Here is a 68889-nt window from a genome sequence, read left to right as displayed (position 1 = left end):
GACATGGGGCGTCTCAGATGGTGAGGCAGGGGCCCAGAGGACTAGGCTGGGTGGATGCTGAGGTCTTCGCAGAGGACGGGGCAGAAACCTCCCATGTCTCCGGCAGAGCCCATGACCGCCGCCCTCTTGCACTTCCTGTCTTTCAGGGCCGTGGGCAAGACCTGCCTTCTCATCAGCTACACCACCAACGCCTTCCCTGGAGAGTACATCCCCACCGTGTGAGTTCCTGGGGACACGCAGGTGCTGGGAGGAGGGGAGAGAATGTCACCAAGTCAACCCGCTTTCAGGCACTTCCTGTGGGCCAGACCCTGTGTGGACACCCGATGGGGTGTCAGAGCCACAGCCTTCAGCCAGGCAGAGCTGCCTGATGGTCCAGCCCAGAAGGCAGCACTGGTGCTAAGAAGTGCTGGGGGTGGGGTGGGGGGAAGGGGTGGAAAGGGAGGAAGGAAGGAGGCAGTGGCCTTTAGGCTGGGTCTCCAAGCAAAGCGATGTGGAGGAGATGGCTGGCTTGGGCAGGAGCAGGGGCTGGGAGAGGAGCCTCTGCGGAGGCTGGCTGGGCTGCGGGAGGAGGTGATCCAGACGGTCCGGCCGCACGGAGCAGGGAAACCTGGGGCCGTGGTGTGCTGAGGGGCGGAACAGAGCCATCTGCAGGCCTCAGAGGCCCTGCGCTCTGTTGCAGGACGTGGAGGCAGGGCTGTCATCGGACATGGCGGGAGTGTATTGGCGTCAGACTCAGGAGGGAAGGATGACTGGGGAGGCCAGCCCCTCTACGGCTAGCCCTCAGGGGCCCACATCACTCCTAGGACATTTCCTTGACTCCTAGCATGGCACTCAAGGCCCCTGATGGCCTTCACTCAACCTCTCGCCTGGCCTCATCACCCATTACTTGGTTTCAGGCCCTGCCTCCCCCGGACCCTACTGTTCACCACAAGTTCCCTGCACATTCCTACCCCAGGGCCTTTGCTCAAGCTGTTCCTCTCCCAATAGTGCTTTTTCTCCCCACATCCACCTGTCTAAAGCCTCCAGACCCAGCTCAGGTGCCCCCTCCTTCAGGAAGCCTTTCTGATCTACGGGGAAGGGGTCTCCCCTCCCCAGAGTCTTTCTCTGGTCTCTCCCACGAGTCCTCTCTCTCCCCAGAGTCCTCCTGGTCTCTGCTGGAGCCTGTGGAGGACAGGGAGCCACGGCCAGTCCTTTCTGGGTCTCCCCATTGTCTTAGCACAGAACCTTCTATGTGGTATCATACGCACATTGCCTTACACACAACACATGTGTTTTGAGTTGACCTGAATCGAACATCATGGAAGGGACCACAGGAAGATCAATCATAGCCACCACCTAGCAAAGGCCTGCTGCGTGCTGGGCCCTACACAAGATGTCACCCACATGTGATCTCATTGGATCCCCCTGGGAGATGGCCATTAGCATGTGCAGGACACCCAGGGGGAAGCTGAACCTCACGGCCACGAAGAGGCTTGCTTCCCAGCCTTACACGGTCCTGTCTGGCTTCAGAGCCTAGGTCCACGCAGAGCCTCGCTGGGGCCCTCATTTCTTGATCTTAATGAAACCCCCTTTTAGGAGCAGGGATCAGGCTCTCCTAGGAATAGGAGGCAGGCAGAAGGGAGAAGAGACCCTGGAGCTGAGATGCTTCCAGCCCACCCCAGAGGATCCCCCACTACCCAACCTCCACCCCAGACTCGAGTGGACTGAGTTCCCTCTGCCGATCTCTCTCCTCGTGACACTCTACTCAGGGGACTTAGACATCCTGGCCCAGGCTGGAGGAAGGCAGGCAGCCAGGAGAAGGCAGGGAAACTCGGGCAGAGAACTTAGAAAGCCGACTTGGCCCCAGCTCGGTCCTGATGCTGGTGAGCGGCCTTCTCTGCACCTGTCCTTACATACAAAATGGGAACGAGGATTCCTGCCCACTCACTGTCGACCATCAAACTTTATCAGGTGCGTCTCAGTGCCAAGAGAGTGCTGGCTGCAAACCTGAGCAGGGAGGCAGAATTAGGTGTGGCGGCTCCTGCTGAAGGCCATGGTCACCGGCAGGGTGTTGTCACCGCCTGTGTCCCCGGGTCTCTGGATGCTGGCTTGAGACCTCGTCCCGCCTTGGTGCATCCTGGCTGGGTTGGAGGACCCAGTTGCTGAAGGACCTTGGACCAATCACTTCCCCTCTCTGAGCCTCGATTTCCTTTTCTATAAGAGGTAGAGGCTTGGAAGTCCCAAGCTCCTTCCCCAGTCGCCTCCCTTGCGCATTGAGATGGATGGCTGAGGCTGCTGAGGTCAGGCTACGGCCAGGTGCCTCAGCAGCCTGGAGGCCCCTGGTCCCTGGTAGCTCCCAGTGGACTTTGTTGTCATCCTGCACAACCTCACAGAAGCTGGAGGTACGGACCCGGCCAGCTCTACCTTCCCAAGACTCTCTGAAGGGTTGGGTGAAGGTATCCCACTAGGGCCAGCTCCGTGCATGTGGCCATCTATCCAACTGCACAAGGCCCCATGCTTAGAAGGATCCTGCACCTTGTTTAATGCTCTGGTGTCTAAGAATCTTGAAATTCTTATTAATTTTTGAACATGGGACCTGCGCTTCCATTTTGCACTGGGTCTTGCAAGTTGTATGGTGAATCCTGCATCACAAGCTCCTAGGGCTCCTGGCACAAAGTTTCTCAGTCCCAGATGAGACCCCAGAGGGTTATCCTGCTACTGCCAATGCCCGTGCCTCCATGAAGGGCTGGTAACGTCGTCATGCTGGGCCCTTGACATTGGAGGGGGACGGGGGAGAGAGGGTAGGTTGGGAAAAACAGGCAGCCCCAGATCTCTGGCACCTGAGATGAAGATGGAGAGAGCTTCTGGGCCGGGGATGGTAGGTTTGCTGGGGGCTGGGAGGCCGGTGCTGCAGATACAAGATCAGAGAAGCCTGAGAGCTGGCTCCCCTGCTGCCAGCCAAGAGGGGTTCCCAGCAAGGGAGTGGATTTGAACCTTCGGAGCTGACACCTGCCTGAGGAGCCAATCAGCTGCTGGGACTCGCAGGGCTGCCCTGTGATTGGCTCTCGCCATCCCCGCCTGCTCTGTTGTATAGACCCTATACTGGAGCCGGCAGGGTGCTATGAGATCTTTGCATCAAATCCCCCATTTCGCAGATGGGAGCCTGAGCCTGCTCTGTGGATGGCCCCATACTAGGTGTTGGGGATACAGAAACATGGCAGGAAGACGGTGCCCTCGGGTGCCTGTGACATAGAGGGGCTCCCCCTTACACCTTATCTCCTTAGATCCTGCTCCAGTGGAAGCCCTGGTGAGCTTTAAAAACTGAAAGTTTGGGCGCTGTGGCTCATGACTGTAATCCCAGCACTTTGGGAGGCTGAGGCAGGCAGATCACGTGAGCCAAGGAGTTTGAGATCAGCCTGGGCAACATGGAGAAATCCCATCTCTACAAAATAAATACAAAAAGTAGCTGGGCATGGTGATGCATGCCTGTAGTCCCGGCTACTCGGGAGGCTCAGGTAGGAGGATCGCTTGAGCCTAGGAGGCTGAGGCTGCATTGAGCTATGATCATGCCACTGCACCCCAGCCTGGGCAACAGAGTGAGACCCTGTCTCAAAAACAACAACCACCAGAAACAAAAAACAACTGAAAGTGATCCTGGCCTAAATCCCTCCTGTGGCTCCCTTCACACTTAAAACCCATCTCGACGTTCAAACCATGAACGACAGCCCCTCTCCCCAGCCTCGTTTACCACACTCCCTTACCCACTTCACCCCAAGTACACAGACTGCCTTGGTGACCTCAGCCTTCCCCCAACCTCTTCACTCCCCTTCTGATACCCAGAACCCTCCTCACTTCCCGTCATTCAGTTCCTTGCCTAGATATCGCCTCCTGACCCCCTGTCTAGAGCAGCTCCCTGCCTCGACCCTGTCCTCTCCATCTCTCTGTCCCACCACCCTGCTAAACTGTCTTCATAGCCCCCCACACCCCGGCTTCATCTTACTGTAAGCTCCTTCACTGCCGCTCCTCCTTTGGGATGGAAGCTCCCTGAGGACAGGGCCCTCATCTGCCTTGCTCCTTGCCGCTGTGTCAGTTTCTAGAACAGAGCTGAGCGTGTCCCTGTTGCTCCATCATGAACGCCTCCCCTCCCCACAGGCAGGCAGGCAGGTGGGGGTCAGCTCTGCATGGAAGAACTCGTGTTGCTAATTGAGGTTGAATTGTTTGGCACTGAATTTTCACTTCCATTTGAAATCCTCTCTTGGGTGAACTGGCGCATCCAGCCTGGGATTCCGGTGAGCAGGATGACATCAGCCTCCCTAGCTGTGTGCGCCAGGCTCTAGCCTCTGCCTTAGCTCAGGCCCCTCTTCTATTGGGTATTCTGTTCCCTCCTGCTCCACCTCTCCCCACCCTGTGACACCTCCAGTGGCCTTCATCTTTCATCAATGACATGGTAAGGGCCTCCCCTCCCGGCTGACCTGCCAGTTTCCCCTCTGGCCCCTCCCTAAGACTTCTCCAAGAGGGACCTTTTCTTTTATTTTTTTTGAGACAGTCTCACTCTGTTGCCAGGCTGGAGTGCAGTGGCACGATCTTGGCTCCCTGCAACCTCTGCCTCCCTGGTTCAAGGAATTCTCCTACCTCAGCCTCCTGAGTAGCTGGGACTATAGGTGTGTGCCACCATGCCCAGCTATTTTTTGTATTTTTAACAGAGACAGGGTTTCCCCATGTTGGCCAGGATCGTCTCGATCTCTTGACCTCATGATCCGCCCTCCTCAGCCTCCCAAAGTGCTGGGATTACAGGCGTGAGCCACCGCACCCGGCAGGGACCTTTTCTAAATACAAATCTGATCTCATCACCTCTGCCTGGTTTGGCCCCGTGGGGGCTCCCCATTGACCTGAGAACAAAGATCTGACTGGTCCAGGCCCCTCTGACTTCAATCCTTCCTCACCCCAAGTCACCAGCCATGTGTGCCCTGTGGTCTCTGGGTTCCTCAAACGCACCATCCTTCCTCCCTGGGGGTGGGCTTCACTGGTCGTCAGGTGATCCCTGGGTGCTATACAACAGAGCAGGCGGGGACGGCGAGAGCCAATCACGGGACAGTCCTGAGAGTCCCGGCAACTGATTGGCTGCTCATGCAGGTGTCAGCTGCGAAGGTTCAGATCCACCCCTTTGCTGCTAACCTCTCATGGCTGGCAGCAGGGGAGCCAGCTCTCAGGCTTGTCTGATCTTGTATCTGCGGCACAGGCCTCCCCAAACCCCTTCCACCTGCCCCATTCCCCTCCTCCACTCTATTCCAGGCCCGGCCTCAGAGTTCTACAGGCTCTGGGTGAAAACACGGTATCCACTGTCTCCAACTCTTTTTTCAGCCATGAAATAGTGGCAATGCTTACCATGTGGGCTTTTTCTGAATTGGGTAACAGGATCTAGCCTTGCTCTGCCACCCACTGGCTGGGACATCTTGGGCAAGTCCCTTACTCTTTGTGAGCCTCCAGAAAATATGGTGAGAGTTGGCCATGGTGGTTGGTGTGTAAGATTCCTCTCTGGTCCTGGCTGCCTGTAGGTCTCTCTCTCTCTCTCTCTCTCTCTCTCTCTCTCTCTCTCTCTCTCTCTCTCTCTTTCTCTCTCTCTCAAGACAGAGTTTCACTCTTGTTGCCCAGGCTGGAGTGCAATGGTGCCATCCCTGCTCACTGCAACCTCCACCTCCCAGATTCAGGTGATTCTCCTGCCTCAGCTTCCCGAGTAGCTGGGATTACAGGCGTCCGCCACCACACCCAGCTAATTTTTGTGTTTTTAGTAGAGATGGGGTTTCACCCCGTTGGCCAGGTTGGTCTTGAACTCCTGACCTCAGGTGATCCACCCGCCTCGGCCTCCCAAAGTGCTGGGATTACAGGCATGAGCCACAGTGCCCAGCCCCCTGCGGGTCTCTTATGTAAAGGGGACCCTCGGAGGTGTCACACCATTGACATATCCCTGTAGTGTCCCTCTGCTCCTCTGGGGAGGGGCCCAGTGGCAGGGGCATTTGGGAGCATGGAAAATGAGACTGCTCAGCTTCTTATATCTCCCAATGGGGTGGCTTGAACATCCTCTGTTTTTTTGGATTCTCCTAATGACCCCAAGAAATAATTTTCCCCTCCACTTTAAAGAGATTGAGGTTCAGAGAAGTTAGGTTACTCACCCAGGGTCACACAGCTAGGATGTCCTGGCTTCACAGAGAACTCTGTCCCCCTCAACAAGAAAGGTCCTTGACCTCTTCAGGCCCACTTTCCTCATCTGTCTAATAGGAGTAACTTAAGATCCTTTTGTGTTAGATCGCATGAGCCTTCAAGACCTAACACACAAAGAACCTCAGCCCCCTGCCTGGCCTCAGAGGAGGTGGCTGGTGCTTCTCAGGGTCCCAGCTCTCCCCATCACCATGGCCCCAAGATCCCAGGGATGACCCAGAAGAGACAGGTGCCTTTGGTTTGAGGAATATCGGGGGGCTTCATGGCACTAGTATTTTAGCTGGATGTTAAGAGGAGAGAGTGTCCACGCATTTCCCAAAGGCGTGTTACTGGTCAAAACCAGAAAAACAACACAGGAGCTGCTTTTTCCATCATGCCCAGCTGTGTCTCCCTGGACAGCACCTTCTTCCTGAGATCCCACAGCAATGTGGGTGGTACCCAGAGTGGGCACAAGGCAGCATCTCCTGTGCACCGGATCCCAGGCTGGCCCCAGGGTGCAGTGACAAACAGGTCAGGTTTAGTGCCTGCTGCCTGGGATGCCGAGTTCCCCAAGGAGTGCTGGTTTAGGTGGGGTGGGGGCCCCGACATGGCTGCAGGTCAGGAAAGCCTTTTTGGAGGCGGTGACATTGAGCAGGGGCTGGAGGGATGAGTAAAAGCCTGGTGGTGGGAAGGAAGAAGAGGGAGAGAGGAAGGAAAGCGGGAAACCAGGGGCCACTGTTTGCAGGCACTTTCCAGACAGGGGGAAACAGAGCCGTCTGAGGAACTGAGAGGTGACCAGGAATCCTGTCCAGGGCCGGACAAGCACAGTATATTAAAAAGGCTGGGCTGCACACCGGCACCCGGTGAATGCAGGTGGAAGGGAATTAAACCAAAGTGAGCTGAAACCCTTCGGATGCCACCTCGTCCAGGAAGTCCTCAGAGAATACTACTCAGTGTTGGGCTGCAGAAGGACTGATTCTTCAGAGTAACAGGAGCAACAGTTTGGAGGGGTGGGCAGCCTGGAGGGTGTAGGGGCCAGAGGCCAGATTGGTGAGAACATTTGGACAGCTAAGGTGGGAAGGACATTCTGGGCAGGGGCTTTGTATGGACCAGCACAGGGAGGTGGGCAATGTGAGCCTTTCCTGGGAACAGCTTGGCTGGTGTGTGAAGGGAGGAGTAGGAAGCAGAAGCCCGAGGAGGAGCTGGAGGTCTCAGTGGACCAGGTCAGGAGATGAGACACAGGGCCTGTGTGGGTGACCACAGTGTGTAAGTGAGAGTGATTCCCTAGCTCTCGGGGCAGGCTGTTCGGGCATTCCTGGAGGCACAGCTGTGCCCTGGGGCAGTGAACGCTGCTTGTGATCACTGGTTTCTTACCTCGTTTGGTCACTCACTGGCTGTGTGGCCTTGGGCAAGTCACTGCATCTCTCTGAACCCAGTTTTCTCTTCCACAGCATTGGGGAGCCAGCACCTTCCTTGAGGGGACGTGTGTAGTGAGAACTGGCTTGCAAAACCTCCCCTGCTCCAAGCTTGGAGTCCTGGTCTGGCCCTCCCGGCAGCATTCTTTGGGCTTCCCCCTCTCTGATGTTTGTCAGGCCCCTCGCCCCGTGTCTGGCTTCCTGCCAGCTGTGAGGGCCATCAGGCTTGTGCTCCTCAGTGGCGCTAGCACTGGCTCTGCACCCGATGCATAGCAGGTGCTCAGCAAATGCATCTGGAGGCTTGTTCCGTGGCCCTGCAGGGCTCTCTGGGTCTGGCAGGAGATGTTGGGAGTCAAGGTCGGTGCCCCACGCTATCCCCTCGGCAGCACGTGTCGTCCAGGCTGGAGTGCAGTGGCGTGATCTCAGCTCACTGAAACCTCTGCCTCCTGGGTTCAAGCGATTCTCCTGCCTCAGCCTCCTGAGTAACTGGGGTTACAGGTGTGCACCACCATGCTTGGCTAACTTTTTGTATTTTTAGTAGAGATGGGGTTTCACTGTATTAGCCAGGATAGTCTTGATCTCCTGATCTTGTAATCTGCCCACCTCGGCCCCCCAAAGTGCTGGAATTACAGGCCCGATCCACCATGCCTGGCCCAGCACGCGTCTTTCCACCATGTGCCGTTGCCCTTCCCGTGGTCTGTGACTGACAGCTTTCACATGCACTCTGGGGTGGGCTAGAAGGCTCCAGAAGTAGCCCTCTTCCCCTGGGAGTTGGGAGATGAATGACAGCACCCCAGCTTCCTGCCGCCTCTGGGGATGCCCTGGGCACAGTCTGTACTGTCTCCTAGGCAGCCCCAGCAGGACTGAGCAGTGGCGGCCCACCGTCGTGACAGCTCAACCGCCCGCCCTGTGTCAGCTGCTGCCCCTCCCTTACTCCTTCCCAGTCTCCTTCTGCAGCATCCTGGGGCCACCTCCCAAATAAACACCTCGCACCACCTCCTTGTCTCAGAGTTTGCTTCTGGGGGGACCCAGACTGAGATGGGATGAACATTTATTCAACGAATATTGAGGCTGGGCGCTGAGGCTCACGCCTGTAATTCCCAGCACTTTGGGAGGCCGAGCTGGGCGGATCACCTGAGGTGAGGAGTTTGAGACCAGCCTGGCCAACATGGTGAAACCCCATCTCTACTAAAAATACAAAAATTAGCCAGGTGTGGTGGCGCATGCCTGTAATCCCAGCTACTCGGGAGACTGAGGCAGGGGAATTGCTTGAACCCAGGGGGTGGAGGTTGCAGTGAGCTGAGATCGCACCACTGCACTCCAGCCTTGGTGACAGAGCGAGACTCCATTTCAAAAAACAAAAACTGAAAAAGCAAAAAAGAAACATTGAGTGACAACCTCGCTGCGCAGCCTAGGAAGATAAAAATTAAGTTTATTCTCATCGAGACTTGGAGGAAAAGTTACATAGCCTTAAACATGGGTAGAAAAAGGATTAAGAGATAATCTTTTTCTCTTCTTGTTTACTTGCATTAGATTTTTAAAAAATATAATGAATCAGTAATGAAACAAACAAATAAAACCCAACTGCAAATGCTGTGTGACTTTGGGCCAGTATCAGGCTGTCTCTGGGTCTCAGCCTCCGAATGGAGTGACGCAGGGCTGGACCACGCTCCCCAGGTTCTGGGGTTTGAGATTGACCTTGCCTCTGCCTTGCCTGCTCCCCACAGGTTTGACAACTATTCAGCCAACGTGATGGTGGACAGCAAGCCCGTGAACCTGGGGCTGTGGGACACTGCCGGGCAGGAGGACTACGACCGCCTCCGGCCGCTTTCCTACCCACAGACGGTGTGCTGCTCCCACTCACCTTGCTGCCCTGACCTTTGCTGTCTCCGTTCCCTCCACCTGGGATGCCTTTCCAACCAGCTCAGCCTGGGAATCCCTTACTCTCCCCTGAAGGCCCAGCTCAAGGGGTCTGCCTGCCTTGCACATCCCAGGCAGAGCAGGGCCTCCTCTCACTCCCCCAGCCCTGCGTTGGTTCCCCGTCCTCACCGTGCCCATCTTCCCACCCCACTGCCTCCTGGGCTCCGGCACCCCCTGTTTCCGGTGGTGGACTCTGCACAGGTCCCCAGGAGGCAGCCCAGGATGGTCATCCCTGGGCATGCTGGGGGATGGGGAGAGGCGGAGGATGTCTGCAGGTGGCTCCCGGGTCCCCACTCTTCCTCCAGGGAGGGCAGGGAGGCGGCTGAGGCCGCTGATCAAGATGGCAGAGAATATGGATTGGAGTATGGATTCTGGAATGCCAGATCCTCCCCTCGCCAGGGTGCACCTTGGCAAACTCTTTAGCCTCTGGACGCCTCACCTTCTCTGTCTGAGGAATGGGGCTAGCAGCAATGCTTGCTGCAGTGACATGTGACAACGACCACTTCGCAGACGCCCTGGCCTTTAGTAAGCGTCCTAACAAACGGCAGCCTGCTGGTAGAGGCGAGAAGGGCATCTCTGCTCTGCCCAGATACTAAGTCCCCAGCATCCCTGAGCTCCTCCACCCTCAGGGAGCCCCAAGCTTGGTGGGACACCTCCGGGCCCTTCTCACTGGCGACCCTCGCCTGCTCTGTCCCCAGGACGTCTTCCTCATCTGCTTCTCCCTCGTCAGCCCCGCCTCCTATGAGAACGTCCGTGCCAAGGTGAGCTGGACAGAGTGGGCCTTGGGGGCGCTGGGGCAGGTGACCCTGAGGGACAGAGGGAGGAACTGGTAACTCTAGGCTGGTCCCGGGAGCAGTAGAGGCCACATACAGAGAGGGTTCCCAGTGCCAACCAGGGCTGGCAAGGGGACTGAGGGGGTGAGATTTGGAGGGTCTGGGGTGGGGCGGGTGCTGCGACAGTTAGCTTTCCTCCCACCTTCCGAGGCTGCGTCCTCCTCCTCCCCCTGCAACCTCATGTCCGCCTCCGATTGCCACATAACCTCATGCTTGCTTCTTATGTCTGCACAAAACCTCGCCGCCTCCTTTCCTACAGTCATGCACCCCTCCTTCCCACACAGCCTCGTGGCCTCCCCTCCCTGTGCCACCTCACGTCTCTCCTCCCCCTCATGCCCACCTCTGATCTTCTTGCAGCCTGGTGCCCCCTTCTCCCTACATCCTCTGCTCCCCAAACAACCTCGTGCCCCCTCTTGACCCATACAACCTTGTGTTCCCCGCCCCCACCTGTCCAGTGGTTCCCGGAAGTGCGGCACCACTGCCCCAGCACACCCATCATCCTGGTGGGCACCAAGCTGGACCTGCGGGATGACAAGGACACCATCGAGAAACTGAAAGAGAAGAAGCTGGCTCCCATCACCTACCCACAGGGCCTGGCACTGGCCAAGGAGATTGGTACGGGACTTGGGCTCAGAGAGGGGAGCTGGCTGCAGGGGAGCCCTGGCTTGGCCTTGTGGTGTGATTGTGAATACGAGCTGCAGGGCCAGGCTATGCTGTTCCAACTTACCTGTGCTGTGTATTTGCTGTGCGACCTCGGGCGAGTCACGTAGCCTCTCTGTGTCTATGTTTCCTTATCAGAAAAGCATGGGATAGTGATAGCTCCTGCCTCCTGGGGTGGTTGGGGGAATTAAATGAGTTAATACAGGTGGAGTTCCCACACCTGCATGTGGGAAGCACTCTGTTAGCTAGTAGTTGTCCCAGTAGTATTAGTAGTATCTATTAATAGATACTGAAAATAAGGAGGTGTGTTTTGAGCAGACAGAAGCAGAGACTGAGTGGCGTGCTGTGGTTGCTTGGAGGACAAGTGGCAAGTCAGATTTAGGTGTTCTGGGAAGGCTTCCTGGAGGACGTGGCCCCAAGTTAGAGCTGAAGGGTCACACATTCCCTTCCACCGCCTTCTCGCCTCCCTTTCCCCATCCCCTTGGCTTCTCGGCTCAGCTTCTCTTTGCCTACAAGTCACTGGGCTGGAGAAGTATGGTAACTTCTCAGTGTCGCCCAGCTGGTAGGTGGCCCAGTGATTTTTGAAGGAAGGATGGCAAATTGTTGGCTCACTGCTGGGGCAGGGTGGGGGGGGGGGGTGTTTCTTTGTAGTGGCTCAGGGCTGCCTGCACCAGGGAGGTGACGACCATGAGTCTGGCTTCCTGCATGGCACCCAGGACTGCTGGCTCTGTCCCTGTCCCTGGTAGGTCCCAATGTGCACGTAGCCCAGGGATCCCTGCCCAAGAGCCCAGGGCCACCAGCTGAGTTTGGTCACTGTGAACCGTGCCCTCTGCCTCACCACAGGGCTCTGCAGGCCCAGGGTTTGGCCCCTGAATTGAATCCGCTAGACCTCCCCCCTGCCCTGCTGCCCCAGCCCCGCCACTCCTCCCCCTGCCGGAACTGGGAGGGCCCTGGGGACTCACGTCTCTTCACAGGAAGGGAAACCACAGCCACCACCTCCCTCCTCCCCTGACTGGGTGGTGACACGGCCATCTTCCCCAGGGGCCTCAGACCATGGCTCACAGCCTGGGTCCCTTCCCCTGTCCTGGGGCCACAGCTCCCTGGGGCCTGCTGGTCTTTCCTTGTAAATATCAGGGATTCATCCCTGCCTTCTCTTTCTGACCAACAGCAGCCCCCTAATCCCCACCCCTGGACTCCTTCCGCTCAGGGCGCAGCTCTCTAGCCTGCGGTCTGTTGTCACTGACCCGTCCCTTGCAAAGTGCATGCTTTGGGATCGTGCGGAGGGCACTGGAGGCCTGGGTCCTGGTCTTGGCTGTGACACTGATTGGCTGTATGACCTTGGGTTAGTGGCTGCTCCTCTCTGGGCCTCAGTCTCCCTATCTGAATAAGCTGGCCTGGACAGTCCCCACAGGCCTTCTCTCCTCTAGGGTGGTGACTCAGGCCTCCTGGCTTGGCCTCTAGCCAGTCTCTCCTGGCTGACCCTGCAGGGAGCTGGGTACGGGTGGTGATTCTGACCACACCTCAGACCAGCTCAGGCCTGGGGGGCATCCTGGGGGGACTGGCAGGGCTAGTGAGGAAGGCAGCAGCTGCCTCTGCCCGCCGGGGCTCCCCAGCCCTGGGATGATGAGTTTTGGGGGCAGCCCTGAGCCCAGCTGATAATCACGGCTGATGTGGACCCAGCGCTTCCTGGGAGCCACTTCCCAGCAGCTACGATGAAGGACTCTCGTCACCTCCGCTTTACAGCGAGGAAACAGGCTCGGGAGGACAAATTGCTGGCTTAAGGCCATCCAGCCAGGACGTGGCCCAGCCCAGATTCCAGTGGGAGTGGACTGGCTACCCAAGCCACAGAGCTGAGGGCCATCTGTCCTCCCCCAGCCCCCTCGCCCTCCCCGCCCTCTCCGTGGCTCCCCTGCCCCTGCCTCAGCTTGATGAGCCATTGCTTGGCAAAAAGTCCTAGACAGACAGGAGACCGAGGCTCGGAGACGAGGAACCGAATAAATCCTAGAGAGGTCAGAGGCAGGACCAAAGTGAGCCCCGGCCCCTGGCTCAGGACCCTTGTCCTGGGTGGGTGGATGGCTGGGTGCCAGGGAAAAGGCAGCTGGTGGATGTGGGGGAAGTGGACGCAGATGTGGTCCCTCGTAGGGAGACAGTGGCCAAGTGCCCAGTGATGCCTCCTCAACAGAGGGGGCTGTGGTGACCAGACTCTTGGCTGAGCTCAGGGAACCCTGCTCGTGCCAGCCAAGCCCCATGCCAGCCACTGCCCATGATCCCTGGTGGGCGTACATGCCTCCAGGTAGAGGGGAAACCCCCAGCATGTGATTCAGACCAAGTGACATCCTCTCTGAGCCTCATGTCCCTGCCTCATCCTTCCTTTCTCCCCAGCACGGGGCCTCAGTGGGCTCCCCTGTTCCAGGGGCCGCCCCTCCCAAGACCCCGACTCCTCCTCCCAGCTCTGTGCCTTCGGGCCGTGGCTTCCCCTGTTTCCTGGTTTGTGAAGTGGGAAATCACAGTGTTTCTTCACAGTGTTGTTGGAAGTGCGCAGCTCAGTGCCTGGCACAGAGCAGGTGGTGACCAGTGTCCATCCCCTTCTTTCCTGCTGCAGAGAAGCAAGTGGGTTTCGGTGGAGGGCCCAGAGCGCCCTCTCCTCCCTTCGCCTTCCTCTTGGTTCTAAAATCAGTCCCCAGGCCAGCACGTGTCTCAGAAGAAGGGGTTTTGTGGTTTTTCATTTCAGGGAAACGGTGTGGCTTGAAATGGACATGGGAAGTCACACAGGCTCTTTGCAGAAGGTCATGGGACACTGTCCCTGGGAGTGGGGGGCTCAGCCTGCCTTTCTCCCTGTCTGTGCCCCGGGCTCTAGCCCTGAGGGATCTTCATGTGGGAGGAGGCTGGGCCTCCCATGGGAGGAAGGGGGAGCTCTCCAATTCCACTCCTCCCGGAAGGCCCCCAGCTGTGCCCAGGTAGAGGGAATATGCCCAGCGTGTGCCTTTGGGTGAGTCACATACTCTCCACCAGCCTCAGTTTCCTTGTCTGTAAGATGGGGATGGTGCTAAGGAAGGGGCAGATGATGTTGGGAAGTTCCTGGGGAGGGGCCACGAGGGCTTCAGGCCTCCTGGGGATCATTTGCAACCCTGGGAGAATCCTGGAGGGATGGACAAGGCAATTTTTCTTTTTTTCTCCTTTTTTTTTTTTTTTTTTGAGTTGGAGTCTCATTCTGTTGCCCAGGCTGGAGTACAGTGGCACGACCTCGGCTCATTGCAACCTCCGCCTCCAGGGTTCAAGTGATTCTCCTGCCTCAGCCTCCCGAGCAGCTGGGACTCTAGTAGTGTGCCACCACGCCCAGCTAATTTTTGTATTTTTGGTAGAAACTGGGTTTCACTATATTGGATGGGCTGGTCTCGAATTCCTGACCTTGGACAAGGCAATTTTTTAGAAGAAGGTGAGGCTTCCAGAGATTTGGTCACTGATGCTTGAGCCCTTTCCTTCCCAGAAAAGCATCAAAATTCCTGCCTTCTTTCCACGAATTAAGAGCTACGTGTCCAAGGAAGACACAGACCTGCCCTGTAGGTCTTAGTCTCTCAGTGAATTCAAGCTCGCTATTTCAGACATGAGGGAACTGAGGCACAGTGACGTTAAACTCCCTGCTCCAGGTGACACAGCCCCCAGGTGGCCGCACTGGGACTGGAACCTGGATAGTGGTCCCCACAGCCTGGTGTTCAGTTGTATGGCGTGGGAGGGGTGTTGGACCAGAGCCCCCACCTTTCCCTGACAGGCTTTGCTTTCCTGCTGTCCATCTCCCCAACCAGACTCGGTGAAATATCTGGAGTGCTCAGCCCTCACCCAGAGAGGCCTGAAAACCGTGTTCGATGAGGCCATCCGGGCCGTGCTGTGCCCTCAGCCCACGCGGCCGCAGAAGCGCCCCTGCAGCATCCTCTAGGGGTAAGAGTCCCCCCTCTAGGGCTCCGTGACGCCCAACTCCCATACACAGAAGGCCCTGGATGAGATGTGGCCTTTGGTTCACTGTGAATGGCATTTAGGTCAGGACAAAAAGAAGGTGGGTATGGAGGTAGCCTCAGTTTCCCCAGCCTACTTGTCATTTGCCTGGGCCAGTCCCACTCTCTGAAGCTCATCTCTCAGAGGCAAGGCCCAAGGTGCAAACAAATGCCTGGTAACCCCCCCGACCCACCGGACCAGGGAGTGGGGTGTCATGGAGCTTCCACTCTGCCCATTCCTGCAGGGGGTGATGGAAAAGAGGCTTTGGCCCCTGGCCCCAGGAGAACCCAGTTGAGCTAGGGAGACCTTGCACCCACAAACACGGGTGGAGGTGGGACAGACTGGGCTATGAGACCCAGAGGGCAGATGGCAGGGTGCGTATGAGTTGGAGGCAGCCCACAAGGCTTCCTGGAAGTGTGGGACGAGAACGACAGAGAGGCCTGGTGAGGTGGGGTTGCGGGGGCGGCAGCGTGGCCAGTCCTGGTGGGAGGCAAACCTTGAGCAAAGCCCCAGAGGTGGGAATGAGCTGTGAGCCAGGAAGCTGAGAGCTGTGGACTCTGCATGTCCCCAAATTCTCTTCCCCTGCTTACCTTCCTTTCAGGTTGCACCCCAGCCCTCCCAAACAGATGGGCCCGATCTTCCAGGATCCCCACCCAAAGCCTGACGGCACCGCGGCTGGCCATGCCATCCCCTCCCTCTGGCATTTCTTAGCGGATGGCTGCAGAGCTTTGTCAATGGTCTTTTCTGTACCGGAAGCCTCCTGAGGCCAGGAAGGTGCAAATTTGCAGGCGCTGCATCCCAAGCCCCTCATGCTCCTGCCTTCCTGAGGGCCAGAGGGGAGCCCCAGGACCCATTCAACCACCCCTGTGTTCCTGCCATCAGTGCCAGCTGCCGCCTGTGGAAGCATCCACCTGTTCACTCAGTCCCACCCCACGCCTGACTCCCCTCTGGAAACTGCAGGCCAGATGGTTGCCGCCACAACTGTGTTCCTTCAGGGACAGGGCTCTTACTCCCTCCTGAGGCAGCCTGCTCTAATACAGATAGTCCTGCTTGTCAGAGAGTTCTTCTACCCAGCAAAGATGAGTGTCTCAGAAGTGTGCTCCTCTGGCCTCAGTTCTCCTTTTTTGGGACAACATAAAACAAATCAAATTTTCTACATCTCTGGGGGTATCTGCTCAGCCAGTGGGAAGTCTGAGTTCAACATGGCCCCTGCCATCTCTTAAGACTTTCTGCTCCACTCACAGGATCCTGAGCTGCACTTAACCTGTGAGAGTCTTAAAACTTTTAAACCTTGCCAGTCAGGACTTTTGCTATTGCAAATAGAAAACCCAACTCAACCTGCTTCAGCAGAAAATAAATTTATTGATTTAAGTTTGGAGATATCATGATTTCAGGTGCAGCTTGATCAAGGGGTTCAAACGATGTCATCAAGGCTTGTTTAGCTCTGGGCTCTGCCTTCTACTGGCTGGTTCATTCTCAGGCAGGTGACTTAGGGCTTCATCCTTCCAAGTTCAAGTTCAGGGCTTCATGCTTCCAAGTTCAAGTTCAGCCAAAGAGAGCAAATGTCTATCCCAGGCAAAGTTTCTCTGTGATTGGACCAGCTTAGATCCTAGGCCCCCTTGCAACCAATCATATTTTTCAGAGCCGTGCTGTGCTGTGCTCTGATTGCCGAGGTCTGAACCATATGCCGTGCCAGAACAGAATCGCGGCAACCCCAGGGAGAGCATGTGTGCCAGGGAGGGAGGGTGGGTTCCAAAGTAGGCTGAGAGCCTGGCGGGAATTTGGGAATTTGAGCCTGGAACCCTCAACTTCCACTACTGGAGGTTTTGAGAAAGTGTTCATTTCAGCAGTGAAAAGAAACAGTGCTGGACCCGGCAGGTGCTAAGCAAAGGAGAGTTTCTTTAAAAGAGAGGCAGAGTTGTTGTGAGGATTTAAGAAGCTCAGACATGAGCTCCACAGGGCCTGACACAGTCAATCCCACCTCAGGGCTTGCTAAGTTCTGGGGAGGTGCCAGACCTCCCCCTCCTGCAGACAGTTACTCTCCTCTATCTCAACTTCTCACTCATTCATCAAACACACATTTATTGAGCACCTCTTCTGTGCCAGGCACTGTTCTAGGTGCAGGACATCCAGCAGTGCCCAAGAGTCCCTGCCCTCAGGAGGCAGACACTCTAGAGAGACTAAGATCTAAGAGTCCACCCCTGACAACCCAGAAGGCCCCAATTTCCAGCCCATGAAATGCTTGAGTTTCCACATTGTGCTTTCCCAGAGCTCCCAGCCAACCACTTTGTCCCCCTAAGTCCCTATGCTCTGAAGCAGAACCCCCCCAGCAGCTCACTCACTTCCTGGGAGCCCCCCTTAAGAGGGACTTGTTGCAGAGGGGAAACCTGTTTGCTTTAATTAGTTTCAGGTCAGATAAAGTCATGATGTTTTTAAAGTTACTTCTCTTCCGAAACAGAAAGGAAATACTAAAACCTGCCCATCCATGGCACAATATAGATGGAGATGACCAGGACGCCTTATCCTAGAACGTTTGGTGTCTAAAATCCCTGAGTCAGCCCCTGCAGTTGGCCAGAGTCTGAGGAAGCCTCTTTCTGCTCCCTCCTCTTCACAGAGCCTTGTGATAAACTCCAGAGTGTCTACAACAAACCATGGCCCTGGAGGCCTGGCCATCCTCTGCCTCCTGTTCTTACTGTACTCACGCCTCTACCATCAGACTGGACTCTCATTGCACTCACGCCTCTACCGTCAGACTAGACTCTCATTGCATTCATGCCTCTACCATCAGACTGGACTCTCATTTCTTCCACCCCATGTTCATACTTCTTTCTTTCCAGGGCTTTGTACCTACTGGTCCCCTTTTCTCGAACCCTTTCCTCCACTCCTGGAACCTCCCTGAAGGTCAAAGGTGGGCCGGGGTCTCCTTCCATGTGTGTTCAGCCCATTAGGCCCACCCCAGTAGAGACAATCTTTGCTTCTATATAATAATAATGTCAGTAAATAACTTCCTTTACTCATTGTCTTGTCTCCCACGCACATATTATCTCATTTAATCTTCTAATAACCTTCCAAGATAGGTACTCACAGCCATGGTCTGCAGAAGAGGAAATGAAGATGTGGGAGAGCACAGGCAGGACTTGGCTCAAATTGACAAGGGAGATGCTGTACCTTCCCACCCTCTACCTCTGTTGCTCCTCCTTGCTAACAGAATCCTAGTTTCATGCACAGCAGCAATGCACCTAACACCAACAAAATACTTGTTTTCCCAGCTGGTTTTGTCATTGGGGTTTTCAGGTCACATAGTTCTGGGCAAGAAGACACATGTGAAAGTCAGCTGGAGAGATGGCTTCTGTGAAAGTTGTTTTCTTCCATAAAAAAATGACAGGCCCAGCGGACACTGCCCCTTGTGCTGTCCCCTCTCTGGCCTGAATACTGATGGGATGTCTGGAGCTGCAGCAGCCCTCTTGTGAGCTTGAAGTCACAAACATAAAGATACAAGGCCACAGGCTGAGAGTGGATGAGCAGAAAGATAAAAGGAGCCTGGGTCTCTAGCAGCAGCAATTGGCAGCTGAGCTGATGCTAACAGCTGCCTTGTTATGGGAGAAAAGCAAATGAAACTACCTAATTGTTTATGTCATGGTTGGTCAGGCCTTTTGTTGCTGTAAGCTGACAGCATTTGTTACTGAAGCGGTGGGACTCCTAGCGCAGTGCTCTTTCCACTGTAGAACTGTTCCCAGCAGCCACTGCGCATGAGGAGAGCCGCTTGTTTCTGCTCTGCGAGTTGGCTGAGGACGGAGGCCCCTCATGTAGGAAAGAGAAAGCTTGTGGGGAGTCAGTGAGAACCTGTTTTGAAACAGGAAGACCTGCTGGTTGCGGGCAGGAGCTGACACCATGGTGTGCTCGCTCATTCAACAACAACCCCTCCCAAGTGCCCACCTAGTGCCAGGCCTGGGCTGGCAGCTGGCTCCATGCCTCACTCAGCCCCTTCTTGCAGGGAAATCATGGCCTGGTGGTTGAGGAAAGTGCCTGCCAGACGAGGCCTCTTCATCTGGTGCTCTGTATTCTAGGCACTGGCTGTTCCTTGTCCCTTCTTCCAGCAGAGGCCTGAGGTCCGCCAAACTCCTCCGATCCTTTCACCTTGGCATTCACTGGCCACCAAACCTGGACAATTCGACCCCCCAATAGTTGTTAAGTCCATCCCTTGTCGCCGTGGCTGCTCCCTAACCTAGACCTGCCATGCCTCCCCTGGACACTAGCCACGGCTTCCTCACTGGCCTCCGCCTCCCCTCTCTCTGCCTATGCTCCATTTTCCACCAGGTGGCCTGGGGGATCGTCCTCATTTACAAACAACTGTGCCATCCAAAATGCTGATACAACCACGGACTTATTCAATCCTTGAATCCTTTATCAACCCTTTAATCCTTTAGCAAATAGTTATTGAGACCGTGTGTCAAACCCAAGGCTTGGGGGAGGGGCAAGCATGAGCCTGCTCTAGGGAGCTCACGTGCCCAGTCATCCGAGAGTCCCGGGAAATGGCCCCTCTGCTTGGATGTCTCCTGAGCATTTCAAACTCACATGCCCCGCCCAGCCTTCATCACTCTGTAAATGCATCCAGGCTCTCAAACCAAAAACCCGGGAGGCCTCCTTGACACCTTCCACTCCCTCACCATCCACTTCCAACCCATCACTGACAATCTCCCCAGCTTCCCAGCGTCCCCCTTCTCTGCATTGCCATGGTTTCTAATGTGCAGACCAGCACTGTTTCCTCCCTGGAGTCCTGCGGTAGCCTCCTGTCACAGTCAGCGATGGGCACAATAATGCTGTGTAACAAACCAAACCACTTTGAAATCCAGAGGCAAGCAGCAGCAGCCTGTATTCTCACACTCACTAGGTGCAGCTAGACAGTGGGTCTGCTGACTGAGGAGGTTTTGCCTGGTGACTTGGCTTCAGGCTGGGGATGGGTGTGTCTGGGTTGGCTCTGTCCATCTCTCGGCCTCCTTAGACCGGCATTCCCTGGGGACACGTCCTTCTCATGGCAGATCACAGGAGTACGAGAAGCCAAGCTGAGCCATGCAAGCCTGGCTGAGCCCAACACCAGCAGGGCAGGGACAGGAACTCCTCCCAGACTTGGAGGAAAAGAAGTATTTGCTGAGTACCAGTCCTGATGCTCACACCTCCTGACTATTCTCCTTGTTTTCCCTATTGCCCTTGGCCATGGTTTGTCCCCATGGAGCACCCAAAGCGATCATGTCAAACCACCAATCAGATCAAATCAGTCCCTCGTATAACACCCTCCAATGGCATCTCGGGACATTTGGCACGAAGCCTCCGCCCTCACCTACGAGGCCTGCAGGATGTTTCCAGGTTCTGCCTCCAGAGCTCACTTGGCCCCATCTTTCCTTTCCTTGCAAAGCTCCAGCCACAAGGGCTGTGGTCTCATTTGGCTGTGTCCCCACATGAATCTTATCTAGAATTGTAATTCCCATAATCCCAAGGGAGGAACCCAGTGGGAGGTAACTGAATCCCATAATCCAAGTGGGAGGGGTAATTGGACCTCCATGCTGTTCTTGTGATAGCAAGTCAGTTCTCACGAGATCTGATGGTTTTATAAGGGACTTCCCCCCTTTGGCTTGGTACTTCTCCTTCCTGCCATCGTGTGAAAAAGGACGTGTTTCCTTCCCCTTCTGCCATAATTGTAAGTTTCCTGAGTCTTCCCAGCCATGCTAAACTGCGAGGCAATTAAACCTCTTTCCTTTATAAACTACCCAGTCTTGGTTATGTCTTTATTTTTATTTTTAATTTTATTTTAGTTTTTGAGACAGAATCTCGCTCTGTTGCCCAGGCCTGGAGTGTAGTGGTGCGATCTCAGCTCACTGCAACCTCCACCTCCCAGGTTCAAGTGATTCTCCTGCCTCAACCTCCTGAGTAGCTGGGACTACAGGTGTGCACCGCCACACCCAGCTAGTTTTTGTATTTGTAGTAGAGACAGGGTTTTGCCATGTCGGCCAGGCTGGGGGTATGTCATTATTAGCAGCGTGAGACCAAACTAACGCAGGCTGCTCCCAGGATTTTCACTGCGTGCCAGGCACCTTTCCACCTTGGGACCCTTGCTCAAGCCACTGCTTCCACCCACAGCACTTACTCTCCCAGCACTTCCTCCACAATCACCCCACACTCAGTCTCAATCACCTCCTGCTGCTGCTGCTTCTCTCTGGGTGCCTCTGGTGAAGAACAGTCTTCATCGCTGTTTATTAAATAGGTCTATTTGTTTCTAACATGCTTCCCTTCTAGACTGTAAGCTCAAACACACACAAGGACCTGTGTGTTTTATTTTACACTAAGACCCTATTGAGTTCTGGCCACCTAATCCATGTGGGATGAATGTTTGTTATTTGTACAAATGAGTAAGTGGGTGAAAGAATGGACTTCAATGAAAAGAGACTCAACCATCCCAGTGACCCAGCTGAGCCCAGCTTCCAATCACCCCAGCTAGGTGCCCCCCATGTGTGAGAGCTGACCTGGATGTGCCAGCCTTGCTGAGTCCCGAGATGACTAGCAGCCAGCCACCATCAAAGAAGAGAAGAATGGCCTGAATGAGCCCAGCCAACCCACGGAATCATGAGGGACCATGACATGGCTGTCGTAAGCCGCTACATGTTGGGGTGGGTTGTGACAGAGGCACTGATACTGCACCCTTGACTTTTTGGAGGCAACTCCTCTGATCTCCGACCTCTCCTCCCTACCCACCCTACCCACCATTCCTACCACGCTCCAGAGAGATATTGACATGTGGGGACATCTGACTCCATCGAGCTCTCACACGATATGGGAGGCAGAGCAGGACAGGCCCTGGAGAGGGAGAGGCAGATCCAGGATGTCCCTAGAAGGCTTCTGGGGAGGACCCCAAGGGAGGTGAAAGAGTACTTTCCCGCAGAATCCAAAATTCAATCAATACAGTTCCCACATACTAACCACATGCTTCACGTCAAGCTGTGGCAGGAGTCGAAGGTGCAGAGAGGCATGAGGCACTCACCAGCGGCTCAGAGGCCAGGAGGACAGACAGATGTGTAAATAGACACCCACCATGTGGCTTGATCCACACATGATCACAGAAATAAATTCAGTACAGAAAGGAAGAGACTCTGGTCTCAAGAGGCTAGGGTAGAGACGTTTCCACCCCCTCCTCCTCGCTGAAAAGCAGCCACGTCAATAAGGAGAACAAGAAACAGAAACACAAACTCCCACCTTCAAAGAAGCCAGGAGACACCTGTAACCCCAAACCACAACGTATGAGCAGCGAGCGCAGATGGAGGGTGGTAAATGAACAGAGCTGAGGACGAAAGTGCCTGCTACTCCGTGCTGTGGCGGAGTGGGGGCTTTGGAGACGGAAGAGATGTCAATTACCTGGTCTTGCAGAACCCTGGGGACGCTCAGAATTAGGGAACCCAGATATCATGGAGGGAGAGGCAGGAGGCTGAAGACAGGGGGTTGTGTGGAAGTCTGCTTAGGAAGAGTGAGATTCCCCCCAGCACCCCCCCTAGATCTTCTCCTTTGCACTATGTGGCAAGGTACCCACCCCTCCCTAACCCCAGTAGGGAGAATTCAGCGAGAGTTCTCTGGACCTAGGGACATTTGCAACAGGGCTGAGTGGGGTGAGGCACCAGACTGCTTTTGAAGATGCTGTCAATTCGATGATGCTTTGCAAATGATCACTCCTCCACCTTCTCCTCCATGGGAGGGGCATGTTTCCCCACTCCCCTGATGCTGGGCTTGGCCATGTGACTTGCTTTGGCTACTGGGATGTCAACACATGCATCAGGAGAGACTTCATGGGCTTGTCTCCTTGGACATGCTCTCTTGTGGAGCCAAAACAGTTCACATGCCCTGGACGAGCCTGCTATTTTCCAGAGTAAAAGAAACAGCGGGGCGTGGTGGCTCAGGCCTGTAATCCTAGCACTTTGGGAGGTTGAGGTGGGCAGATTGCCCAAGCTCAGGAGTTTGAGATCAGCCTGCGCAATGTGGCGAAACCCCATCTCTACTAAAAATACTAAAAAATTAGCCGAATGTGTTGGTGCGCACCTGTAGTCCCAGCTACTCAGGAGGATGAGGCAGGAGCATCGCTTGAAGCAGGGAGGCGGAGGTTGCAGTGAGCCGAGATCGCGCCATTGCACTCCAGCCTGGGTGACAGAGCAAGACTCTGCCTCAAAAACAAAACAAACAAACAAAAAAAAGAGAAATATGGAATAGAGCTGTCTGCTTGACCTACAGACCTGCAACTTGACACAGATCTGCCCAGCCAAACCCGGTCTAGACCAACCCACCCCAACTGACCTGAAGGTGTGTGAAGAGAAGAAATACTTACTGTTGTGTGCTGTAGAGATTTTTGTGGTTGATTGTTACACAGCACTATCTGACTGAAACGGGGAGATTAAATGAAATTCTAAATACTGAACATGGTGACCCGAGTCCCCTTCCCTGGCCCATTTCAGGGGTGCCACCACCCAGCCATACACTCACCCCAGAAAGGAAATTGGAGGATCTGGTCACCCCAGAGAAAAGTCTTACAGATGCTGACATCTGGGTGTCCTTGACAAAAGATCCACCTGCCCTACAGAGATGCCCATTATTGTACAAGTACTGCTCTTGAGCTCCCGTCAGATTTTAACGCCTCATTCTGAAACAGGAGTGGGTAACACAGGGTGACTGGTGGAAGAAGGCTCTAATGATAGCACTGCCCCAAATGAGAAACGAAAGAGACCCCATCAAACAAGTAGAAGAGAAAGAATATCAGTAAGTAATAAAGATGATGTAGTGAGCAGAAGAAAACTTTGACAAAACCATCACTGTCATCCTTGAAGAGGTAAGGAAACATATATCCACAAATGAGTACAGAAGGCCACAGCAAAGGAACGGGCAGAAATCAGGAGAGAGCTGGCTAGGCGCGGTGGTTCGTGACTGTAATTCCAGCACTTTGGGAGGCCGAGGTGGGTGGATTGCTTGAGGCCAGGAGTTCAAGACTAGCCTGGCCAACATGGTGAAACCCCGTCTCTACTGAAATTACAAAAATTAGCTGGGCGTGGTGGCGGGCGCCTGCAATGCCAGCTACTCAGGAGGCTGAGGCAAGAGGATTGCTTGAACCCAGGAGGTGGAGGTTGGAATGAGCCAAGATTGTGCCACTGCACTCCAGCCTGGGTGATAGAGTGAGACTCTGTCTCAGAAACAAAAACAACCCCCCCGAACCAACCAAACAAAAAATAAAAAAGAGGAGAGAGCTTTTGGAAATGAAAAAATATGTTGATTAAAAAAAAAGAGGGATTGGAAGATAAAAACACATTTTTGAGAAACTTCCCAGGAACTAGAACAGAATGGAAAAAATGAGCAACGGGGAAAGTAAAGATTTCATCCAGGAGGCCCAGTATTCAAATCATAGGAGTGACAGAGGGAAAAAACAGAAAATTGTGTCTCAGAACTAAAGAACACGAATCTTCACATTAAAAGTCTACTTGGTGCCCCAGATGATAAATGGGAAAAAAATCAAATCTTATTGTTATAAAATTTTCAGAAATTTAGGGGTAAGGCAAAGATCCCAGAAACTTCCAGAATAAAGGAAAAAAAGTTATCTTAAGTTATACACGATGGATTGGGACTAAGGATTGTGCTGGAAGCTAGAGACACCAACAGACGCCTTCCATCAGCTGAGTCAGAGTGATTCTCAATCTCCGATTCTATACCCAGCTTACCTATCAACAAGTGCGAGAGGGGAATTCACTATTTTCAAACATGCACACTTTCTCCAGAAGTTACTGGGAGCTATGCTCTATCAAAATCAGAGAGGAGGCCAGGTGCAGCGGCTCATGCCTGTAATCCCAGCCCTTTGGGAGGCCGAGGCAGTTGGATCACTGGAGCCCAGGAATTTAAGACCAGCCTTGACAACATGGCGAAACCCCATCTCTACTGGAAATGCAAAAATTAGGCGGGTGTGGTGGTGGGCACCTGTAGTCCCAGCTACTCAGAAGGCTGAGGAGGGAGGATCGCTTGGGCCTGGGAAGCAGAGGTTGCAGTGAGCCGAGGTTGCACCACTGCACTGCAGCTTGGGTGACAGAGCAAGACCTGTCTAAAAAAACAAACAAACAAACAAACAAAAAACACAAGAGAGTAAAACAACAACAGGAAGACACATAATGTCAGAAACTGGATTCATACAGGAAAAAGCTGAAGAGAATCCCCAAGCAACAGTGGAGAGAGAATCTCAGGATGTCAGCTACACACACGCCCAAGGGGCAGCTGGCCCAGGTAAGAGCTCAGCAGTCTCTAAGACGAAAACCATCCCTGAGGCTGGACTCTGGAAATTCCACTGTGATTTTTTTTTTTTTTTTTTGAGACAGAGTTTCGCTCTTGTTGCCCAGGCTGGAGTGCAGTGGCGCGATCCGGCTCACCGCAACCTCCGCCTCCTGGGTTCAGACAATTCTCCTGCCTCAGCCTCCCAAGTAGCTGGGACTACAGGTGCCCACCACCACACCCAGCTAATTTTTGTATTTTTAGTGAGACGAGGTTTCACTATGTTGGCCAGGTTGGTTTTGAACTCCTGACCTCAGGTGATCCGCCCGCCTTGGCCTCCCAAAGTGCTGGGATTACAGGCATGAGCCACCACACCTGGCTACTATGTGATTTTTACAAAGCTGTAGGAACGTGTGGAAACGCTTAGTCCAAAAAATTCAAAGAGGTTTTTAAACACCAAAAAACAAAGCAAATGAAAAAAAAAAAAAACAACGAAGCAATTATGAACTCGTGGCTGAGCAGGAAATAATATTTACATTGCATTAAGAATGGGAACACTGGATATGCATTTAACAGAAAATCATATTGAGAGGATGGAGAGGAGGGCTGAGAGTGTGTAAGAAATGTGACCTTCTCCTCTACCGTAAGAGGAGTCTGTAGATGATGGGTAAAATCGAAGGATTAAGAGATTTTAAAAAATCAGTCTGATATTTAGCAAGATAGAGTTTAACCGAGGGAGCAATTGCTGAGTGGGTGGGATTACCTCAGGGGCAGGAGGGGCGGGAGGGACGCAGGAGGACTGCTGTTTTTTGCTGTTATAAGCCTTTTCAGCACTGCAATAGTCCATGTTATGCAGTTTCAGTTACCTTTGATCAACCACAGTCCAAAAATATTAATAGATTTTGAAAGAAAATGACAGAGATAGAGAGTGAGAGAGAGACCACCTTCTGTTACAGTATATTGTTATGACTGTTCTATCATATATTGCATTATTCATTATTGCTGTTCACCTCTTAGCTGTGCCTAATTTATAAATTAAACATTATCTTTCTCCACCATCGTGGTGTGTGGTTGACTCGGTTTTTCGCCACAGCTTCTCACAAGACTTTCAGGATCAAGCGATTTCTGGCCAAGAAACGAAAGCAAAATGGCCCCATTTCCCAGTGGATTTGTATGAAAACTGGTAATAACATCAGGGACAGCTCCAAAAGGAGGTATTGGAGAAGAACCGAGCCAGGTCTGTAAGGAATTGAACATGAGATGGCACACATATTTATCAAGGTCATGATCAAGATATCTTCCCATATCAAGTTGAAAATGGCGCCACTATCTGGACAGCTGGATGTGTTTGCCTGGGAATGTACCTTTTCTCTTTGTTTATATGCTTTGCACTAGTGGGCGGGGTTCAGTAATACATATGTGAGTTTTTTTTTTTTTTTTTTGAGACAGACTCTCCCTCTGTTGCCAGGCTGGAGTGCAGTGGCGCGATCTCAGCTCACGGCAACCTCCGACTCCCTGTTCAAGGGATTCTCCTGCCCGAGCCTCCCAAGTAGCTGGGATTACAGGCATACGCCACCAGGCCTGGCTAATTTTTGTATTATTTTTTTAGTAGAGACAGGGTTTCACCATGTTAGCCAGGATGGTCTCGATCTTCTGACCTCATGATCCACCTGCCTCAGCCTCCCAAACTGCTGGGATTACAGGCATGAGCCACCGCACCCGGCTGGGATCTTTTATTTAAAAAAAAAAAAATTATCAGGCTAGGTGAGGTGGCTCATGCCTGTAATCCCAGCACTTTGGGAGGCTGAGGTGGGAGGATTGCTTGAGGCCTGGAGTTTGAGGCCAGCCTGGCCAACATAGTGAGACTCCGTTTCTATTTAAAAAATTTAAAAAATATAGGTATGCAAACATCATATTGGAAAAAAACAATAGCATATACATACAGGTTTACTACTATCCACGATTTCAGGCATCCACTCGGGGTCTTGATTGGTTTTTAAATTTACTTGCAAACAGTACTTTGATAAAATAAAAGCAAATGAAAAATCATTGCATCGGCCAAGTGTGGTGGCTCACAACTGTAATCCCAGCACTTTGGGAGTCTGTGGCGGGTGAATCATGAGGTCAAGAGATCAAGACCATCCTGGCCAACGTGGTGAAACCCCGTCCCTACTAAAAATACAAAAATTAGCTGGGTGTGGTGGTGCGCAGCTGTAATCCTAGCTACTTGGAAGGCTGAGGCAGGAGAATCACTTGAACCCAGGAGGTGGAGGTTGCAGTGAGCTGAGATCGTGCCATTGCATGGCGACAGACAGAGTGAGAAACACTGGCCTCAAAAAAACAAAACAAAACAAAAAAATCCCAAAAAACCAAAACTGCATTACAGCTAAAAAGGAAGCTGGAAGGAGGGAGTGTCGGAGAAGGGGAGGGCTCTGAAGAAAGCCGCCAGAGCAGGGGATGCCTAACTGGGCTGGAGGTGAAGAGGGGGGACCCCGCGGCGTGTCCTGTGCGAGGTTCAGATAGAGGGCCGGCCTGGTGCTTTCGAGTAAGAGGAGTGCCGAGTGGCAGAGCGCAGGTTGAGGCTCGATACGTGGGGCTTTTAGACCACGGTAGCGACTGTGGATTTTATTTGACAAGGAACAGGTGCCCATAGGAGGGTCTCAAGGAGGCATCTGGCAAGATTTATGTTCGTAATGGACTCTCTCTGTTGAGTAGGAGTGAGGGTGGAAGCAGGAGACTGCAAGGTGATGATGGGGTGGAGGAAAAAGCTTTCTCTACTGTCTTAGGGTCTCTGGCTGGGCTGAAGAATTACACTGATTAGCAGGAGAATTAGCAGGAGAAAAACATAGAGATTTCATTTACAAGTCACATACACACAGACACACACACACACACGTGCACGCATGCACGCACGCCCAGTGACCAAGACCCTAAGAAGTGACTAGGGATGAGTACTTTTTACCAGGTTGAGCAAAGAATGGCAGTGGTGTAATTAGGAAGATAACATTCATTTAAAAGGTTTGTGGGTACAGATTTCTTTTGGCCTCGGCTCTCCTTATCTGGTAATAAGAATGCCTTTCTTCCTCTGGGCATAGGGAGGGCGTCTTTCCCAGGGGGATTGTATCTCCTGCTTTCCGGAAGAAAAGGAGAGGTCAGAGCACCCTTCCTGCACCGCACCTGCTGTTTCTGGAGTACCTTTAGTCCAAAGAAATCGATATGGCAAAGTGGCAGATTCTGGAGTGATGTGTGCTGAACTCCTTCAGTGGCCTGGCCTGGCCTGGATGGAGAGCGGCAGGCAGGCTCCGGGGAGGAGCAGTAAGGCTGGGTGCTGGGGAGATGTGTGGCCGGGTCACCTGATAAGCATTTACTCCTCCAACCTTCACAAGAACCCTGGGGCCGGGCAGTCAGGTGCGTACAATCTACTGCAGGAGAAACTGACGTTCAAGGTCACTGCATGGTGGGGGCAGAGCCGGGGCTCCAACTCCCCTGTCCAGTCTTCAGCCCCTGTACCCCAACCTGCAGGAACAAGTGAATGAATACAAGAGGCGGGGGCGTACCTGGAGCAGAGAGCAGGGAGGGAAATCAGCAGGGGAGGAGGCCCGTGCAGTTGGCGGGACTGCAGGAGGCATGCCAGGTAGGCTGCAGGGGGAGAGCTTTATTCTGAGGGCAGTGAGAAGCCGTGAGGAGGGGAGGGGGTCAGTGCCATGGAAAACCCACTCTCGACCCTGAGGACAAGCTCCCAGGAGCCCACCCACACCTCATGAACTTGTATGAACAAGGACAATGGGAGGCTGAGACCTGGAGCGAGGGATTGCCCTGGGCAGATGGCAAATGGAGGAGCAGCTTTCAGAGGCCAGGCCGGCTCTGGGTGTGCCCTACTGTGTGCTGCTGCATGCACAGTGGCACATCTGGACCAATTCAACTTCCAGTTCTCTGCAGCCCCAGGTATCTAGTGACAAAGGGTGTCCCAGGGAATGGCCCAGTATGGAAAGGAGCTTCAGTGGTGCCTGGCACATACATAGTAGGTGCTCAGCCAAGACGTGTGTCCTTTTTCCTTCCCATCTCTGACTGTTCCTTTCCTTACCACTCCTGTGCTGAGGCAGGAATCAGCACAGGCTGGGGCATGGCGTCCCAAGGCAGCTGGGCCTGTGCTCCGGGCCGCAGGGCAGGGTCTCTCAGACCAGAGATCAGTAAATATGGCCCACGGGGCACATCCCACCCACCGCCTGTTTTCCTACGGCTTACAAGATAATGGTTTTTACAGATGACCATTTGCAATCAATTTGATGATGGAAAACACTAACTCTAAACTCTAATTAAGCTAATGTGATGCCCCTAAAAAGAACTCTATTCTTCTCATTAGTGGACCTGCATTACAAAACACTGGCCTCAATTATTATCGTTCTATCTTGAGTTTTGTCAATCACAAAACAGTGAAAATCTGTTTTCTCGCTGCACAATGATTTTGCCCTTAAAGCCTAAAATACTGATTCTCTACCCTGTCCTTCCACTCCTCACCCTGCCCGGGGCTCTCCAGATTTAACCAATCCCAGGACTAATGACCCCCATCGGGTCTCCCTGGTGGCCGGTGCTGCCGCCGGTGAGCCCGGACTGCAGGACTGGACGGTGGACTCCCGGGCTGGCCGGCCCCACACCCAGCCTTGCCTGGGGACACAGCTGTCGCCCCAGGGGACCTGTGCCGCAGTGGCCTCGGGGAGCTGCTCTGGCCACTGGCTGGCAGCCTCAGCTCCCCTGAGCACTGAGAACATTCTTTTTTCCAACTCCCTGCAGGAGCCAAGGCCGGCAGCGTGGGTGGCTGAAATCTCCCCGGTAACAGGGTCTGCCCCCTCCTGCTCCCTCTCCGGGCCCCCCACCCCCCACACCTGCTCTCCGGCCCTCAGCCCCTCCCCGCTGGCTCCCTCCTTCGAGGGCTCCATGTCACCATCTGTGGCACAGTTCCTCTCTGTCACTCTCCTGGCCACCCCCTCGTTCTCCTTCCTCCCTCCTCCTCTCTATCCTGCCTCTCTCTGCATCTCTCCCTCTCGCCAGTGTCTCCTCTCCTCTTTCCTCCTCGTCTCCTGTCACGCTTCTCTCATCACTCCCCCCATTCTGCCTCTCCTCCCACTCACCGTCTCCTCTCTCCCTCTCCTCTCCCTCCCTCTCTCTCTCTCCACCTCCTCCCGACCCCCTTTCCCCTCTATTTCTATTGGCTTCTGCGTACCTTGTTCCCCCTTCTCTTCTTCACCCTGGGAAGCTTCTCCCCCCATCCGTGCCCCTGCCCCCCCAGGATGTGTCCTGGAGATGGGGGGTGACGTACCAGGCGCTGGTTGGGAAGTCAGGGCCGGAGACCAGATGGGAGAGGCTCTGTGGACAGCTGTGGCCGAGGGCCTGGGAGGGGACCCGAGCCCGCAGGCAGACTAGAAGTGGGTGCTGTGTGGGGACCCCAGTTAGGAGTGCCCTGGAACACCTGGGGACTGGGCAGGGACAGGGGACAGCAGAATGATAACCAGCCTGGCGACAAGGAGGGGAGCCCTCACCCCATGGGCAGGTAAGGAGGCTGGGGCCCGGATTATGACCCAAAGGGTGGGGTCCCGGAAGCCCATTCTCTGCTCAGGATGAACTTGGGAGGCTGGGACTGGGGATGCAGAGGGTGGGGAGTCCCAGGAAGGCAGAAGGGAGGCCTGGTGGGCTGCAGGGGCGGGGGCATTAGTCTCAGAATCTTGTGCCATGATTCTAGGATCTCAGAATCACAGAATCGCAGGCTGTCGGGGCTGGAGGAAGCCATATGCATCATGTTGGCTTCCCCAGCTCACGTGGCAGCTCTCCTGAGCTCCCCTCCATGCCTGGCCCTGGGCTGGGCACGCCTCCATGTAATCTTTGCAACGACCCTGGGAGGTGGGTCCGCTTGTCTTCCATACGAGGAAACTGAAGTCCCCGGGGGAGAAGTGACTTGTCCAAGGCCACGCAGAAATGTGGCACTGTCTCTGTGCGGTGAAGCCCAAGCCCCCAGCCCGGGCCTGTGGGGTGTGTTCCTGGGATCAGGCCCCAGGTCTGGGGTGCGCATGCATCAGTCGGCATTGACAAGCATAAGCCACGTCTCTTTGCGGGGGAAGGCCCGAGGATGTAGAGAGCCAGGGGCCATCACCCTGCACTATTCAGGACTGTCACAGCCTTTGATTCTTCTCAGCCTGAGGCCTTCAGAGGAGCCAGTGTGGCCAGGAGGTACTGATGGTTTAGAATGAGACAGAAGTGGTTCGAATTCCCACTCTCCAGCTGGGTGACCCTGGGCAACTTGCTGAACCTCTCTGAGCCTTAACTTCTCCCTCTCTAAAAACTCTTCCTCTTGGGCTTCTTGAGGATCTTGAGGATCCGGTGATGTGGGTCTGAGGCTTCCCCCTGGGGACAATGTCCCACTTTGGAGCTCTCTCCTTGCTGCACTGCTTGACTGTTCACATTTACGGATGTTCTGGGTCATGTCCTAGGTTCTGGAGTTAAGAAATACATCATTCAGGGCCCCTGCATTCAAGAGCCAGTGTTCTAGCGGGTAGGAGATGGGCCAATGGATAATAATCAGGGTGCCTGGCCTCCCTGAGCTGTAAGGGCTGTGGGGCTTAGGCAGTCACTCACCCTCTCTGTGCCATCTCCTCCTGAACAGTCCTCCGAGGAGTCCGCCCCCAGCTTTCAGGCAAGCTTGTGCCAAAGATAAACCAGACAGGGAGGAAAAGTCCCTCCTTCCCAAGGATGAACTAGATCAGGCACAGGATTCCAGCTCTTTAAAGAAAAGACGGCCCCTCAATTGCAGGTCTGGCTTACGCGTGTGGAAAACTGTAATTTCCCTGCCTCTGCTGCCTGGGCCGGTCAAACTTTGACTGGGAAGGGGTTGAGATGAGGGTAGAGGCAGGGTTTTCCAGGGGTGAGGGGTGGGCAGGGGTTCTGGGAGGGGCGATTGCATTCCCTGGTATAAAGGTGGGTCTGGCTAGGCATGCCATGTTCCTGCCAGGATGATGTGTGTGTTAGCGCATGCTCTTGTGGGTGCACAGACGTGTGCTGGGCAGGCGTGGTGGGGGGGCAACCTCAGAGCTTACCCTCAGCGGGCTACTTCAGGAGCATCTGTCCCTAAAGCCTGGAAATTGGGCTTGCCCAGCTCCTCGCTTCTCTCTGGAGCCTGGTGCTCTCCTCCCATATCTAGCCCTGGCTTGCGATTGGCCGACCAGCAGGGATGCTATAAAGATCTGTGCGTGGTACAGGGTGGCAAGGTGGCCAGTGGTGACGCGGGTCCCCCAACCAAGGAGGCAGGACTCTAAGGTCCCAGGCTCCACAATTCCAGGTCTAAGAAGGACTCATTCTAACATTCCGAAATCCTAACATTCTCTGATTCAAGGACACTGGGTATAAAATCCGATGGCTCTAAGATTCTCTGACTGTTCTAAGATTCAAAATTCTATTTTTAGCCCTCTAAGGTCCATGAGGCTTTGAGTCCATGATCCTCATAGTTCAAAGCCCTGGGGGCAACTGGGAAAGCTGGATACCAGGTGGGCACTCAGGCGGGTGCCTTCCCAGGCCTGGCTTTGGTTTGCCAGGCTGTGGAATGGGCATAGAGGTGAGGTGTGGTCACTGCAGGTCTTTCCAGATTTGCCCCTTCCTAGCTGTGAATAGAACATGTGACCTCACGTTTGCTCCCCATCTGTGCATTGGGAGTGACAGTGGTGCCTCCCTCATAGGACACCCTAGGATGCTGCAGTTCACGAGCTTAGCCTGGCACCTGGCACAGTCAGGCCTCAGTGATGAGCAGCTGGCAGCCCCGTTGGGATCCTCTAGCCCACTGTCCAGGTACCCCTCCCTTAGTGCTGCTGTCCCAGGCTCAGAAGAGCTGATGAGGGGTTGAGGAGAAGGATGGGTTGAGGATAGGTTGGGGGATGACCCAGGCTCAGAATCCTCTTCTTCCAGCTCCAGGAACAGGGAGGAGATGCTCTGAGCCCAGCCAGCTTGGGATGCATTTGGAGACTCCGTGGCCTAGGGGTTCCTTGCTACCCCTGGCTTTGCCCAGCCTGGCACTCTAAGTCCATTCATCAAATGAACCTTCTCTGGTTCGATGCCCTTTGCAGCCCCAGGTCGTTGGGGCAGGGGTAGCCAGGCGTGCTCAGAGGTGTTTGCATTTGGGGTGCCTTCCCTTCCCAAGAGCTTTGCACCTCAACAGTGACGTCCGTATAGGGCAGTGCAGACCGCAGCTCCCACTGGAGGGAGGAACGAGTGTCAGGGAGATTAGAGGAAGGGCTTCTCCTCTGACAGATTTCTCTTCCTTTCAGGGTTTTCTGCAGGGAGAATCTGAGGACAGCCAGGAGCCAGGGGATTGGGGGATCATTAGGAAGAAGGGCTGCAGTGCATGGTCCAGGCCACAGAGGAGGCTCCTGCTTCCAGCCTGGCTCTGCCTGGGCCTCCTCCTGAGCGTGGCTTTCCGCGGCGGGTCCTGCCATCCCCCCTGGCATTGGAATTGGTCCACTCCAGGCTTCTCTGGTTCATTTGATGCCTGACACTGAGGCAGAGCTTGTGCCTGTGGACGAGTGACGCCGGGAGGCAGTGGGGAGGGTCCGAAGCTGGCTGGAGGTTCCACATGGGAGGGGATCAGAGTCTCGCAGGGGAGCCCCGAGGAGCCCCACTTCTTATACGCAGGCGTGGGATGAGAAATGCACTAAGAAAGCCCGTGGAGTGCAGTCCTTTCTGAAACTGGTCCCTTCTCTGGGCGGCCGGCCCCACCAGCCAGTGGGAGGGGCTACTCTTGGATAGCACCTACCAAGAGAATCGTAAAGTTCTCCAACCCCAGCCGGGCCTCTGGGGAGAAGGGACCTCAGCAAACCCAGGTTTGCAGCCAACCTTCCTGGGCAGGGTCTTTGGGAGGGGCACAGTGGGATGGCCCAGGCCGAGGAGGTGCCTGAGGGCTCTGACTCCCAGGGGAGGGGACGCCTGAGCCTGTGGTTCTTAACAGCATTTGGAACCTGAAGACTCTGATAACAGCTCTGCCATGAACCTTCACCTGGAGTTTAGGGCATTCATGGATCCTCTGAGGTTCATCTAGGGAGCAGGGTTCCAGGTGAAGGTCCTGTGATTTGAAGCAGTGTTTTTCAGATGCGAGGGTGAGACCCGTTGGTGGCAATGCAACCTACTTCTCAGGGCTCTGCCAGCGGGGGCCTCACCTGTAGACAGGGCTGGTACTGGTTGACGAAACGGTGTGACTTCATGCCGCACAGCACACCCTCACTGCATGATGGAGCCTCCCTGAGCCTCGGTTTCCTCATTGGAGGAAAGGGGATACCCCCAATCGGCCTTGTGTGGCTGTGCAGGGTGAATGAGATGGTGAAATCTCTCAGATGATGGGAGGATGGGCATGCAGCATGATGGGAGGGGCAGCAGAGAGAAGGCCATCCTCTGCCATGATTGAGCTGTTTTTCCTTCGCCCAGGCAAATAGCTGACTGCTGACCACCCCCCTCGGCCATGGACACGCTTCATCCATCACCAGTGTCTACGACCTCAGAACCTGAGAATGCCTCCTCAGCCTGGCCCCCAGATGCCACCCTGGGCAACGTGTCAGCAGGTCCAAGCTCGGCGGGGTTGGCTGTCAGCGGCGTTCTCATCCCGCTGGTCTACCTGGTGGTGTGCGTGGTGGGCCTGCTGGGAAACTCGCTGGTCATCTATGTGGTCCTGCGACACACGGCCAGCCCCTCGGTCACCAACGTCTACATCCTCAACCTGGCACTGGCCGACGAGCTCTTCATGCTGGGACTGCCCTTCCTGGCCGCCCAGAACGCCCTGTCCTACTGGCCCTTCGGCTCCCTCATGTGCCGCCTGGTCATGGCGGTGGATGGCATCAACCAGTTCACCAGCATCTTCTGCCTGACCGTCATGAGCGTGGATCGCTACCTGGCCGTGGTGCATCCCACGCGCTCGGCTCGCTGGCGCACGGCTCCGGTGGCCCGCATGGTCAGCGCGGCCGTGTGGGTGGCCTCGGCCGTGGTAGTGCTGCCCGTGGTGGTCTTCTCGGGAGTGCCCCGCGGTATGAGCACCTGCCACATGCAGTGGCCCGAGCCGGCGGCGGCCTGGCGAGCCGGCTTCATCATCTACACGGCCGCGCTGGGCTTCTTCGGGCCGCTGCTGGTCATCTGCCTCTGCTACCTGCTCATCGTGGTGAAGGTGCGCTCCGCCGGGCGCCGGGTGTGGGCACCCTCGTGCCAGCGGCGGCGACGCTCCGAGCGCAGAGTCACGCGCATGGTGGTGGCCGTGGTGGCGCTCTTTGTGCTCTGCTGGATGCCCTTCTACGTGCTCAACATCGTCAACGTGGTGTGCCCGCTGCCCGAGGAGCCTGCCTTCTTCGGGCTCTACTTCCTGGTGGTGGCGCTGCCCTATGCCAACAGTTGTGCCAACCCCATCCTTTACGGCTTCCTCTCCTACCGCTTCAAGCAGGGCTTCCGCAGGGTCCTGCTGCGACCCTCCCGCCGCGTGTGCAGCCAGGAGCCCACTGCCGGCCCCCCGGAGAAGACTGAGGAGGAAGATGAGGAGGAGGAGGATGGGGAGGGGAGCAGGGAGCGGGGGAAGGGGAAAGAGATGAACGGCCGGGTCAGCCAGATCACGCAGCCTCGCACTAGCGGGCAGGAGCGGCCGCCCAGCAGAGCGGCCAGCAAGGAGCAGCAGTTCCTTCCCCAAGAGCCCTCCACTGGGGAGAAATCCAGCACACGGCACACCAGCTATCTGTAGGGGCCTGGGGAGAGCCAGGGTGGCCCGAGGAAGGGGCAGAAGCTGTGGGTGTGCTTGGGGCATACTTCTCAAGGTGCCAGAGGCCCACGATGGGATGTTGAGGGGCCTGGGCTTTGATGCTCTTGCTGCCAGGACTTTCTGTGTGACGTTGGGTAGGTTTCTTCCACTCTCTGGGCCTGGTTTTCTGCTCTGTGACTCAGGGATAGGAGTCATCAGCCTGGATGAGCTATGTCAGATGGGAGGTCTGCAGGGCACTGCTGCTGGGCTGATCTTGCTGAGCGGGACCCAGATGAAGAGGTGGGTGCAGACTGGCCTCCCCCGCAGGGATGGAGTGTCTTGGGGGATCAGCCTGAATCTTGGCCCTCAGAGGGATGAACCAAGGCTCCTTCCTGGAGACTGAGGGAGGGACCCAACCCATGAGGACTGGCAGAGTGTCTGAGGAGCACTGTGGGGAGAAGGAAGAGGAGGGGAGAAGAGGAAGAGGAACACAAGGGGGAAGGGGAAGGATGAGGAGGGGGAAGGGGGAGGATGAGGAGGGGAAGGGGGAGGATGGGGGGGAAGGGGGAGGATGGGGGGGAAGGGGGAGGATGAGGAGGGGGAAGGAGGAGCACAGATCTGTTTCCTGGAGACATCTTTGGCCTCTCTGGGCTGAGCACAATGGTAGCATCTGTGAACCTGAGTTGCTGATAATGGCCCCAACCAGTACTGAGGAAAGGACACGGCCAGAGTGGAAGGGCCAGGGTGGAATGGCAAATGCACAGAGTATAGACAAGAATAGTCCCCGAGGGGCCTGAGAGTGCTGCTAATAAGGACTCAGGCTTTAAGAGAAGCCCTAGGGTGGAGCTGGCTACCAGGGACATTGGGAGGCCTGGGGTGCTCCTGGGGGGTGGGGAGCAGGCCTCCCCATGCTCTAGAATCCTGGGGACTACAGGTTGGGAGGCCCAGGGAAGACAAGAAGAGGCTGAAGTGGGACCGTGCAGTGGGACCATGGGGAGCAGCCACTGCCCAAGGCTGGGCCTAGACTCCCTCCCAGAGCTGAACCCTCAAGCTGTGGCGAGGCTGGCCCTGGGAGGGTGTGACCCCCGGGAAATCCCTCTGCTTCCCCACCTCCTGCAGAGGGCAGGGGTCCTCAGGGAAAGCACAGGAACCAGACTTTTGGAGACTTGGATCTTCAGCACACCTCAGGGGCCTTGGCTGGCTTTGGCCTTCCAGGCCTCAATTTCCCCATCAGCAAATGAAGATGAATCCCAGCTTGGCTGCCTCCTGGGATCTGAGGAGAAAATGAGTCATGTGAGGTAACTTCCAGGCTCCCTGCAATGGGTGGGGTGGGGTGGGGTGTATCAGATTATAAAGTGGGGGTGTCCTCCTCACCCCCAGGCTAGCCCTACACCCCCTCTCCTTCATCAAGTGGCCTGTGTCTGTCCTTTGGGGTGAGGACACTGTAGACTGTGAGAAATGGGCAGTTGGGGGGTCAAAGGCCAAGGGTCAGGGAGGCAGAGTGTGGGGAGAGTGTGGGACCCTCAGAGGGGAAGGAAGTTCACAAAACCACATCTTGTGTGGAAATGGAGGCTGGAGGCCCAGCCCTGGGGCTTGGTCTGGGGTTCCTTAAGGAAGAGCTGAGGGTCTGAGGGAGGAGGGACACCCTGGCCTTCTGGACTTCTCTGGATGGCCCTGCCTTCCTGATGCCAGGACAGGAGAGCAATGTCCTGGAAGGGTGCTGGGAGGCTGCTCAGGAAACTCTTTGCTGCTTCTGTCTCTAGCTCTTGTCAATAAAGATGGTGACATCTGATAACAGCTGTGGCCTGGGCCAATTTCTCCACCAGATATGCCACCAGATGGGTGTGAACGTATAGGTGTGCATGGGCTCTGTACACCCTGGTCTCTTCAGGTGTGACCTCTCAGAGTCCAGGTCGTTCAGGGGACATGGAAGATACCCTTGATGGCCCTGAGCCCACATCGTTATAGACCTCCATCTAAAAGCAGTAGATGTCCTTTCTCCCTATCATCCAAATATCAGATCTCAGGGAAGAAAGTGGATTGGCTCCAACTAGGTCACATGATGGTCCCTTGGGCCAATCACAAAGACACAGTGATAGGGTGCCATGATTGGCCGGGTACAGGTCATGTGCCCACACTGCCAGCCAGAGAGAAGGTAGGGCACTGTGATGGACAGTCTGGCCTGGTCCGTGGGGCAGGGGTGTGTCCGGGACAGCCTACTAATGGCTAGGGGAGGTGGGCCAGGCACCAGCAACCAACAACATGTGGGTCTGGGTGTGTGTGGGGTTTGCTGTGTGTGGCTGCCTTTGCTGGTGTGATATTGTGTGTCAAGGTGTGTGTGAGTCCAGTGCAGGGAGCATAGCAGGTGGTTGGGACATCTTAGCTGCGTCCATGAGTGAATGTGCATTGCGGTGTGACACACGGCCTGTGTGGAATTGGTGGGAGTGGAGGAACTGCTGGGGCCCCAGCATTGCGTGAGAATGGCTCCTGGGCAGGGTCCCTCCTCTGCCCCTGGCAGCCCTTGCTTCCCCACCACACTGGGTGTCCCCGCCAGTGCCTGCTCACATGCAGCCTGTGTGTGCGTGTCCTTGTCCCCCACACATTTGTGTCTGACAGCCTTGTGCTCCCAGGGCCTGGCAGTGCTGTTGTGGCCTTTCTTAGGACTATCTGGAATGAATGAACAAAGGGAGCTGCTGCATGTCACAACTCCAGGGGGGCCTGTTCACGCTGTGCCTCTAACCTCCTGTGAAACTACATGGTGGCGCTGAATAAATGAGTGATAGGGGACGGGAGTGCTGAAGGAGCTTGTATGGGGGTTTGGGGCTAGAATCTGTGGGTGAGGGGAGCCTTTGGGGCTGTAGGGTAAGGGGAGGCTCTGTAGCTGTGAGCTGGAGCAGGGAGGAAGGGGTGATGATAACCCACCTTGCCCACTCCTGTCCTCCTCCTCCAGCCATTGAGGTTGCTCAGACCTAAGCCTTTACCTTGAACTTGTCTCTCAGAGGTGGTTGCCAGGCAACAGCCCTGGGCCACCAGGCTCTGGACCTGGACTTCCTGAGTCAGCATCGGTATTATCAGAGGGGAGCTGGGAACCCGCAGGGCCTGGGGCAGGAAAGACCACACCCCCAGATCTTTGGGATCCTCTTTACCTAGAAGGGGTGGGGCAGGTGGAAGCCACTGGCTCACAGGAGCTGACAGCCTGGACTTCACAGGATGAACACAGAAGAAAGCACGGAGACAGGCCGGGCATGGCGGCTCATGCCCATCATCCCAGCACTTTGGGAGGCCGAGGTGGGTGGATCGCTTCAACCCAGGAGTTCGAGATCAGCCTGGGTGAAACCCCCATCTCTACCAAAGAAACAAAAAATTAGCCGGTGTGGTGGTGTGTGCCTGTGGTTCCAGCAACTTGGGAGGCTGAGGTGGGAGGATCACCTGAGTCCGGGAGGCAGAGGTTGCAGTGAGCCAAGATCGTACCACTGCACTCCAGCCTGCTGACAGAGCAAGACTCCATCTCACCAAAAAAAAAAAAAAAAAAAAAAGGTCGTGGGGCCAAAGGCAGCAGGCCTGGACCCTAGGCCTCCCATAGCAAACCTACTGTGTGGCATTGGGCCATTTATTCACCTCGGGATGTAGTTCGCTTAGCTAACAAAGGCTTTTCTGAGCACCAGCTGTATGCAAAGCCCTGGCAGGCGGCTGGGGTCCAGCGCAGGCAAACAGACACGGGTCCTGCACTCTTAGCACTCACAGGCAACCAACACAAGGAAGTGTAGCCCAATTTCACGGGTTCAGGGCGGAGGGAGACATGCAGCGTGCTCTGGAAGAGCCTAAGGAGGGCTGGAGGCTGATGGGAGCTGCATCTAGAGTGGAAGTTTCAGCCTAAGTGTTCCAGGCAGAGGTATCTGCATGTGCTAAGCCTTGAGCTGGAAGAAGGCAGTGAGTGAAAGGAACAAAGGTGGTAAAGAGTCCCCTTTTTCAGGACAGAGGCTGCGTCACACAGGGCTTCCTAGAGCATCCATTCCTGTTAAGGCTGAATTGTATCCCCCGTGAAATTCCTATGTTGAAATCTTTACCTCCAGAGCCTCAGAATGTGGCCTTATTTGGAAATGGGGTCATCGTAGGTGTAGGTGGTGAAGAGGTCATACTGAGGATGCTCCCTAATGCCATACAATTGGTGTCCCTAAGAAAGGGGGAGGCCAGGCGTGGCTGCTCACGCCTGTCATCCCAGCACTTCGGGAGGCCGAGGCTGGTGGATCACCTGAGGTCAGGAGCTCGAGACCAGCTTGGCCAACATGGTGAAACCCTGACTCTACTAAAAATACAAAAATTTGCCGGGTATGGTGGCGTGTGCTTGTAATCCCTAGCTGCTTGGGAGGCTGAGGCAGGGGAATCACCTAAACCTGGGAGGCGGAGATCATGCCCCTGCACTCCAGTCTGGGAAATAGAGCAAGACTCCATTTCAAAAAAAAAAAAAAAAAAAAAAGGTGGAGATTCAGATACAGACAGGCACCCAAGGAGACACCACATGAACATGAAGGTAAAGAACAAGGCACCTGCAAGCCAAGGAACGCCAAAGATTGCCAGTGCAGCAGAAGCTGGGAGCAGCCCTTCCTTCCCTTGCAGCCCTCACAAGGAACTAACCTGCGGTGGCCGAACCTGGACTTCTGCCCCCAGAACTGTGAGACAATCAGTTACTGTTGTTAAAGTCACCCAGTGCGTGGTGCTCTGTTAAGGCAGGCCTAGCAAACTCCTAATTCCCAATTGCAAAATGGAGATCATGGCCCCTTCTCTCCTGGGGCTCCCAGAGGACCAGTTGGGTTAACCCATTCATTCCTTCAAACTCTCCAACAAGAATTTATTGGGTGGTTGCTGTTATAGTGAACACTAAGTTTCTCTTCAAAGAATCAGTATGTCCTGATCAGCTCTCTTATACTTTAATTATCTATTTTAAAGTTTAACTTCCTTAGAATTCCAGTAAACAACCTTCTCCACCGGTTCTAATCAGTAGTTCACATCTGCTCTCCCCCCACCCCCCCCACCCCTGTCCTGACTCATCCCGGTCACCTGATCACCTCTGGCTACCTGCTCTGACAGACCTGTAACCATCCTCCCTGCCAAAACATCCACCTGCCACTCAGCCCGGACCCCCGCTCTTTCTAAAATAGCCAATCGGTATTAGTCTAGCTTGTGCGGTCTAACCCTAGCCAATAGGGGATGACAGCAGTAGGGTCAACCCCTGTCAGCAGTAAGTACCTCCTCCTCCATTGTCTAAGTGAGTAGCGACCATGATTGCTCCATCCATGCACTGCAGCCTTCTATAGAAGTGAACTGCCTTTCTGGGATGATTCATCTTCCAGTGCTATTTCTTTTGTGGCATTGAAATTTTACTTATAACATTGCCAACTGCAAAAAGCTGAGGGCAGAGAAGTCCAGTACAAGGCCTATCTGTCTTCCAGGAACCAAGGAAGTGATGGTGATAAGAGGGCAATTCTTTTTCTTCTTCTTTTTCACTTTTTACTTGAAAACTTTATTAAAGGATTAAACCTGAAAAAAGAACAATCAGAATACCAGCTGTAAGGCTGGTTGCCTCACCAGGAGCTCGGATGCACACCGCCCTCCTTTTGTCTGAAAGCTCGGGCATGTTCCCTTCTCCCTTTCTCGCACAGTCTGGCCTTCCCTTAAAGAACCCAGTATGCAAGCGGGGTCTTGTGATTCTAGCCAATAGCAGCCGAGTCTTTCTAGCCAATAGCAGCCAAGTAATTCTAACCAATAGCAGTCAAGTCCTGTATGCAAACAAAGGCTTGTAACCTTACCCAATAGTAGTCCTGCTCTCCCACAACCAATCGAGCTCCTTCACTCCCTATAAAACCCCACGTCTGAGAGGAGTCCATGCGACTTCTCTTGCCCCTCCTGTTGGACCGCAGAACCTTGCCCCGGAGCCTGAATAAATTCCTTCATATTGGATCTTCTTGTGTTGGCCTCAGTTTCTTCCTTTTAAACTCGGCAAAAACCCAACAACAAACCTTACACCAGCCCTTTGCATAAAGCCAGCAAGAAAAAGGAAAGAGAGAGAAACAGAGAAAGAAGAAAGAAAGAAAAAAAAGGAAGGAAGGGAGAAAAGAGAATCAGTCCTCTTCACTTCTTCCCAGAGACTTAAGTGGGGGGAGGGAGGAGACCCAGAGAGCAATTCTTAAGCACACGAACTCTGCAAGTGCCTGGGCTTGAATCTCAGCTCATCTTCTCTAGCTCTTTGATTTTGAGCCAATTAATTAGCCTCTCTGTGCTTGAATTTCCTCCTCTCAGAGATGAGCATGAGGGTAACTGTCCTATTGCTAGGAAGTTTAAATGAGTTAATGTTTGCAACAGCATAGGACAGCACCCAGCACACCATGGGTGCTGTGTGTTACATCGACACGAGGAGAGCTCCAGCAGGAGCAGGAATCCATCTGCGGTGGGGCTGAAAGTGTTCCAGAAGGGATTGTAGTTCAGATGAGTGAAAAGAGAGAACCAGAGTGTGTCCACAGGGAAGGCATAGACCTTCCAGTTCCCGAAGACATCTCTGATACGAATTTTACCTCTGAAGACAGTGGGGCCGGGATGGTCATGTGGCTTGCCTAAGGCTACAGCACCGGGAGCCGGACCCAAAACACTGTTTTCCCAGGTCCTAGTCCAGGGACCATAGTTTAAAAAGAAAACTATGAAAATGGGGGATGAATGGACAGGAGTGATGCTGCGGGGCGGGGAGAGAAAACACCCTACAGGAAGACCCAACAGGCAGAGGGCAGCCCAGGCTCCACGGGGACCTTGGTTCCTCCCCAGAATCCCAGCAGCCAGCCGCCCTCCAGCAAGCTTCATAGCAGCATGCCCGCCCCGAGGGGTGAATGATGGGGGCACAACAGTGCACACGTGTGTGCGGACGGTGACAAGCCTTCGCTTTCTCTGAAAGAAGGCTTGTCACATTTTCCGGCTGAAAAAATGTGCCCGGGCCACACTCAGCATCCCCCTGGGGTCCCAGACACCTCAGGTTCTGGCTCACACTCTCCTGGAGCCCACGTCCTCTGTCACCATCTTACAGGTGGGGAAACTGAGGCCTGCGGTGGGAGTGGGGTGTATCGGAGCCCAGCAGAAGAGCCGAGATGTGGCCTCTCCACCCTTCTGTCCGCTTCAATGGCCAGCAAATGTGTCAATATTTGCTCAGGAGAACTGCTGGCTCGACAGCCCCCAGAGGGCGCCTGGTCTCTCCCTCTGTAAGATCAGGGGTAGCCTCTGAACTCCAGCCAGGACCCTGCGCCTGCTCTTCAGAAGGGAGGGGCTCTCCCTGCTGGGCCGTTTCAAACCGCAGCTACTAGGGAGGGAACGGAACAAATGCACGATGCCCGTTTCGTGGGCGGCAGTAGCAGGTGAGCTCTCCGCCATGCAATCGGGTCTGAACCCCAGCGCCACAATCTCTTAGCTCTGAGTGCCTTTGAGCCAGCCTCAAAAACCTCTCGTAGACTCAGTTTCCTCATCTGGAAAATGGGCTCCACGCCCATCTCACCGGCCTGTCGCAGGGCTGCCTGTCGCAGGGCGGCGGGTGGCTCTGTGCTCCCCAGGCCCGGCAGAGGGCGCCGCAGGTCCTCAGGCCTCGCCCAGTCGCCACGTGGTGTCGACCCGCAGCTGCGCGCCGCTGGACTCGTCTCTATTCGGCGACACTTGGCTCCACCTGGCCAGGCTCGGCTCTGCTCGGCTGCATTCGGCACCACTCGGCCAGATTCGGCTTTGTTCGGATCTGCTCGGCTTCGCTCCGCGCCGGAAGCGCCAAGGCCCTGCCCCGGCGCGGCTGCGGCTCAGTCCTCCTGGCGCGAGGCCTTGGAGTGTAGGCCGAGGAGGTGGGCCCTCGGCCCTGGGTCCTTGGTGCTGCCCTGGCGGTGGGGGTCCCGCTTGCCTGGGCCCTAGGCTGTGCAAAGGGAGCCACGAGCCAGGGCTTGAGGCCAAAGCGGGTGGAGAGGGAGGGGCTCCCCGAGCTTGGCGTTGGGGCGTCGTTCCCCTTCCTTTTGCAGGGAGAAGGGGAGAGGTTGGTCCCGGCCGCAAGCCGGAACCTGCTGGCTCTGCCGCTGGTCGGTCGTGTCGGGGGAGGAAGTTGCTGCCCCTCGGTGTCCCTGAGTCTCGGTTTCCCCTCCAACAATCAGTAGGTTTCCCTCTGAGGCCGAGTGCCTGGCGCAGCGCTGGCGCTCTCCTGACTCAGTTTCCCCTTTGTAAAACCTGACAGACCGCCCAACTCCGCTGAACACCTTTGGGATCCGACGCGCGTTACTGAAAGCCCAGGACGGGGAAACCGGGTCCGGAGAGCGAAACTTTACCCGGCCCCTGGACTGGTCAACGTGGGGGATTCGGTAGAACAAGACCCGGGGCTGTGCCCGCGGGAGGAAGCCGGTGTGTGCTGGAGGGTGCTGCGGGGACTGCGGGGGTTTGGAGGAAGAAACGAGTGCCTGGCGCCCCGGCCTGCCCCAAAGTTCCCTGAGGGGGAGACGGGCTGGTGGGACGGGCTAGTGGGACGGTGGGGGTCCGGGGTCCGGGGTCCGGGGTCCGGGGTCCGAAGCCGGGGCGGGATCCGGGGCCGGGGCCGGGGCCGGGGCCGGGGCTGGGGCTGGAGCCGGGGCTGGAGCCGGGTAGCCTCCCAGGTTCCCAGGCGCGGCGACTCTGTCCAGCAGGAGGCGCTCGCGTCTTCCTTTGTTGAAACTGATCTCTGCACTTGAACAATTAGATCTGTGACTGGCGGCCACTCAGCCTCCATAGCAGAAGCCAGGAATCATCATGTTTACCGTACTGTCTCCTTTTCTGACAGGCACGCATTTTATTTTTTAAATACGTGAAGCGCGCGGTGCTTTATAAGCACTGGCTCGAATGTGCCTATTTTCACATCCTCTCCTGACCCCGGGCTGTAACGTGGGCGAGTGCAGGATGGTGGCCAGGGTTTTAGCAGGCTTGTTGACCACATCCTGCTGTGTCAGTCTGTGCTTCATCTTGTCTCCTCTGTAAAATAGACAGATGAGTTAACACGTGTGCCTACCTCAGAGCATTGTTGGAAGGATTAGAGGAGTCAAGACATGGAAGGCCCTCAGAATGGGTGGGGCGAAAGCCCTCCGTCCTAGGGGTAGGGGAAAGGGTGGAGGTGCCTGGGGAAAGGGCCCATACCCTGGCTTTCTGCGTTGAGGTTCCTCCTTTGCTGCTGGGGGTGATAGCAGGGTGATGAGAGCCACCCTGGGCCCACACTCCTCCTGGTCATGCTGTTGTCCTGGGTCCCAGGGTACCTGAGAAAGGGCACACACCCCTTACTGATGGGTGACTAGTGGGGAGTGCCCCCATTGGACATTCTACCAGTCAGCTCACATGGTCCTGGCCGCCCCATGTTTATCCGGCCCAGGCACAACAAGGCTCAGAGAGGTAAATTTGCCCAAGGTCATACATCTGGGAGAGGGAATTGAGTCATCATCCAGGTTTTTCTGCCCTGGGGCTGCAGCTCTGTTTCCAGGCCATCTGACCAGCTGAGGAGATCATCAGAAAGGCTGGGACACCAACGGATGACGCATGAATGGAGGAATTTTCAGGCATGGTGAAAGCAAGTGGGAGGGAAAACACTAAAGTGTAATATCCCAGAGTTCTGTTCTCTTGCCTGCTCTGACTCCAGCCAGCTGCCCTGCACCTAGAGGAACAGGAGGCCCTTCTCTGGGGCGTTGCATGCCCTGGGAGCCAAATGAGGTGGCCCTGGAACCTGGTGAGTTGCCTGCCTTTCCAGACCTCAGCCTCCTCACCTGTGAAGTAGGGTAAGCAGCTCTTCCCTGCTGAGGAGCTGTTGAGGGCGGCGTGGGACACACTGCCAGGCGCACAGTTGGCCCTTGACAAAACCATTCCTGTGTCCCCAGCCTATTTCTCCCCAAGTCCCATTGATCATTCTCTCCATCCCCCTTTCCTCAGAAGGTCAGTTTTCTAAGCCCCAAGGCTTGGAGCCAGCCAGGAGCTGTCTCTTTCTCCAGTGCTGCCGACTCAACCCTTTTTCCTTAGAGGCTGCAGGGAGGGAGGCTCCCCTTGGCTCCCTGTGTCTGCAGCCCTGGCTCTGCGCCCTGGGAATGCTGCCTGAGGCAGGGCCACGTAGAGGGCAGGGTCAGTGCAGGCCTTTGGGTGTTCCCAGCGGCCACAGTCCTTCAGTCTGCTTTCCTTGGGGCCCCTTTGCACCACTGAATGGATGACCTGGGGGATTCCAGGTTGGTGTGGGAGGGGCAACACCACAAGGCTGGAGGTTAGGAGGGTCTGGCTGTCATCCTAGCTTGGACTCCAGTCTGCTACTTGACCTTTGGGCCAAAGAGAAATCCTCCCTGGGCCACAGTGTCCCTGCTGGTCAGATGAAAGAATCAGATGAGATCATCTCTGAGGATCTTTCCAGACTTCATATTCTTCTGTTTGATTATCCCCCAAATACATTGGAAATTGGAGGCCCAAGGATGAGTCCTGGTTGAGGACACACAGCCCAGAGGCTATCCCATCCTCCACGTTTTGCCCAGCTGTGCGTAGGGACTGGGATTTAGCACCCAAAGCCCTAGGTTTAAATATATCCCCCTCCCCCTGGGGTCCTTGCACTCCTGCACCTTCCTCCTCCTGGGGATGGCCCTGATCTGCACGCTTTGTTCCATGCCCATGCCCAAGCCCCGAGGGAACTCCATCAGGTTGGTGAGTCTTCTTTTTTGTAGGGGGGCTTTGCTCCTCTCCACCAGTTATGTGACCTTGGGCAAGTCACTTTAGCAGCCTGACTCCAGCTCCCTAGGACTAGTTGAAGTAATAGATATAAACACCCTTTGGGGGCCAAAAGCTCCTGGAGAGATGAGACCTGGCTCAGGCAGAAGTCCCTAAGAAACGTGGAATAGGGAGATGTAGTAAACAAGCCAGCCAGAACCCACCAGATCCCTTGGGGAAGGGCAAGGGACATTTGAGACCATCTTTATACAGGAGTCCTGGGTCCCAGGAAGCCAGGGCAGAGAGTCTTTGCCCAACTTTAGCCTAACAAAAAGGAAACTGAGGCAGGACCCTGCCCAGACCCAGAGGCACACAGGCTACCCTCCTATGAACTTCTTGGGGGTCATTTCCACAGGGGAATAGTTCTAGAAGACCAGAATGAGTTAGTAACAAGGGCAGGATTGCAGTCAGGGGAAGATGACTTTGGTAGCTGGGCTGGGGCATGGGGAAGCGACTTGGCTGCTGCCCTGGCCCTGTGTCAGAGGCGTTGGAACCAGAGCGACTCCATCTTGACTAGGGGCTGAGTAAAATGAGGCTGAGACCTGCTGGGCTGCACTCCCAGGAGGTTAGGCATTTTTCCTCATTTTAGTCATTTTTAGGATGAGATAGGAGGTCAGCAGGACTGGTTTCACAAGGTACAGGTCATAAATACCCTGCTGGTAAACAGGATGTGGCCAACAAGCCTGCCAAAACCCAGCAAATCCAAGGTGGTGATGAAAGTCACCTCTGGTCATTGTTGTTACTCATTATATACTAATTATAATACTCCCACCAGCACCATGACAGTTTACAAATGCCAGGGCAATGTCCAGAAATTACCTTATACAGTCTAAAAGGGAGAGGAGGTCTCAGTTCTGGGGAAATGCCCTCCCCTTTCTTGGAAAACATTAATAATCCCCCCTTGGTTTAGCATATAATCGAGAAATAACCATAAAAATAGCCAACCAGCAGCCCTCAGGGTGCTCTGCCTATGGAGTAGCCATTCTTTTGTTTCTTTACTTCTCTAATAAACTCGCTTTCACTTTACTCTGTGGACTCACCCCAAATTCTTTCTTGTGAGAGTCCAGGAACCCTCTCTTGGGGTCTGGATCGGGACCCCTGTCTAGTATCATTTGTCTGGTGAACCACGAAGGGATGATATCAGAGAAACCACCGGCCCAGAGGAAACAGACTACAGCACCGATTGTCCAGCCTCGGGTAAGTGGTGGGGTATTTTATCCCGCGTCAGGTATGGATTTGGTTTAGGGTCCCTCCAAAGAAATGGGGGTTAAGGGCCCCTCTTAGTAAAAGGCAAGGATGGTTGTCAGAAATTGGGTTAGAGGCCTAACTTTAGAAGGTTGGAGTCTTTCCTAAGATTTAGGGGGCTAGAGGTCCCCCTTGATAAAGTGCCTTGGTGAGGAGAGATGAAAGTCCTATTGTCTTTGGATTAATCTGCCTTGCACTGTTTGCTGACAGCTGTGGGTGACAGGATTAGGCATGTACAGGATCATGGGATGTGGGGAGCTTTCTTCTCCCTAAAGGGGGCAACTTCAGAGCTGATGGGATTGCTGGAAAAGATAACTTCGCTACTGACAAGCGACCGCCTGAACCTCCCATCCGGTGTTGATGGAATGGGTGGTTCTTCCTCGGGCCTCCCTTAGCTCCTAGCCTTCTCCACCTTCCGGCAGGCAATGCTTTTCTTCCCCTCTCCTTTCTCTTTCTTATCCTTTCTGTCACTCAGGGTGACTGTCCACTCTTCCATCTTGCCCAGAGACCACACGTTGAAATTCCTGGTTGGAGGCCATTCCACCCCACTTAGAGAGGATCGAAGATGACAAGGGACATTGAGGGCAAGTTTGAGCCTTGCCAGGTGGATGTTGGGCACTGACTGGGGCGGCTGGTTACCTGGAATGGGAAATATTAACGTGAATTAACATTTAATGTTAATTGGGTTTCCCCATGCAGTTGGGCGGCATCTTAAAAATTCAGAGACTTTTGCCTGTGGTTTCATGAAATGGAAAAGACGATTTTCTTTTGTAATGTGGCTTGGCCCCCATAGCAATGGCACAGCAGGCAGGGCCATTAAAGCCACACAGAGAAAGGGAACCCAGAAGCCTGGCGTGCTGGCAAAGGGTAAGAATTTCTTACCAGTCAGGCTTCTGGCCTCCCTCTCTTTGTGCAAACTGGTTGAATAAATGATACAAAATCACCGTTTGTCTCTCCTGTGAGGAATTTGAGGAATAAGAAAAAGGTGGCCGGGCACGGTGGCTCACCCCTGTAATCCCAGCACATTGAGAGGCCGGGGCAGGTGGATCACGAGGTCATGAGTTCAAGAACAGCCTGGCCAACATGGTGAAACCCTGTCTCTACTAAAAATACAAAAATTAGCTAGGCATGTAATCCCAGCTACTTGGGAGTCTGAGGCAGGAGAATTGCTTGAACTGGAACCTGGGAGGCAGAGGTTGCAGTGAGCCAACATCGCACCACTGCACTCCAGCCTGGGCTACAGGGCAAGACTCTGTCTCAAAAATAAATAAATACATAAATAAAAAGAAAAAGAAAGAAAAAGGATTTGTGGGGGCTAGTCTTAAGCTTTACAGAATCTGTTGTACTTTGTGCTATGAATTTATCTTTCTGTGTCAATCCGTCCTAAAAAGAGGTACTGTAGGATAGAATGTGGGCCTGGGACCCCTATAAGCCTATTATTCAAGTTGGCCCAGCAAACTGGTCAGTTAAAAACTTTGTGGAAGGTCCCTGAAATAAAAACTACATGAAGTTTCTGTCTTGTTTGTTTTATGTCCTTGGGAGTTTAACCTTGTGACCATGTGGGAGTTCTTTCTCTTAGTCTCCATCATCCAGAGGACAGGAAGCTGGAGGTTCACGTGATAGCCGTAAAAATTATCCTGAGCAGTTGACAGCCTTTGCAAGCTTGAAATTGGCTTCTCTAGTCTCCTTCGAGGAAAAATAACAAAAGCTATCCAGTTCTGTGGCTCAGTAGCTAAGGCTTTGTCTTTTCACAATGGGGACCCAGGTTCAATTCTCGCCTTAGGGAATGAGTCCTTTCTGGTTTAATATCTATGTGACCTTTGCCATTTATTGATTCTCTTCCCCTCCATAAACAGCTTCTGACTTCTCATTTGAATTTTCTTTCTCTGAGCTATCTTTGGCAAGTCTAGATCTGGTAAAAACTGCTTATTACCTCTTTGAAAATACCTCATATACCTGGGTTAAGTCATAACCTTAGTTAAAGCTTACTGGTTTCACCTGGGAGACTACTGTTTGTGAAGTTCAAAAGCCAGAAATATTGGCTGTTTGTCCTGGCTGGAGTCTGGTAACAAGATTTGGTTAAAACTCAGCTTAATTAAAAATGGATATCCAAGCTATACATACATTGAAAAGGCCTTTATGGTTTTTTTTCTCTTCTTGGATCTTATTTTTCTGAAAAAAGTTTTTCTTGTCAGTCGACTGAATTGTTTTCTCCATTTTGTTTTCTTGCCACTCTTGATGCCCCGCCTGAGAGGACCTAAGATAAATTTTAATAGCCTGGGACTCCTCAGGAAAAACAGGAGGTGCCACAGACCCCATTTTGGGAGATACCTCTATTTTCCTCATGGACCCCCAGGAACTGAAAGCAGATAGACCCCTCTCAAAATATAAGGCTCTGTTATGTTTCGCATTGTGTTATCTGACAGTTTTGACTTTTGGGGATATCAGAAATTAGTTTGCATTGTAAGAGAGCTTTTAGCCTTGCTATGTAATAACTAGGTGGGAAATATAGTTTTAGGGATAGCTAATGGCAGTTATGGGGGGATCCTTGGCCCTTTGCACATTTGGATCAGAAAAGCATGCTCTTGGCCACCTAGAAAATGTATGGAAGCATCCCCAGCCTCCATTGAGAGATAAGAATCCCATGGGGGATGGGCTTATTCCCTCTCTTTGGGATCCAGGATCCAGTATAAAAATGGAACTCTTGGCCGGGCGCGGTGGCTCAAGCCTGTAATCCCAGCACTTTGGGAGGCCGAGGCGGGTGGATCACGAGGTCAAGAGATCGAGACCATCCTGGTCAACATGGTGAAACCCCGTCTCTACTAATACAAAAAATTAGCTGGGCACGGTGGCGCGTGCCTGTAATCCCAGCTACTCAGGAGGCTGAGGCAGGAGAATTGCCTGAATCCAGGAGGCGGAGATTGCGGTGAGCCGAGATCGCGCCATTGCGCTCCAGCCTGGGTATCAAGAGCGAAACTCCGTCTCAAAAAAAAAAAAAAAAAAAAAAAAAAAAAAATGGAACTCTTAATTTTGGGCATCTGTTTTGCCTTCAGCTGTGCCTACTTTTAGGCCTTAGAAACTGCAGGGTTTCCTGGCCCTGTTCCTTGAAAGGCACCACCCTGAAGTCAGTAATCGAATTAAGAAACTTAAAAACTGGCCAGGCGCAGTGGCTCATGCCTGTAATCCCAGCACTTTGGGAGGCCGAGGCGGGAAGATCATGAGGTCAAGAGATCGAGACCATCCTGGCCATGGTGAAACCCTGTCTCTACTAAAAATACAAAAATTAGCCAGGCGTGGTGGCACACACCTGTGGTCCCAGCTACTCAGGAGGCTGAGGCAGAAGAATCGCTTGAACCCAGGAGGTGGAGGTTGCAGTGAGCCGAGATTGCGCCACTGCACTCCAGCCTGGTGACAGAGCAAGACTCCGTCTCAAAAAAAAAAAAAAGAAACTTAAAAACTGGCAAATGAAAAATCTTACGACTACTGGATCTTCTGTCTGTGTATTTATATGTGTTGTGTGTGTGATGTTGATAATATGAAAAAGCTCTGATTAATTGGCTTACAAATAATAAGTGCTTAAATCAAATATTTTGTCGGAAAAAATAGAAACAGTAACACCTTTTGGTTCACATGACTTTAATAATCTTTGGGAAATAAAGACAGTTTTAAAGATTACTGGTAAAATTAAAATATTCAAAATTTAGACATTTGGTCTAAATTAGGCAGGTCAGATATTAGGTGTGCTAAATGCCTCGAGGTCATAAATTGCATCATTGACTTTTGAAAATTGTCCAGCTTACCTGCTTTGGGGTCATTAGATTCTAGATAAGGCCTGGGACTTGTCAAGTTAGCCATGCCCCCAGCTATGCTGGAAAGAGTCAGACCTTATCTGCCCTTCTGCCTTGTGTCCTAGGCTCCACACTTGGAACATAATTAAAATGGCTTACTTACCAGGTTTTTTGCCAAAAATAAAAGTTGCTAAGAGTTAACATTGTAACATACGTAATTGAGACTACTGGACAAACAGTTATATATGCAAGGTGTGTAAGGAAAGTAGAATGTACTTTTGGTAAAAAGATTAGAAGGAAGCATGAGAATGTGGATTGTTTCCCCCACTTTAGAGGGCTAAAGGATTGTTTTAAGTTAGGTAGGATAAAGCTGAAGGTTTGAGCAAGTTGTGGAAGGTTCGTGAAAGATTAATCTTGTAAAAGAAATTCTGTGTGAATCTATTGGCTAACGTTAAAGGGATATTATTCCGTTTTTTCATAAATTAAATATGGATAAAAGTATAATGGGGTTTTCTTAGAGCACTGGTATACTCTTTAACAAGAAAATTGTAAAGAGCTATAAAAGGTTTATGAGAATCTTACTTCATGGTCAAACATTGAAATTGGATAGAGTTGTCCATAAGGCTTTATCATGAATTGAGTTTGACATTAATAGCACACAAATGCAAAGGTAAAATTTGACTTTCTCTCTTGAACAAGATTTTCATGTGTTGCTGAAAAATAATTAAAGATTTTTGTTTGCCTTTTGAATAAGCTATAGAAAAAAGAAGGGAAAGAAAAGAGACAGTTTTTTGGGGCGGGGGGAGTGGGAAAGCTAAGTATTCCTGAAGACTTTCTTCCCAAAAAAAGAAAGAGAAGAAAAACAGTGAGTAAAGGTTTTTGCCTTTAAAAACATATTTGAGTTGTTTTGGCCAAATAAATGACTTATGGTGACCTGGGATGCTATTTTATAGTATCAAATGTTTTAAATTTTTGATATTTGACAAACTTTTCCAAATCAAGTTCTAAGTTCTGTCTTTTTCTAACCTGATTAGTCCTTTAGATATTAGGCCCCCTTAAGTCCAAAGAGGACATATTTGGCTTATTTGGTACATTAAAATAATACAGGAAACATTGTCAAGTATGAAACTGTGTTTGGCTTTCTTTGGGCTGTATTTGTATATAACTATGTTATTGTTATGTGTTCCAAAATTATGGGAAACTCCTATAATTCTGATATGACTTAATTACATTATTAATAATAATTATAATTGTTAAGTTATTGTATGCCACAGAGGTATCCAAATTTCCTACTCAATGAAATTAATTTATTTAACCATGGCTGCCCTAAGCCTTTTTGGCATCCATAGGCAATTGTCTTTTCATTATCTTTTTTTTTTCCTCTTAGAAAGGGGGTTTATAATCAGCTGTAGGACTTTGATGAGTACTTTTAAATGCAGGGAGAAAGAAAACAACATCCAAGACTGTCTGGGAAAACTAACACATATATATCAAAACAAAACAGGAATTAATTACATAGACTGAACTAATAAAAGACTGAAGTAATCTTTTATGACTTTTTGCTTGAAACGTTGATCTTTCTGTTTTGTTTTTCACAGTCAAGAAACTCCCTCTTTTTGAGCTGTTTTCAGCTTTTAACAGTTGAATAAAGTATGCTCCTATAAGGAGTATAAAACAAGGTTTTTGTCCAAAAACAAAATTCAGAATATATTTTTTTTCTCTCTACCTGATTTCTCCAGAATTTGGAAACTATTTGTGAGTGTTCTTAACTTATGGCAATATGGTTATTTGCATTAGTGCAGTAAGAATCTGTTTTTCTTCTCTCTCTCTCTTTCTTTCTTTCTTTCTTTTTGTAACAGAACACAATTGGAGAAACTGGTTATTTTACAAGGGTTTGACTGGAATGGCATACTTTCAAATATGAACAGACTGCTTTAAGGAATGAAAGTGGATTAATAGAGCCAATAAAAGCCCCTTGGAAAAACTGGTCTCATACCTTGTGTATGAAGTCCCTGCACATGGTTCCTGATCTGTAGTAAGTAAAGAATGTAACTTTCTGACATGCCCAGGAGCCCCAAGTTATCTTGGGACCTCAAGAGGAGAGGAATTTATCTAACGCATACAGGTATTTGCAGGCATAGCTCAATCCGTGGCTGGGCTCAAGGCTTTAAAACATCTAATCTAAGATGCCTTATGAAACAAAGTTCCATCACAGCCAATTTTAAAAGGAGCCTCTATGGCAAATAATTGTACTTGCTGCACTTTATGCAAAGAATGAAGCAAGTATAATAAGACTAAAGCTTATTTTGCAAATAAATTGTTCCTACCATGATTTGTTTTTAATAAAAAATAGGAGACTGGAGAGAGAAAAGTGATGTTTCAAAAAATATGGTTCACCTGTCATTACATTCTAGTCTCATTCATTGTTTTTGAGTTTTTTCTGCAATTTAGACTGACCTTGCTTATTTCTGTGACCCAAACAGTCATCTCCTGACTGCTTCTCATCAGAAACAAGAGGGATGGGTAACATAAAAATCTGGATCAGTATCTAATTCTGCGCATGAATTGGAATCAGCTAGCCACTCATATCAGCTCGTTTCCAACCATTGCCCAGGTCACAGAAAGCCTTCTTATTTAGTCTACTTGGGATAATTTTACTTATTTTACTTTGCTGTTGTGGAATATATGGCTGTTATACTCTTTGTGTAAGAATGCACGATAAGCTTACTCAGTGCTTTCTTAAATTGAACACATTGATCTTCCAGATATCACCTTTTGCTAGGACCCTGACTTATGAATAATTCTGAACATACCAACACTTTCTTACTGAACTCTGCTCAACATGAACACAAGAGACTCTAATAGTTAGGCAGGAATGTCATCGGCCCTATTCAGCCTGAAGAAGTTACAGACGATGGATCTTTGTCTCTCTACAACCCTTTAGATTAAGGATTCCCTTGTAAAAGAGAGTAGGGAAGAAACAGGGCAACTCCATCTTAAATAGGGACTGGGTAAACTGAGGCTGAGACCTACTGGGCTGCATTTCCAGGAGGTTAGGCATTCTTAGTCACGGGAAGACATAGGAAGTTGGCAGGACTGGTATCACAAGATACAGGTCATAAACACCCTGCTGATAAACAGGATGAGGTAAACAATCTGCCACATCTAAGATGGTAATGACAGTGACCTCTAGTCATCCTTATTGCTCATTGTATGTTAATTATAATTCATCAGCATGCTAAAAGACACTTCTACTAGCACCATGACAGTTACAAATACCGTGGCAATGTCTGGAAATCACCCTATATGGTCTAAAAGGGGGAGGAACTCTCACCTTCAGGAAATCCCCACCCCTTTCCTGGGAAACTCATGAATAATCCACCCTTTGTTTAGCATACATCAAGAAATAACCATAAAAATAGCCAGCTAGCAGTGCTGAGGGTGCTCTGCCTGTGGAGCAGCTGTTCTTTTGTTTCTTTGCCTTTCTAATACGCTTGCTTTCACTTTGGTTCTGTGGGCTTGCCTCACGTTCTTTCTGGTGCAAGATCTAAGAATCCCCTCTTGGGGGCTGGATCAGGACTCCTTTCTAACATCTGCATGATACCTGAGGAAATCAGCCTGCTCCTTCACCCAGCAAACCCGGATGAAGCCCTCCCAGGTGTCTGGCACAAAGGGAGCTGAGGACTGCAGTTCTGGAATGCAGAGACAATGTGTCTGGCTACGTCGCTGGTAGCAGGGCCAGGGTTCTAGCCTGTGGCTGGAGGGCCAACACTTGCACCTTTTCTGGTACCCACCCTGCCTCTGTGACTCAGAGCAATTGAGCCCTTTAGCTCAGGCTGGATTCAGGGCTTCTTGCCCCCTTCCTGAGCAACCTCGGGGCTCTTGTGCCCCATCCCTGTGTCAGTTTCCCAATCATCAGGGGGCCTCAGACTCCTTCCTGCTCTGACTTGCTAGGCCTTTGAATAAAACAAGACTCCACTGGACCACCAAAGAGTTAAGCAAAGGAAATCCCTGTCTCCCTTTATCTCCCAGAACCCAGAGGCTGAAGGGGAGGGAGGAGGGAGGAGGGGAAGTGGGAAGCAACTCTGCCCACTCCCTCCGCCCTCCCTCCCTCCACTCTCTCTCCCTCCATCCTCTCCTCTCTCCCTCCTCTGCTGAGCCTGGGGGTCTGGGCCAGCAACAAGTTAGTATTGCAGACATGGGCCAAGGAGTCAGAGGCCATGCAGTGGCTCAGGGTCCGTGAGTCGCCCGGGGAGGCCACAGGACACAGGGTGAGTGACCAGAGGCTCCTCAGCTTGGGGGCTGGGGTCAGAGCCTGGAATTCCTCTCTTCCCTCCTGCTTCCTGGAAGCATCTGGGGCCCTGCTCTCTCCCTCTGACTGGGACAGCCTCTTCAGGCTCTCCCTCCACATTTCCTCCTGCCTCTGGCTGAGGGCTGCGCTCCGCTGCTCCCGGCTTTTGCCCGCCCCTGCCCGGGCACAGCACTGCCCAGACACACACAAACTCAGCTCTGCATAGCCTGCCTGGACTGAGAAAAGTTGCCTTGCCATTCTCTCCCCAAAGAGGTCCCAGCTCCCCACTGGAAGAGGTAAGGACCCCAAAAGTCCTCCCTGTGGCTTGGTCCCTACACAGGGTCCCTGCCTGGCACCCTCCCCCAGAGCTAGTTCGTGATTCTTGCTGTGGTTATTCTTCCTTATTAACAGCTTCCTGATTCCTGCTCCCAGGCCATGGTTCTGTGTCTCACAGCCTTTGACTCCCATCTGGCTGGGGCCAATAGGAATCAGAAATGCTCCCAATCCATGCCAGTCCTCTGGGAGAAGTTCTCCTTCCCATCCCATGCAGGCACAGGGAAGAGATGGGAGCACACTTTTTTTTTTTTTTTTTTAAGTCTTTTACAAGGCAGCACTTTCCCTGCATTGAAGTACTTCCTGGGAAGGAGATGGTGGTGTCATCTCCTTGTGTCAAGGAGCAGGAAGCCCAGAGAGGTTCAGCCGCTAGCCCTAGATCACACAGCTTGCAAACTGTTCTAGGTCTCAGATCTGACTCGAAGACCTCAGCTTTTCTCATGAGGTTATATATATGGCTGGGAAAAGGAAGGAAATGTCGCTCTTCTCAAAGCCACTGGGATTTGTTATTTATAAGCAAAAGTAGAGGATGGTAGTTTCAGACAGGGAGGATGTTGATCTCTGAGGATTTGACTTCCTTAGTGAGCAGAACCAGGAACCCAACCAGGGTTAGGAGCTTGGGAAGGGTCACCTCGAGGAAGAGGGAGGTGGCTCTGGAGACTTCCTGCCCACCCCCCTTCTGCTGCTGCTACCACCCAGTTCTAGGGGTGAAGCAGAGTTCCTGCTACTTTATTTATTTTTAATTTTAATTTTTGAAAAATAGAGACAGGGTCCCACTATGTTGCCCAGACTGGTCTCAAACTCCAGCACTCAAGTGATCCTCTTGCCTCAGCCTCCCAAAGTGCTGGGATTGCAGGAATAACTCACTGCACCTGACCATCCTGTCCCTTTAAAACTCTGCCCTCACCTCAGTGCTCAGCTGAGATCAGGTGGCATTTTACAAAGTAATAATTGTACCTTCTCTACATGTATTAACCACAGAAAAAATATTTTTGAATTCTACTAAATGTTAAAGGAGAACAAAAAGGAAATAAACAAAGAAACGCCAGAAGTGTAAAAACCAGTCTGCTTTCAAAAGCAGAGTTTCTGATCCTGCGATAACTCGGCGCCAGCCCCCAGAAGCTGAACCACCTCAAAGGTCTTTGCCCGGCTTCCTGCCCACCCAACCCAGTCCTGTCTCTAGTGCCTGGTGTCCAGGCTGCTTCCTGCCTCTCTCCTGGAACCCTGGACCCTTTCCTGGCTGAGACCAGAGACAGAACCTCAGCAACACTTGCACTTTTCTGATCCTTTAGAGTTTTTCCGACCTCCTAGTCCTACCTCTTAATTCCAGTCTACCACCATGGCATCTGATTGGAGGTCTACAAAGATTGACATAACCAACTTCCAATGATTTTTTATTTTGAGACCGTCTTGCTCTGTAACCCAGGCTGGAGTGCAGTAGTGCAATCTCAGCTCACTGCATCCTCCGCCTCCCAGGTTCAAGCGATTCTCCTACCTCAGCCTTCTGAGTAGCTGGGACTACAGGAATGCACCACCATGCCCAGATAATTTTTTGTTGTTGTTGTAGTTTTAGTAAAGATAGGGTTTCACCATATTGGCCAAGCTGGTCTTGAACTCCTGACCTCGTGATCTGCCCGCCTTAGCCTCCCAAAGTGCTGGGATTACAGGCGTGCGCCACCGCACCCGGCCCCAATGAATGAACTCTCTCCAGAGCCTTCCCTGCAGGGCTTCTGGATAAGGTTGGGTTGCATAGGTTGTTAACTGCACAAAGGTGCTGAGCAGGGCGGTGGGCTAGCGCCAGCCCTTGCCAAGCTGCACACCCTCTGCATCGCTTCCCTCCAAAGGGGACTCTTATCATTTCTAATTTGTCCAGAGGGCACCTTCTTCACTTTGCACAAAGGCACTCTAAAGGCTAGCACTGGCCTGCAGTCAGGCCCCAGTATGCCTTCTCCTGACTGCTCAGCGATGCAATGACACCATCACCACACACCACCCCGCATACTCTCATGGACATCGCTCTCTGTCTGCTAGGATAAACAAACTCTCCTATCTCTTTTGGCAGGACTATGGTGTTCTCGCGTCAAAGCGTGGACTGGGCCACCTGTCCCCTCCTGAGAAAAGCCTGCAGAACCCTTCGTGTTTGTCTCCCACGTCCACTAACCTCTGTCCTCCTGCTGGGGGCTGGGGGACACGTGTTTGCTGGCAATAGTGGAGTCTGTGGCAAGACAATGCCAGAGGGAGGTGCAAGGGCGGGAGAGCATTGGACGGGCTCCTGGGTTGCCAGCCATGGGCAGCTAGGGCATCTTCTCACCTGCCCCGGCAAAGGCCTCCTGGGATCCCTTTCTGCTGTCTGCTGTGACTGTCTTCAGAGGGGCTTCTCCTTCCCAGACCTGTGTGGGGCAGAAACCTCCGTGGACTGGGTGCCGGGAGACTCGGCGTCCAGGCCCTGCTCTGCCACAGTCCCTTCCTAGTCTCAGGGAACTTGCTGATCTGCGGAGATCTCAGTCTTCTTGTCTGATAAATGGGGACAATAACCTTGCTTCCCACGTTAGGTCAGGATCCCTTTGGCAGGGGGAGGCAGCACCCGCCCACCCTGGGCATCTGCTCATAGTAGATGTTGAGTGAAATTCAGTTCCTGTCCCTCCTTCCTTGTTCCAGGTCACTATGGGGACAGCCGCCCTGGGTCCCCTCTCGACAGTGCTCCTGCTCTTTCTCCTGATGTGTGAGGTCCCTGCGGTGGAGCTCACCTTGGACAGAGCTGTGGCCGGCAGCTGCCGACGGTGCTGTGACCCTGAGGACCCCCTGGCTCCTGACCATGTGTCCGCAGCCTCTTCCTCCGTCCTCCCGCACACGCTGCCTGAGGTCAGGCCCTACATTAACATCACCATCCTGAAGGGTGAGTGCCCTCCTGCGGGGCCTGGTGTGGGCAGGGAGGGCCAGGGAGCTGAGGTAGAGGGAGTAGAAAGGAGGGCAGAAACCAGTCCAGACCAAGATGGCTCCCACGTGCACGCCGGTTCTCGGTGGGGAGACAGGCCATGAGCAAGGGACACATCAGCTAAGTTAGCAGAGTGGAATGTTCGATGGTGATCAGTGTTCTGAGAAAGGAAAAGGGGCCTCAGGAGTGCAGGTCTGGGGTGCAGGCTGCATATTAAACGGGTGGTCAGTGAAGGACCCACGGAGCACAGGCTCATAGGAGGCGGCAGAGGCACATCCTGGCAAAGGGCATGGCTGGTGCAGAGGCCCTGAGGCAGGGCTTCGAGATGCACCAGGCTCAGATCACATGGGCACCTGTCACCACTAGCCACCATAGGGACTTGGGCTCCACTGAGTAGGGTGGGAACAGGGGCAGGTTTGAGTGGGAGAGAGACTTGGTCTCACCCAGGTTTCAAATGGATCCCTCTAATGTCGTGTGGAGAACAGCCAGCGGGGGCCAGGGGTCAGAGCCCGCAGCCCTGTGGGGCTCCCAGGGCCATCCAGGTAGGGCTGGCTCCCACTCTCTCAATCAGACACGGAGGACTCGCTTCCCTCACAGGGACTGTGGTGGCTGAGGGTTACCTTGACACCTGTAGCTTCCGTCTCTGTCCACAACAGCCCATGAGGTTGGTATTTTCCTATTCCTCCCAATTTGCAGATGGGGAACTCAGTCTCCCTGGTGACATGCAGCTGTCATGGACGGAGCCAGGATTTATTTGTTCCTGAGCTGTCCATGGGGCCACCCCATTGCACGGCCAGTGGTCCTCTGGCGTGTCCTCTGATTTCATGGAAAGGACATTGCTCTTCCTCACACCCCCTCTCCCACCCAGCTTCCCCAGGGTCGGCTTAGCCTTCTGCATGGGGTTGGAGAGGTCCCCGGCTGCTGATGACCCCTCCTCACTGCCATCCTCACTGCCCTCCCCTCCCTGGGCCCGGCTCAGCAGCCTGCTGGAAGCTGGGTTGGCTGCCGTGGCTGAGGGGCCCTGGGCTGGCTTTGGGAGTCCTGGGTCCCAGCCTCAACTCTTTGGCTCCCTTGCCCAGTAGGTCAGGCTGGTCTCTCTCCCCGGCCCTGAACTTGCCACCTTATTAGTCAAAAGAAGAGAGCCCCCCTCCTCCTAGCCACCTCTACTCCTTCCCTCTCTCAGGCTGAGCTGTCCAGCGTTCTGCACGCCATCTGGGGTTGCGCAGGGGAGGGGCGGTTCTCCAGCGAGGCCCTGGCCCGGACCTCTGCAGAGCTGTGGACTTGCCCTGCTCCCCTCTCTGGGCTTCTACCCCAAGGGACTGTGTCCTCCTTTCTGCCCCGTCCCCAACCTGTGGAAAACACAGGGCCTTCTAGTCCATGCAAGGGTGCGATTGCTGGTGCGACTCCAGGCCCTGTGACAGGTGACAGGGAGCTGTGTGAGGTCGGTTCCTTCCAGGCGTGGGCGGCCACCAGCTTCTCTTATGTTGAAAGTCAGCCTGGACTAAGGGCCAGGCAGGGCCACGCCTGCCTGGGGGCCATTGTACATGCTGCCAGACCTCAGAGCAGGTCGGGATGGGCTGGCTGGCCTCTTGTTTGCAGAGGTTGCAAAGTGCTTTCCCATAGGACATTTTGTTGAGGGGTCACAACCACCCCTGTGAGATGGACATCATCCTCTGTAAAACATAGACCAGAAAACCGAGACCCCAGCCATGGAGTGCCCCAGGTCACACGGGGCAGGACGGCCAACCAAGGGCTTCCTGGCTCCTAACCTGGGCTTTTCCTCCAGGTGGGTGAAGGTGTTTTTCTTGGTTTCTTCCCTGGGTAAGAACCCCAAAGTGCATTCCAGCACGCCTCACATCCCCGCCAGCCTGGACTGTGGCGCCGTGGCCCTGGGGCGGGGGCCTGGGCCTGGCCTCCCAGAGACAACAGTCGGACCCTCCCTGCTGGGTGCGGGGACGCCAAGTTGCCCTGGGGACAGAGCACATTTTAAGTCCTGCCTCTTCTGCTCCTGCACTGTGTGGCCCTGGGGGAGTCACTTAACCTCTCTGTGAAGTGAAGATGGTCATGATGTTTTCCTTTCTGTTTTTGAAACAGAGTCTCCAGGCTGGAGTGTAGTGGCATGATCTTGTTTCACTGCAACCGCCGCCTCTCAGGTTCAAGTGATTTTCCTGCCTCAGCTTCCCGAGTAGCTGGGACTACAGGTGCACACCACCATGCCCAGCTATTTTTTTTTATTTTTGTATTTTTAGTAGAGATGGGGTTTCACCAAGTTGGCCAGGATGGTCTCAATCTCTTGACCTCATGATCTGCCCGCCTTGACCTCCCAAAGTGCTGGGATTACAGGCATGAGCCACCACACTGGGCCATGTTTTCTTTAGGTAGGCATTTGGGAAGGCAATGTCTGGCATATAGTAGGTGCTAAATAAATCCTGGCTTCTTCTCTGAGCCAGGACAGGGGCAGAGCCTTCACAGATGAGTGTGGGTACCTCCCTGGAGCAGACTCAGATATCCACCCTGAACTGTCCCCTTCTTATCCCCACAGGTGACAAAGGGGACCCAGGCCCAAAGGGTATCCCAGGGTCCAGGGGCATGGATGGTCCTCAAGGAGAGCCTGGCTCACAGGGCAGCAAGGGCGACAAGGGGGAGATGGGCAGCCCTGGCCCCCCTTGCCAGAAACACTTCTTCGCCTTCTCGGTGGGCCGCAAGGAGGCCCTGCACAGCGGCGAGGACTTCAAGACGCTGCTCTTCGAAAAGGTCTTCGTGAACCTCGATGGGTGCTTCGACATGAATGCCGGCCACTTCACCGCTCCCCTGCGCGGCATCTATTTCTTCAGCCTCAACGTGCACAGCTGGAACTACAAGGACACGTACGTGCACATCATGCACAATGAGAAGGAGGTTGTGGTCCTGTACGCGCAGCCCAACGCCCGCAGCATCATGCAGAGCCAGAGCGTGATGCTGGACCTGGCCTCCGGGGACCGAGTCTGGGTGCGGCTCTTCAAGAGCCAGCGTGAGAATGCCATCTACAGCAACAACTTCGACACCTACATCACCTTCAGCGGCCACCTCATCAAGGCCGGGGACGACTGAGGGCCTCTGTCTGGGCCACCCTCCCGGCCGGAGAGCTCAGGGGCTGGCCCCATCACCCGCCAGGCTTGGTTTGCATGGCGGTGAAGTGGGAAGGCCAGGGAGGTCCCTGGGGACCTGGCGTTCTGGAGAGACCCTGCTTCTTTCTTGGCTGTCGCCGTCCCTCCCAGACTATTTCTGCTCCTCTCTTCTCTCTTGGACCTATTTTAAGAAACTTTCTAACCTAAATATTCTAGAACTTTTCCAGCCTCGTAGCCCAGCACTTCTCAAACTTGGATGTGCAAGTGAATCACCAGGGGTTCGTGTTAAATGCGGATTCTGACTCAGTAGGTCTGAGTGGGTCCAGGATTCTGCATTGCTAACACATTCCTGGGTGATGCTAATGCTATCTATCAGTCTGTGAACCACACTAGAGCAACCAGGTTCTAAAACTTTCTCAATATTCTAGTACTTTCTGTACATTCTAGAATCCTCCACACATTCTAGAATATTCCCAACTTTTTTTTTTTTTACTTTTGAGACAGGGTCTTGCTCTGTTGCCCAGGCTCGAGTGCAGTGGTGTGATCTGGGTTCACTTCAACCTCCACCTCCTGGGTTCAAGCGATTCTCCTGCTTCAGTCTCCCTAGTAGCTGGGATTACAGGCGCCCACTAACACGCCCGGATAATTTTTGTATTTTTAGTAGAGATGGGATTTTATCTTGTTGGCCAGGCTGGTCTCGATCTCCTGACCTCAGGTGATCCACCTGCCTCAGCCTCCCAAAGTGCTGGGATTACAGGCATGAGCCACTGAGCCTGGCCTCTCCCAACATTCTTAAATTCTCTCATCCCTCCAGGGCTCCCTGTGCTGTGTTCTCTTTGCCCCTTCCCCCTCTTCTCTTGCTCACACCTGCACTACCACAGCCACCATTCATTTATTCACTCATCAAACACTGAGCACTCACTCTGTGCCGGGTCCCAGGAAGGGTGAGAGCGTCAGACACAGGCCCTGCCCCTGCCTCAGTGACCGGCCAGTCCAGCCCAGGCAGGGAGAGATGTGTACACAGGTTTTGAAGCAGATCCACAGCTCACACGGGTCTGTGTTCTCGGTGTTCAGGTGCTGCTGGTCCTCCATAACCCACTGCTCCCCAAGGCAGGCAGGACGGGGTCCCAGTGGCAGGGGCAGGTATCCCCTCCCTGTTCCTCATCCACCTGCCCAATGTCCATCGTTAAAGCAAACCCCAGGGGGCCTTGTCCAGGTCAAGGGTTCTGTGAGTAGAGGACTCAGGAATGTGGGGGCTTTTGAGGGTGAAGGGGTCCCCGAGGAATGGAGCCCACACCCATAGCTCTCCCCACAGCTGATATAGCAGCCTGTGAGGAAACCTGCCCTCCTCACTGAGATCCCCTTCCTGCCTCCTCCCAGGGATCTGCCAGGGCTTTGCTCACCTCCTTCCACCAAAGGCATCCGAGCCTCAGTTTCCCCAGGACCTCCAGCTGCCCTCAGACTCTGATGTCTGTCCCCAGGTGCTCTCTGCCCCTCCTTCCCCTCTCACTGGCCCAGTGCCCCGACTCTGCAGGCTTTATCAAGGTGCTAAGGCCCCAGTGGGCAGCTGCTCACCTCAGAGCCCTCCCCCGGCCTGGTGCTGCCTCTACAAACACCTGCAGGCAAAGGGCCAGGGCGGAAGCCCCAGGCTTTGGAGCCTTCAGCAGGTCTGGGGAGCTGAAGCAGGCTATATTCCGTTCACTGGGAGAGGCTGAGGCAAAGGAGGGACCCTGGGCCTTCCATTTCTTCTCTCAGGGTGGGGTGGCCCTCCAGCCTTCCAAACCCAGGTGGCCTGCTCTTCTCCCTAGAGGGAGGCGGCCTCTGCCCATCGGTGCTCATGCGGACTCTGGGGCCAAGGTGCCGGGGGGTGATCTCTGGTGCTCAGCCAAGGGAGCTGTAGCTCCATGGCCGGATGAGAGAAACAGGGCCTGACAAGTGCCAGGAAGACTGGTGCTATCAACCACCCCACCTGGCCATGCCCTGCCCTTCCGTCCAGCATGATTAAACAATGCTGTCTCCCCTTGGCGACTCAGACTGGTTCTTTCTGCTCTGCTCCCTCTGCCCACAAAGAAACCAGCCCCCGGGTCACACAACCCGTGCACCTTGGAGTTAGTGGAACCAGCACAGAGTCTGCCGTTTCGCTCTCTGGCCGTGACCTAGGGTAAGCCCCCACATCTGCACCTCGGTTTCCTGTCTGTAAAATGGGGATGATGGTGATCTACCCCATGCGGTGGACGTAAGGATGCCAGGTTGCCCCGTGAGTGCCGTGCTCATGCTCAGCGTCTACTGAGTGCCTACTGTGTGGCGCAGAGCTGAGCACCTGTGCCACTTACACTCCAGTGAGGCACTCAAAAGCCCCCTCTCCTGCCCCGGGGACCCTGTCTCATGTTTTGTGTCTAATTATTGTGATAACTGCTGGATCCTCTCTCCAAGAAAACACACACTAATCCCCTGTGTGGTGGAACAGCTTGACGGGTCTGGCTTTCTAATATGCAGTCAAGTTTGGACTCTCTAGGCCAGCCTGGTGGCTACTCACATAAATCTATTTAAAGTGACCTCTAAGGCCAGGCGCGGTGGCTCACACCTGTAATCCCAGCACTTTGGGAGGCCGAGGTGGGCGAATCACCTGAGGTCGGGAGTTCCAGACCAGCCTGACCAACATGGAGAAACCCCATCTCCACTAAAAATACAAAATTAACTGGGCGTGGTGGCACACACCTGTAATCTCAGCTGCTTGGGAGGCTGAGGCAGGAGAATCGCTTGAACCCGGGAGGCAGAGGTTGCAGTGAGCCTAGATTGCGCCACTGCACTTCAGCCTGGGCAACAAGAGCAAAACTCTAAATAAATAAATAAATAAATAAAGTGATCTGCCCTGATTTCCCAACAGACTTGGTGGGGCATCCTGCTCTGTGTTATCCCTAAAGTGTTGCAACGCCATTTTGGGCACCAGGTGGAAGAAGTGTGCTATCAAGAACCAACCGTCTGCACCTGTGCTAGGACTGTCACTTCTCCTTCCCTCCGGCACCTCTCCCGAGATGCTCAGAGAGGTCACTCATCCAACCCATGCTGTTAGAGCACGGCTGCGTGCCAGACGCTGCTAATACCCAGATCCACCGTCACATGCAGTCCTCTACTGAAACCAAGACAAGACTCACAGCGGGGAGTGACAAGCCCGGGTCATACTATAGGAAAAGTGAGGCTGTGCGCCCTGAGCCAGGAGCTGCTCTAGGGAAAGGGTGCGCAGCGGTCAGAACCCACAGCTGGCTCCAGATTCCACACACCCCAGCGTCTGATCACTCACTGCTCGCCGAGGCTTCCCCAGCCCTGTCACGTGCACTTAGTATTCTCTGGGGCAACTGCTGCTAATTTCATGTTTTCTGTCCCACGCCACTTCTCAGCCCAGCCCAGCAGCCCACCTTACAGGGGCGGACAGGTCTCCATTTCCTCGGAGCTCACCTGTCATTGAAGGGAGGCTCCCCACCGCACCTGAATGTCACGCAGCTCTGGCCAAAGGGACTGCTCCCATGTCAGAGGCAACCCCAGGGAACGATCTCACAGCATGCTTTTGGGCCAGGATCTGTTCGTACATAATAGGCTTCACCAGCATCACAGCTCAGGGCCTCAGGACCAAGGCTGCCCTGAGTGCCAGCCTGCAGCCTTTTGTCATGCACAGCACAAGGATGGGTGGTTTGTGCTGTACAAAAGGGTCTGGCTTTCTAATATGTTGTCAATTTGGACTCTCTAGGCTATTTAAAGTGACCCACGGCCGGGCGCAATGGCTTACGCCTATAATCCCAGCACTTTGGGAGGCTGAGGTGGGCAGATCACGAGGTCAAGAGATCGAGACCATCCTGGCCAACATGGTGAAACCCCATCTCTACTAAAAATACAAAAATTAGCTGAGCATGGTGGCACGTGCCTGTAATCCCAGCTACTTGGGAGGCTGAGGCACTAGAATTGCTTGAACCTGGGAGGCGGAGGTTGCAGTAAGTGGAGATAGCGCCACTGCACTCCAGCCTGGTGACAGAGCAAGACTCTGGGTCTCAAAAATAAATAAATAAATAAATAGTGACACACATGGTGGCTCATGCCTGTAATCCCAGCACTTTGGGAGGCTGAGGCGGGCAGATCACAAGGCCACATTAGTTCAGGGAACTGAGACCAGGAGATCTGCCATGCTTAGTTCTGGTGACTTGAGCAAGCTGGTTGAATGCCCGTGTAACCACCTCTGGGCAAGCCCTTTCAGTTACATATTTTGAAAATGATGTTTTCTGCCTGAAATATTAAGCAACAAGGAAGGGGAAGGAGAGGGTGGTCAAGAGGAGCAGAGGCATGGGAAACGAAAGACCCCTGACAAGGAGTGTGCCCCAGGCAGGGCAACCTCACCCCCATGTTGCCATTGCTCTGTTGAGTGGCCTGGGGCAAATATAGGGAAGATTGACGGGAAAAGGGTGATTAGATGGGAACCTGAGTTAAAATCAGGGGCAGAGCTGATGCAGGTATTTAGCTTGACCGTGACCTGCAGTCTGGATAGGTGGGCTGCACCCATTTCACCGGCTAGGTTAGGTTGTATCTGGAAGTGTTCAGTCTTCCTGGGAAGAAGCTCTGCCACATGGGAGTGTGGGGAGTGGAGCAGAGAATTCTGATGTGATGATCTGGGAAGGCTTCTTAGTGGAGGAGCCATCTGGGAAGCGCCTTGGAGGATGAATAGGAGTTTGAAAGACACTTGGCACAGGGAAAGAAGCCAATGGGAGGAGAGGATTGCAGGTGGCCCAGTGTGGTCTATGCTCAGGCAGTGGGAGAGGCCAGTAGGTTAGATAAATGTCTGGGAGGGAGGCAGAGCAAGCAGGACGGGGTTTGAGACAGGGAAAGGATGGAATGGAATGTCAGGCCAAGTCTAGGGTTGATCTCTTAGGTGCTGGGGCAGCTTTAAGAGGCAGATCACTCTGTGGCCAGGAGGAGCACAGACTGCAGAGGGTGAAGCTGGAGGCAGGGAGGGGCCTGTACGGTGGTCCAGGGGAGGACATGGAATGCCTAGAAACTGGGGGAATCATGAAGATGTCATCCTGGAGGAGGAGGCATGTCTCCAGTGGACTTTGAAGTTGGTGAGAGATTCAACAGCAGAGTTGGGGGAGGAGGGCAGCCAGGTGGGGGAGTCCAGCTTGGATAAAGGGTCTACCAGGGTGTTGCTCCCGCAAGGCTTTCCTTAGACAGTGGGAAGCCAGCAGGCCGGGGTGCCAGGAGGCGGGCTTCTGTGCCAGCTCTGCCCAGGAGAGTCCCTTGTTTGGCTGCAGGACGGGAGTGAGGGTGCTGGGTAAGTTGTTAGCCTTTTGGGGCCCCCATATTGTCCTTATCTGTAACATCAGATGCAAAAGCCCTTCTCTCTTATCCCAGTGAGGACTTCAGGGAATCCAGGGCTGCAGACAGAGGCATGACTATTTTTAGAAACCACAAATCAGGACCCATGGAGAAGTGGCAGTGGGGCAGAAAATATGAAATTAGCAGCAGTTGCCCCAGAGAATACTAAGTGCACGTGACAGGGCTGGGGAAGCCTCAGCAAGCAGTGAGTGCTCAGACACTGGGGTGTGTGGAATCTGGAGCCAGCTGCGCGTTCTGACCGCTGCGCACCCTTTCCCTAGACCAGCTCCTGGCTCAGGGTGCACAGCCTCACTTTTCCTATAGTATGACCCGGGCTTGTCACTCCCCGCTGTGAGTCTTGTCTTGGTTTCAATAGAGGACTGTGTGTGACGGTGGATCTGGGTATTAGCAGCATGTGGCACACAGTCGTGCTCTAATGGCATGGGTTGGATGAGTGACTTCCCTGAGCATCCCGGGAGAGGTGCCAGGGGCAGGGAGAAGCAACAGCCCTTGGCCAGGGAGGAAGCCCTGCAGCCCCCTCCCCTCTCCCCGCCTCCTCCTCCTCCACTTGGCAGGCCCGTCACAGTAGCCACACACTGCCACGTGTGCATCTGGAGGAAAGGAGAAACACAGGCAGAAACTTAGCATGACCAGAAACAGATGTCAAGAGCATTACGGGTGAGGCCAGCGGGTAGCCGCAGGAGCCAGAGAGGAAGGAGGGATTTCCAGGACACGAGTCAAGAGAGCATGGGGCTAAGCTGGCGTGGCTTTGGAGCAGCTGGCCTTCAGACCCAGGAGGACAGGAGGCGGCGGCGGCCAGCACCTGGGGGCTGGGGTCGCAGCGTACGGTCAGGTGGGCTGTGGAATTGCAGCCTGGAGGTGGTGGCATTGGCCGCAGTAGAAGGGTCATGGGAGACAGCTGGCCGTAGGCACGGGGAGGAAAGAGGTGACCCTCTGCAGGTCAGCAGTAGGGTGGGAGGGTGGGGCAGCTCCTGAGGTGGCTGCCTGCTCTTCACTGCTGGTGGGAAGGAACGGATGACACAATGCAGATATTTGC

At 53.6% G+C, this 68889-nt stretch overlaps 3 protein-coding genes across 7 annotated transcripts in view; all 3 read left to right on the top strand.

Annotated features, from left to right (window-relative positions):
* Positions 1–16363, top strand: part of RAC2 (Rac family small GTPase 2) — a 19170-nt gene extending 2807 nt beyond the window's left edge. Inside the window, exons 2-7 of the mRNA XM_012476385.2 lie at positions 147–218; positions 9317–9434; positions 10208–10270; positions 10798–10957; positions 14806–14938; positions 15594–16363. Of these exons, the coding sequence (XP_012331808.1) occupies positions 147–218; positions 9317–9434; positions 10208–10270; positions 10798–10957; positions 14806–14936 (544 nt within the window). The 3' untranslated portion in view covers positions 14937–14938; positions 15594–16363. The remainder of the gene's footprint in view (positions 1–146; positions 219–9316; positions 9435–10207; positions 10271–10797; positions 10958–14805; positions 14939–15593) is intronic.
* A 13936-nt stretch (positions 16364–30299) lies between these two features.
* On the top strand, positions 30300–36480 carry SSTR3 (somatostatin receptor 3). Its single transcript, XM_012476348.2, has 2 exons — positions 30300–30818; positions 34727–36480. The coding sequence occupies exon 2, from the start codon at positions 34761–34763 to the stop codon at positions 36015–36017; it is 1257 nt and encodes a 418-aa protein (XP_012331771.1). The 5' UTR covers positions 30300–30818; positions 34727–34760; the 3' UTR covers positions 36018–36480.
* Positions 36481–43365: 6885 nt separating this feature from the next.
* On the top strand, positions 43366–64497 carry C1QTNF6 (C1q and TNF related 6). 5 transcript variants are annotated; one of them, XM_064368010.1, is made up of 5 exons: positions 43366–43408; positions 44257–44420; positions 45508–47972; positions 59091–59328; positions 61910–64497. In XM_064368010.1, exons 3-5 carry the CDS (start codon positions 47910–47912, stop codon positions 62455–62457), a joined length of 849 nt encoding a protein of 282 aa, XP_064224080.1. In that variant the 5' UTR covers positions 43366–43408; positions 44257–44420; positions 45508–47909; the 3' UTR covers positions 62458–64497. The 5 variants fall into 5 exon arrangements, with proteins under 5 accessions (XP_064224080.1, XP_064224078.1, XP_064224079.1 ...); XM_064368008.1 differs by lacking the exon at positions 43366–43408 and adding an exon at positions 43809–43876; XM_064368009.1 differs by lacking the exons at positions 43366–43408; positions 44257–44420 and having other exon boundaries at positions 44665–45762; positions 47843–47972.
* Positions 64498–68889: the final 4392 nt, after the last annotated feature.

Source organism: Aotus nancymaae, unplaced genomic scaffold, assembly GCF_030222135.1.
Source record: "Aotus nancymaae isolate 86718 unplaced genomic scaffold, 86718_ANA_hifiasm-v0.15.2.pri h1tg000076l, whole genome shotgun sequence".
Classification (NCBI taxonomy): domain Eukaryota; kingdom Metazoa; phylum Chordata; class Mammalia; order Primates; family Aotidae; genus Aotus; species Aotus nancymaae.
The sequence above is the reverse complement of the archived record's forward strand: the minus strand, read 5'-3'. Positions and strand labels throughout refer to the sequence as shown.

Coding starts and splice junctions, on each gene's coding strand:
- SSTR3 (XM_012476348.2), top strand. CDS start 34,761: ATGGACACGCTTCATCCATCACCAGTGTCTACGACCTCAGAACCTGAG.
- C1QTNF6 (XM_064368010.1), top strand. CDS start 47,910: ATGATATCAGAGAAACCACCGGCCCAGAGGAAACAGACTACAGCACCG. Junction 47,973..59,090: donor CACCGATTGTCCAGCCTCGG/GTAAGTGGTGGG, acceptor TCCTTGTTCCAG/GTCACTATGGGGACAGCCGC. Junction 59,329..61,909: donor TAACATCACCATCCTGAAGG/GTGAGTGCCCTC, acceptor TTATCCCCACAG/GTGACAAAGGGGACCCAGGC.